The sequence below is a fragment of the Nymphaea colorata genome, chromosome 4, assembly GCF_008831285.2.
Source record: "Nymphaea colorata isolate Beijing-Zhang1983 chromosome 4, ASM883128v2, whole genome shotgun sequence".
Lineage (NCBI taxonomy): Eukaryota > Viridiplantae > Streptophyta > Magnoliopsida > Nymphaeales > Nymphaeaceae > Nymphaea > Nymphaea colorata.
This window is the reverse complement of record NC_045141.1, coordinates 13519048-13581761: the sequence shown is the minus strand read 5'-3', so window position 1 is coordinate 13581761 and position 62714 is coordinate 13519048. Positions and strand designations below refer to the sequence as shown.

The window sequence follows — 62714 nt, the reverse complement described above, 5'->3', positions numbered from 1 at the left end:
TCCTTGCTTTAAAGAGATCTACTAGAATACGTACTAGAACTAATCCTGCTATTTGAACAAACTCTGACTTCACTTCTTCCTAAGCTCTTGAGGACCTGCTGCAGAGAGGGCTAGAAATCAGATCGAAGACCTTCAAATAAGCTGAAAAAATTAGTCAAGACATTCCAGATGCATCTCTCTTTTCTACAATCAATTTCAATGGGGGCAGGTTTGTCTACCATCACCTTGCCTTGTCAATCAGGAAGACTCCTAAAAGACGTGTTCCACCATGAGAATTGCACAACCCGAAACAGTCTTATGTTGAGGAAGATATTTGAGAAATATTATATACATGATCTGACCTTAAAGAGCACACCGCATAGAGGAAAAAATGTATATCGAGAAAAGAAAGGAGGTGGTGGTCTCTCCTTAGCAGGGGCGGAACCAGGTTTTTTTTTCAGGGGCGGGCCAAACAATCCAACTTTAGATACAGGTAGCTGAACCCGAATATAAAAAATACATTGCACCACTAAAATTTTTTAGTTTTTTCAATGTATTTTTTTTTTCAAATAGTTGGGGTGGGTCCATGACCTAGGTGGCCCACCCCCTCCCTCCTCCCCTGGTCCTTAGGGTCCATAAGGTGGAATACATTGACCGTCTAATTTATTAGCAAAGTTAGTATGACGTATTAACAGATAATTAAAAAGGTGGAATATATCGGCCATCTAATTTATTAGCAAAGTTAGTATGACGTATTAATGATTAAAGCGTTGAGTTATCTTAGCCTTCGAAGTTCGAACCCTTTTCAAGGCTCAAAAAGATTGTAAAGTTACACATTGTATGTGTCTAAAGAGTGAGCCAAAGATGAATCAAGCTATACAGATTTATCCCACCATCTACTTAGAGTCTTTATTTCAAATAGATGAATGGTTAAAAGAAAAAAAAATGTGAATTAATAGTAAATGACAAAATGTTCATCATTATTTTTTCTTTTTTCTTTTTCTTAGATGAATCAAACAGATTAAATATTTGAATGATTCAAAAGTCAAATTATATATATATAGTTGTTGGTACTCAAGAGAACGGCCTCTTTGAGGAGATTTGCATTTAATGGCCCTTTCGATTCAAACACGTGACGTAACCATGTGATAGTGCCTATTGAAAGAACTAATTAAAGAATGAGTCGCAATTCTCCAACGACAAAGTCAAATGCATTGACCTCATTGCTTGGTTACATTCTTTCTTAGAATAAATATATGCCCCTTTGAGCACGATGGTGATGGGACGTAATGTTGAACACTGTTCTGAGCCAACAACACCTCTCTACTCTCTACTGTCAAGGATGTCATAAAACCCTGGTGGAGCTTCACCGACATTCTGCTCTCGAGTTCCAACGCTTCATCCAGACCCGATAGGAGAAAGCAGGTCTATTATCTCATCAGACTTCTCTCCATGGTTTTTCTTTTCCAAACATCGAAGGTAACCGTGGACCTTAATGCCAATTATGACCAGATCTAGGAATTTCAAGAATTAAAACTTAGGGGTAACCGGCAACTGTTATGTTTTAATGTGTTATTTTTATAAGTTGTAAACGGTAAAAAACATAATGCTTTAAGTTGAAAGATGTATCATAGGTCCACCAAAATCTTAAAGCAAGACAAAACCAAGACAAAACCTTACAAGTATAAACATTCTTAAAGCAAAACAAAAGCTTACAGGTATAAACATATTGCCTTAGATTTGATACTGGTAGATGTTTTTTGCTAAATAAAACATTTAAGGAAAAATTGGATTGAAATATTTCAAGTCAAGACTTCAATATCCAACATCAAACGGAGTTTGGAGAAAATATGTAGGGCCAGAAATGGGTCGGATGTGAAGCAAATCTTCATATACCTAAATAAAATTCAATCTAATATTTTATAAAATTATTCAATCTTTAAAATTCATAAAACACTCACAAATAAAACACTCACAAAGTGTCCACCCATAATGGTACGAGTTTAGTTATGCCGTTTATATTAGTATACTCGTATGACTATTCAAACACTAGTCAAGTATAATGATTGTACTTGACTCAACACATAACAGTAATTGGAGTAGAACTACGTTTAAGACCTAATGATCTTCTATTCAATATATTCTGTCAAAGCTATTCGCCCTACCGTGCATCTGACTGAGAACACATGAAGACCCGACGCAATTCAATCTATTAGTCGCATTTGATTTCGATTTTACAGAATAAGATTCCAATTCAAATCCAAAATACCAATTGCATCAAATTTCGTACAAGTTGGATATTTCACGTCCCTAATTCCAAGTCAAGCCAAGAGTTTTTTATTGCTCAGTAATCAACAATCCGGACATCCCTGGCCAGAACACATCATTCAACGTCTACACGTTACTCGAACTCGAAACTGCCCTGCCGTTCACCTTAATCCATTCGGTTGAAGAAGAGGGCTCGGCCGCATGTGCCATGAAATCAGGTTCAACTTTCACGACCGGCACTATGCTGGAACCTCATTCCAAGCACCAAAAGACGAACATTGAGCTTAGGTTTTGATGTTGTTCGTCTCAAGAAAGTGGATCTGGTCTACCATCTCCTTGCTAAATTCGGGTGAAATTCAGCCTTTAGCCAATCCAACTTAATGGGTTCCACATTAATATCATTTACAGTTGATCGGAAAATATCTTTCTCAAATGTTAATCACATATTATACTCACCATGATATTTGAAGAATGAACAGCCAAAGCCCCACCACCAAAGAACTCCATTCCGGCGTTTCCCTTCCATCGACAGCTGCAGATCTTCCTTTGCCGGACGCCAAACACGCAAGACTGAAGAAACCAATCTTCCCTTCCCTACCTAAACCACTCCCAAGATTTTCCACTAACTAACAATAAGACAACCACCAAAAACCTAGAAGCTGCTTGCTTTCCTTTCAGTGGGAAACCCAGTAAAGAATGACATATATGCATATATATCCTTGAAACATGGAGCCTCTGCCAGAGAGTCGCAAGACATTCTTGTGATGAGACTGCCTCTGTTGAACGGGCTTCTTTACTCACCATACCCAAGTAAAGAAGAAATGTAAAATAATAAAAAAAGAGGAAAAAAGAAACTGCTGTTCCTCATTGACCCCCGTTCTCCACCGGCACGATCTCCACCCTGTCGTCTTCCTCGAAAAGCCCCAGCGCCTCGATGACGTCCTGCTCGCTCCACCCGGCCTTGCAGAGCGCCGTCGACAGCAGCCGGACGTGCGACGCCAGGCTTTCCCTGTCCGGCGATGATGGCCACGCCGGTTCCCTCGCCTCGCCGTTGTCGCCGACCATCTCCCTGATGTCGTCCTCCTTCCACCCGCCCCTCCTCAGCCTCCCCTCCATCTCCACAAGGTAGGCCTCCACCCACCCGGCGTTCAGCCCCACCTCCTCCTCCACTGCCATCTCCACCTCCACTTCCTCCTCCTCCCGCTCTTTCGCATCTCGCGCCTCCCTCGACGCCACCGCTGCCGCGTCGCCATTGCGGTTGGACCAGCCGTTCCCCTCCACCAGGTCGGACCAGAAGTCGATCCGCCGAGCGGCCTTCGCGACCCACGCCGGCGCCTGCATCGTGAACCGGTTCAGCGCGTTGCTTGGCAACGGGTGCTTCCGGTCGCCGTTGAAGTATTTATACCTGAGAATTAGGGCAGTTTGGCCATTTCAGAAGAGTACGAAAGGGGGACATCCCCCTTCAGAAACGTCGTGTCTCCTCTGAAGGCAGGTCGAGGCGACTGGTCTCTTTCTCTGAGGACCAAAGCTCCAAAGCGCATTGCGGGTTTCTGCACCCTGTGGCCTCTGCCACGTTCCGTGGAGTCCATCTCGTGCCCACGGAATCCGAGAAAGGGCCCGGTCGCCGGGAATAAATTCCCACTCTCCTCTGTTGGAGAAAAACGAGTCTGTCATCAGACGGACCGGAGATGAACCCACTGATGCGTCCCATTTGAGCTTCGGAACATATTCCGATCATATTCTCAAATTGCGTTTGGGCCTCATAGGCTTCCAAATTCACCGATGCGGTCGAAAATTCGTTCCGATTCGGTTCGTTTATCGACCCGGCATAACCGATACATTCGTTCTTCCTTAAAATTGGAGGGAGAAAATAGACTTTATGCAGAAACGGGGAAAAAGAATAGGCTATATGTGTAGATATACCTGGAGATCATCCGGGCCTGGGAGGCCGCTTTTCTCGGCGTGTTGCCGCCGCTCCGAACGGGAGTCTCCGGCACGGCCTGGTCGTCGCCCAGGGAGCATCTCGCCGGGACCAACGCGTCGCATGGGCGGAATCCAAGGGGCACGAAGGCCTCGCGCTGGAAGAAGTCGGCGACGTCGAAGCCCGCGTAGTAGAAGTGCGCGTCGTGGATGAGGAAGACGGGGTTGCCGGAGATCACCGGACTGGAGGGAATGTAGCAGTGGCTGTAGATCGGCACAAGGACCGGCGCCTCCCTCAGGCGCTCCTTGGCTCGGGCAATGGCCTCCTCCGCACCGTCCGGCCTCGGCCCCCAAGCGTCGTGCCAGAACCAGCCCTTAGCGACCCCGTAAACGATCCCGGACATCGGCAGGTCGAACATCATCCTCAGCTGCCGGAACGTCGACAATCGCCAGTCTGGGAAGCCGATGCCGACAGGGAGGCCCTCGCTCAAGATCGACCGGAGGTCGGGCGGGAAGGTGAAGTTCAAGCTGCGCTCAATCTTTGAAAACTCCTCATCGGAGAGCCCCTCCGCCACCGGGATTTGGCAGCTCTTCAGGTGGCTGATCACATTCTTCGCGTAGGCCGCGAAAGAGAAGCAGACCTTCGGACACGGCTGTGCTGCCGCTGGCCCTTCCGGCACCACCGCCAACGTCATATGCAGAAAGCCGCCCCTCTATTAGAACGTCAGAGACTCAGAATCGAGTCAATCCTGTCGGTGAAGAAGATCGAAATTCTTGCTATCTGTTTCTTCTAAATTTATCGACACGAAGCATATCCCTCTCTCTTTGAATTCAGAAATTTAAGCAGAGTAAGAAATATGATATGGCGGAAGATTGAGAAAGAGAGAGAAGAAGTTGAAGAAGAAGAAGGGAAGGGAGGGGAGGATGGAGCCCAGGCGTCAGCCGCGTCACCTCACCCGAGTCCGAACGCTGCGGGAGACTGCGTCTTTTCCCACCAAATGACTCCTTGGTTCCTCTCTCTCTCTCTCTCTCTGCAATTTGTTATTTTATTTTCTTCAGGGTCCCAAAACATTTCCTTTTTGCTTGTTTGCTACCCGCGCGGAACGAGGGCGTTTTCGGGGTAAGGAGAAATTCTCTTGGTCCTTATGCCGTGAGACGCCTTTGGAATTCTATGGTGCTTGCTCCCTCTTTCTCGGTTCCACCTTTGTCCTTATGCTTCCGATTTCAAGATGGACGACAGCGATGGAGCGACCGCAGCGTGTGTGGTAAGCAGCAGAATGTACAAGTTTGTCCCTTTCTTATTATCCTTGGAAAATTTTGCCTAGTTGCCCCGTCTGAAGACAATCTCGAACACAATCCTCACATTTCTCAGTTTCTGACACAGTCCTCATTTTTACGTTAATTGCGTAAAAAGCCCTTCCGTTCCGTCAGATTATTGCCTTCCAGCGTTGCTTTCTTCCAACCTACAAGTTGTTCTAAAGGCAATGGCTAAAGCAGGCTCGTCTTAACTATAAAACAATAAAACTTGGAAGCTCATATTTGAAATTATGGCCAAAAAGTTGTCCTTTGGACAAAAAAGTTTCCCTTTTCTTTATCTTTGTATCTCTCTTATCCGTTTCTTTGTCACCTGATTCTAAGGAGAGATCCGCTACCGGATACCCATGAATAACTACTCAACAACCCCAGGGATGGTATCAGGAGTTTGAAGTGTGAATGCAAATTCCACTACCGAATCTGATGACAAGCAGATGTGGGTTTTTCCAACGAAATTTGGCTGGGAGCATGATTTCCAGGCTATGCAGATCAAAAGGCATGTAGATATTAGGATTTGGCATTTGAATTCTATGGTTCGAACAGAGTTCTAATGGATGATACAGGAACTGATGGGTCTCCAATATCCATTTCAAGATCTTGGAGCATCAACTCCCTATGCTGTAAAAGGGAAGGAAGAGAAGGTAGCAGCATTGATATGTCATCTAAAGTACCTCATAAGCATCATCCAATCTCCATTAAGATCTTGGAGCATCAACTCCCTATGCTATAAAAGGGAAGGAAGAGAAGGTGGCAGCATTGATATGTCATCTAAAGTACCTCATAAGCATCATTTAGAGACACCAAAAATAGGTCTGCTACATGTATAATGGAGGAAAATTGTAGGAGCTTTGGCTCTCAACTAGATGGTAACATTCTTCTTACTCACCGGATACTTAACTTCTTACATTCATTGGCATTTATGTTCTTACAATCAAGGGTGGAGCCAGAATTTTTTTCAGGAGGGGCCGACAGTTCAACCTTTAGATATGAGTAGGACTAAATTGAATTCAAATTCGAAAAATATATGGCGCAATTACAAAATTTTATTTTTTTCAATATAATTTTTTTTCATTGGCCAGGGTGAGCCCCTGCTTATAGTGGTGTTTGTTTCGACCTTGTTTCTACTACCAAATATGGACTTGTAGAATTTGCAATGGGCCTAGGATCATGTAGAGATGTCAATAAATTCAATTTAGATATGGTGTCAAACCCAACCGCTCCCAAAAGCTAGATATAGAAAAAAAAATGATATCCAATGAAGAAATGAGATTGGATTCCAATTTAATAAATGACATCTAATTGGATTTGGATTTATATGTGATCAGATTTGGATTCAGATCAGATCTAATCTTAAACAAATATTATAGATCTAATGTTCATACATTTATATTGTAATGCGGTTTTGATTCGGATTAAAAGTCAAATTTGGAACTCGGATGTGAATCTCAAAATTGGATATAGATTGGATTTGAATTTGAATATGGTATAATTACTTCTTTATCGCATTCAAATTCAAATTCGAGTTCCAACATATGAACACCCGACAAAGTGGATATAATGTAAGATGTATATCTTTTTTTTATCCAACCCGTTAACATCCCTCTTCTTCTGTTGACGCCTTTACCAGCTAACCTCCCGAGAGGCTCGGATTTGGTACGCAGTTTCGCAGCTCGCTCTCCACCCCCTTTCAAGGGCCAAAAGGCTACTTTAACTTCTTGCGAGGCGGTGGACGCATGTCATTCGGGTTCCGGGTTCGACTTGACTTATCCGCGTCCACAATTGGCAACTCGCTGCACGTTATCGTCGGGTACTGGTGATGTTGACAAGAGCTGGTTTTCTTTCTTTTGTTGCTTCGGCTGGAGCGGATCTGCTTTCGAGTATTAGAAGCAGATCGTCCTTTGGATCTTGTCACCTAGTTTTTTATTTTGAACCCGCCCTCCCTATCATTATATTGAAATTTGAGTGCGACTGTTTTGATTTTTTACTTTCTATACTTTTTCAGTCTACATCGGCTGCCTCTTATAGATCGTGTCACTTGGATTATATTTTGAACCCGTCAGGATCATTAGCTTGAGTAAAACTGTTTTTTATTTTTATAGTTTTTCAGTCTACATCCCCTTCTTGTGGTATACTACATCTCTCTCTCACACACATTATATATATAATAAAAAAGCCATTTCATTGTGGGCCATGCCTGGACATCCCTGGATTTGAGTTAACTGGTGAATCCGAGCAAAATCAACGTGAGGAGAGAGAATTTCGTACATGTATATCATCAGATTTGTGTAAGCATAAGAGTGTGCCATATGTCAGCTCACAGTTTGGAATAATTCCAAACTCTTTATCTGAGTCATATATATATATATATATATATATATATATATATATATATATATATATATATATACACAAGTTTGATGAAGTCTTTTTATTACAAAAAAATTTTGATGTTATAAGAGTACTTCATATTTTAATTGTTAAAAAACATTATTAAATTAAAAAATTACTAATTTAATAATTTTTTTTCACAAAATCACTCTTAAGATCATATTCATAAAGTTAGATTAAAGAAAAGCTACTTTAATAATTAATTTTAATAGGTCTACTTTATATCTCCTATCCAAATGCTTTTACCAACTTTTATATATATATATATATATATATATATATATATATATATATATATATATATATATATATATATATAGTTTATAATGATCCTAACGGACATCAAATCTTACTCAGATTGGTCTCAATCTTTCTCTCTCTTCTTCCTCCTGCTTCCTCTTCGATGACCGGCCGGCCCTCCCCCATTGCCTGAAGATTGACGATGGGTGAAGGGCAAGGGGGGAGCCATTAGGGTTCGTTCCCCTTCCCCTTCCTCCTCCTATCATTGGAGCCCCCAAGCACCGTCGACGGGATGGGGGAAGCCATCAAGGCTTCCCTTCTTTCTGACAAACTGCCGATCGCGGTGTTCCAGGTTACGCCGACGGTGGATTTAGATGTAAAAAAGAAAAGTTAATCAAGACCATTCATCTAAAAACACATTGATCGATGACTCTAATTTTGATATATGAGTTTGAATCATTCACTATATACATATATATATATATGTTACAATGTCCTATAAATCCCATGAATATTACACAATGTGTCGTGCCAAACTAAGATTGAGACGAACATTAGGATTCAATGTCCTATAAATCTGTCATAATCTTTGAGATATACTTTATGATAGTACTTGTCAAATGCTCACTTAGCCACCATCACAACATCCACGCGTGTCCCTACTATGAGAACATGGAAGGTAGTCAGTACATGTAACATTTTGGATGAAAACGAAGTAAGAGCGTTCCATGAATTGATGAGTGTCATGCATGGGACCCCTATTCTAAGCACGCTGCATAGCAGCGTATTGAGACGACGACATCAGAGCCTCAAAATGTTCGACACCAGACTCACTGCTACCCAGCACAAACACAAAATCAACGAGGACTGCTCCAACACACCAGGAGGCCACTGCAAGGCAGATGAGGACGGCGCCAAACACACTAGGATGCAGGGGACTGGGGAGGATGGTCATGGACGGCAGGCATGGAATTGAACAGCAAGCGCATGTTGCTAAGGAGAGAGACATCAGACATCCTGTAATGCCCACGATTTTCTTTCCTTTTCCTTAATTATGGAAAACGTTGATATGGGCAGGAAATTCTAAACGGTAGATTTAAATGATAATTGAAACTGTCAGTTTGACCATAAGGAGAGCAGTTATGGTTATGGAAAGAAAGAAAGAGGAAATAAAAACTGGCGGGTTATTCATTTCCTTGAGAAAGATTGAAATTAATCATTCTTTGCTGCATTCATAGAGGAGAAGACTCAACGTGAGAGAGAGAGAGTGTGAGGGACGTCCTCATCTTTGCCCTCTTTCTAGTGGAGATTGAAGTGGTGGTTGCTGGAAAAGAACCAGAAGCAAAGAAGCTCATGAGAATTCAACTCAGATTTGAAAGGTATGGGGATATTGAGTTATGATTGTAGCATGAAGCCGTATATTTTTTTTATTTTTGTATAGATACATATACATGTAGATCTATGTATGCGCATGAGGCGTTGTATGATGGGAGTAGTATACAGTGTTCTTCGTTGAGTCATCTTTGATTTCTTAGAATGAAAAAATATATATATATATATATGCATGTATGAGATTTAATTAAATGTGTACAGAAAATAAAAAAAAGGGTATAATGAGGGCAATACCGTAAGACTCAGCCTGGTTAAACGCCCTCAGGCGTCACTCAGGGAGGACAGAAATCACATAATATTTAAAAATCAATGCTAGCTGTTACCAGGGAGGATGGAACGCCCTCAAGCACGGCCCCAAATTAGCTCGCTAGATGAAAGGCGTTAGGGAGTTAGCTCGCTGGCCGCCTGTGATTTTTGTTAAAGTATCTAGAAAATTTGAAAACTACAGTGACTTCCGGCCAGTGGCGGAGTCAGGACAGTCCAACCTCTGGATCCGGGTAGGGCCAAACTGAATTTAAATCTAAAAAATACATAGAGTGATTAAAAAATAATATTTTTTTCAATGTAAAAGTTTTTTTTTTCATTGGCCAGGGTGGGGCCATGGCCTAGGCGGCCCTCCCCCTCCCTCTGCCCCTGCTTCCGGCCACCGGCGTTGTCAGCTCCGGTGTCGGAAAACAAAATTTAAGAGCTCCTTGGATTCGTCTGCTTTTGTAGATTATGCCTGTAAAAATTCATAATTTTTGGAGTCGTTTATAAAAAGATATGGAGTTTTGAATGACTGTCTATCGCTGGAGTGTTTTCAGTGATAGAAAATCTGAAAACTACATTGGATTCCGGTGACCGGCGCTGCTAGCTCCGGTGTTGAAAAATAACGAGTAAATACTCGTTGGATTCGCCTGCATCTGAAGATTATTCTTGTAAAATTTCATAATTTTTAGATAAGCGGTTGAAGAGATATGGATTTTTGAGTGACCGCCTGTCACTGGAATGCTTTCCTGTGAAACCAGAAACTGAACGGTATTCCGACGGCCGGCGTTGTCAATTCCGTTGTCGGAAATTGTCGAGCAAGAGCTCGTTGGATTCATCTGCTTCAAAAGATCAGTAAAATTTCATAATTTTTGGAAAACCCAATGAAGATATATTAATTTTTGAATGACTGTTGATTGAAACAGGAAGAAGAGGGATGTGCTCTCGTGAGGGGAGAGAAAGACCAGCGAGAAATGAAAAGTGGGCTAAGGTTCGAGGAATTTATATTCATTTTGAAAATTTCAGAAATGGTCCAGATTATTAGCAAAATTCTTAAAAAGGCTGTTATAGTTTTTATATATGCATGCCGCAATGTTTTTGCTAAAAACATCTTCAAAAAGGGGTCCGTGAATGTTATTTTCCATAAGAACCCATGAATTCTTATGAAATTGCGAATCGGCACCCTTTAAGTCCTTAAATTTGCAAAAGATGGTTTTTATTAAATTGTTTGCAATTTCAGTGAAAAAGCGAAATATTATGTTGTATTTGCTCTTTCATGCCCTTGGTTTTGTTTAAAATTTCAGAAAAAGGGTTATGAGATCTCTTGTTTCTATATAATGATTACAATATTATTATTTGAATTTCTGAACGTGAGATACTATGTATTGTTACATGTTTACTCGACTTTTTTCTGCTGCCATTAAATCAAGTTATAAAATGACTTATTTTTGTTGTCTAGAAAACCAAGCCTAAAGGCAGTTTCTGTGACAGGTAATAGATGATGTCTAATGATGAGAAACCTTCACATTTGAAATTCGAAGGCGAAACATGGACTGTGTGAAATGGTTTATGCAAGTGTGAACTTGTGATTTTGCCCAGTGTCTGGTTTTGTCCCAGGAGATAGTGGTGCGCATAAGCCCACTCTTGTCGCACACTCACCTGGCTATACTGGAGGGCCCACAGGGTATTGGGCGGTACCAGGGCCCGAGATTTTGCTGCTGTTGTAGGAGAGCAAGGCATCTCCTGGTTCCTCATCCCTGGTTCCTAGAGGGACCATGCTGCTGCAGTGGCGATCTGGGATATCTCAGGAGGGTTCACTACAAGTTACCCTCGATCTGTTGGATCGCCTGGTGAAGATATGTTCTGTTCTTCCCGTGAGTGCCTATGAGGATTTTTATTGTTGCTCGGCACGATGATCATGACATTGTCAGAGAACCACGGTTGGAAGCCTACGACATTTTGGAGGTTGTGCACACCTCGTTTTGTTTTTAATAATGTGACGTACTGCAACAATATGTGTTAAGGTTTGGAGTCTTATGGTTGTGTTTCATAAGGCCCTTATATGAATTTGTTTTACAAAAATCAAAAATTATTTTGTTGGGCCATGTTCCATTCATGGCCGGATTTTTCTATACTCAAAGGAATTCTGACCCTTCTTTCTATCTTTACAGGTAGTTCTTGATAGGTTATGGCTCATGGAGGGACGACCTCAGTCTTGTGATGGACGGACATTGGCATTTTGGACACTACGTCGGTTTTAGGGATTTGCGGTTATTTTTGTTTGGGTCCACGTATTTTATTATTGAAATAAAGCAGTGTCTGATTTCTTTATGTTTTGGTCATGACTCAATGTTGCTTCTGCTATTATAGAAATGAAAAAAAAAATTGGTGTAAAAAATTGGGTCGTGACACGTCCAACCCACAACAAGTCAGGGGAGGCAGCAATGACAATGAGCACCACTGCCGGAGAAAACCAGAACCACGAAGAAGAAAAGAAAGCGACCTAGGCCGACCTGGCAGGGGAGAGGGGGATGCTGGAGCAAAGCCCGACAACCGGCGACGGAGGCCTAGACACAAGTACGCAGGGGAGAGAAAAAGACAAAGACATGGGAAGAGCCCGTAGCAGGCCAGAGGGGACGAAACCGAATAAGAGTGAACAAGAGAGAGAGGAAGGGAGCGTGGGGAGGGAAGGAATGATGAGGGTAGTGGATGAGGAGGGCTAGCAGGAGATCTTTGGAGTAGCGATGGTGGGGAGCAGAGGCAGGACCAAAACCAACAACGCTGCTACTTGTGAATTGAAAGATACAGGTAGCAATGCTATTGATACATTATACAATACATAAAAAGAAACCAAGAAGGCAATCTGATACGAGCCTACCTATAGAGCCTGTACTTTCCACATTGGCACCTCCGCCCAAGGCGCTCATAATTGTTGTGAGGCTAACTTTTGTGTTTAAAATTTTGTAAAGAACAGGTGGGCGCGGCATCAGAGGGAGGAGAAAAGTTTAGGCACGTTATCTTTCCAAAAGCTTTTATGGCAGATTCTAGAAGAGGCGGATTTTTCTCTTGTGAGGTTAACTCCTCAAGCATAGCGGGAGAGGCTTCAAGCGGCTTTGGCGTATCTTCGCAGTGTGAGGTTAAGAGTGCGAGGTTCATAGAAGACCTAAGTGACCTTTACCTAGGAGACATAGACCCGTCATGTCTAGGTGCGGAAGACCTAGGCTCACCTAGCCTAGATGAAGAAGGCCCGGACTCACCTAGTCTGGAAGAGGAAGACCTAGGCCGACCTACGACTCATGCATCTTGAGCTCGAGCCCACTTCACGGACCATACATGCGAAGCTCAGGCGGACCTCGGCGAGGTGGGGGCTCAAGCCCCAAATCAGATTTAGACATTGACTTAAGTTGATTTGATTCAATTGTTTTTGTACCGTTTTCTCTACTTGATTCGGTTTGTTTTACGTCTTGTCTCGAGACATTGTTTGGAACTGGTTTGACACTTGTATATAAGCCAAAACCGAGACACTTTAAGCATTCTTGCTTAATGAAATTTGAGATTTCTCTTTCCTCCATGCGTGGAGAGTTCCTTGGTTCCTAGGGCGTGGCTCTTAGAGCACTACATTGCAATACTGACCAAGCCGTCATGATAGTGGAGATCCAAGCTTCGTTAATGGCCGCCGGCAGCCATTGACGTCTTAGATCTGCAACGAACCCGAATCAAGCATTCCTTGAGTAGACATTCGTGCATCTTCCTTGGACACGAAGGAGGATTGAGGCAATTGATCCATAGTAATGATAATTCTATTTTGTATATGGATTATTCAATTGAAGATCCTTTATCTACTTTTGATGAAGATGACAATGATGAGAACATTTGAACTTTAAACTTTCTTTGAACTTGTTGGCATATGTATTAAAAAGATGATTTTTCTTGAGTACTTGTTCATATACTATACTTGAAATTTGAAAACTTTGTCCTTTTAAATTGTTGTTCTCTTGAATTTTTGTGTAGATAGTTATTCTATTAGTTGATATTTTCAGTTATTGTTGTCCACTGTGAATGTTAAATGATACATTATGCAATATGGTTTGGTTTATGTCGTATTCAGTTTGTACATAAACGATGCATAGAAGGTATTGCTAAGATAGGTCGATTTAGGGGATTGCCTCATTTTGTTTCAGTTATTTTCATTTTTCAATATCATGATTTGATCGAAGATTGACAATTAACATAAGCAAATATGTTTTTTCATGTTGTTCTTTACTTGCATATTTGTTATTTTAATAGTTTTTCTTAATTTTAACATTATATTTATGGATACTACTTTATGATTTTGTTCGTAGAGCCGATGCTTTGTTTTGCCTTAGAACACTTTGCCTCGTTTCATAGGCTTAGTGTTCTGTTTTGCCTTATCATGTTTAACAACATTATAGTACCACCACCTCGATGATCTTCACATACACATTTTGAGTTGGATATTACATTCACAAAGAGCCATTGGCTAGTTTGCTTCACACCCTAACAACATGGATGATCTCCAATTGATCGGCTGCATTCTAGGTCATTGTTGAATAAGAACCAAGGTTTAGTAAGACTGTTCCCTCTTACATAAGTAGCCCAGTGTGTTTCTCAAAGGAAAGACGCTATTTAAACATGATTGGACTAAGTATCAGCCAACATCAATGTCTATCGGGCATACAATCACCCTTTGCCTTTTCCAAACCACACGTGTGTTTGATATCTTAAGTTATATGCCCACCGACCTTCATCTACACAATTGGAGTTCTTCCTTCTCATAGGTTGAGGAACGTGTACCAGAAAATATGATCAAACTCAAGATTACTCTTCATTGACACCTATCATGCCTACAAGCAGTCATTTTCTTTTTTTCATTGCCATGGTGAAGTGTTTGCAAGGGGTTGTTCTTGAAAAGAGAGAGGGGAAGTAAGTCGGATGTGGATCCAGTGGGGAGACGAGTGTCGGTTGTAGGGTTTAGTGAAATCATCAAGGGTGTCACCGGATCCTATCGATTGCAAGGAACAGGGAGGCTTTAGAGTGGCAAAGGATTCTTATCCCTCTGGGATCAGAGAAGGCTCAAGGTGGAATGGATCTCTATCTTGGGCAGCCATTGTTGAGAGTGTTGGTGTTCATGAGGAAGGTGAATGGGATGATATGGGGATACCTGATTTAGGGATATATAAGTGGGCCAATAGGGCCTTGGTCATTCCAGATGAGGCTCAAGATCGGTTGGTGAAGCCATTCTGGTATTCTGCAATTGCAGTATTGACAAGAGAAACCCTGTTGTGAAGATTGATTTTGCTATTATCTTCAATGATCTGAGAAGACAATGGTCTTTCATGTCTTCTGCTTGTTTTATTGTGCTTTCGAGGAGAGTGTTCCTTATTAGGTTTCTTTATTAGAAGATCTTGATTCCATTCTATAACCTAGTCGATAGAGAGTAAGGGGAAAATTTATGGTGGCCAAAAGATGGGAGCCAAGTGTGGAGTTCAAAATTGTGAAAGCAGCAAGAGTTCCACTTCAAGATTCACCTATTAGACCTAGCTTCGCATCTCTGGAATGTGAAGGTTTTGACTGGACTTGTGAAGATGTTGTGTGGCTTACTTCTAGATGCAGACTGTTTTACAAAAGCAAGGGCCAAGTATGGTTTTGTATGTGACTTTATTTCTATTCCATTATCTTTCTCTCATGTGGGCTCTATCTGTTTGGTGGTAGGGTTTATAAGCAATCAATTGAATATGAGTCCAAAATTAAGTACTCTTATTTGTGTAATGTTTGCTCCATGGCAATCTGAATTTACTGACTAGGAAGCCCTTGAATGATAATCAATCTACGATGCCTATGGAGGCTCTCAATGATGGGTGGTCTCATGTCAAGATTGCTAGGAGTAGACCTTGTAGAGGTGGGAGGGCTAATAGGTAGAGGTTACTAGACTGGCTTAGAACAATCGATTTGTTGTCTTGAGTGATGGCAGTCAGACAAAGGAGGTGGATGTGGTTTTGCTTCTTTAGCTAATGGCGATGGCAGGGAGCCTCTAGCTCATGATGCGGCCTTCATGGAATATGTGTCAGACCACCATGAGAATGACGAATTAGCTGGTGATATGATTAAGGATGTTGATGTGGGAACTCTTGAAGTGGACATTGAGGGTTATGGGCATGTTGAGCCTAAAACCAAGGGTATGAGTAGATCAAAAGTTTCTAAGGGTTTTGATTCTAAGCCTATTTTACTTGCGGTTGCTGAAAGGAAATGTGCATTAAAGTACAAGGAGGTTAGTCTTATTAAGAAAAAGGGCTTGGCATTGGATGGGTCTTGTTCTATGCCTAATGCTAACTACCATGCTTCTATTCATAATGTTTTAGATCAGAAGATGGAGGGAGGAGGTAAGGCTGTCTTGGAGGCCCATGGTGGTCAGTCATGGTGGGCTAGAGAAGGAGATCCATCCAGTCTCTAACTCTAGCATCTTGTGTCCTCCCATTCTCCAGATATTTTCTTTTCTACTTGATCCTATGTTTACTAAAGACATTTTTTTTTTGTAGAAAGCTTTTTTTATTTTTTCTATCCTAACATTGAATGTGACAGCAATTGGGTGACGATAGTATGTATGTAGAATACGTAGGAATTCAACCTAATGAGTTGTAGGGTCAATAGATACCCTGCACCTTTTAAGAAATTAATTCTAGAAAGGAGTTTGATGTTATTAGAGTCTACCTCTCCATATTGGTTTTTGATTGAGAAGATATCAGATCATAATGCTTGGGGCCATAGTGATAAATAAGAGTGGGCATGTCCTTTTGATTGGTGACTTTAATTTTATCCGTAGTGAGGTTGAGAAGATGGGACAGGTTCCAGTAGACACTGTATTCTTGATAGAAAGCATTTGTTTAAAACATGAGATAATTGAGATAGGCCAAAATCCTGCAATTTTGATATATGTTTTTTTACAAGCTTTGACGAAAGGCATTCGTTTAGGACATGAGATAACTAAAATAGTTTGAAAGCTTACAATTCTTATATTTTTTCTTTACATGCTTTGATAAAAAGTACTTATTATGATAGGAGATGACTGAGATAGGCCAAAAGACTATAGCAATGATGTATGTTCATCATGAGAAGTTACTGTTTTTCATTTACTTATTTGATTGGACTTTAATTGCTATCCTCTTGCATTTTCCCACACATCCATTGAAAGGGAACATGGCTGGTCCGTAGGCATAGTAGAGGTCGTGTGAGGTGGAGACTGAGCGTAACCTTGAGGGAAGCCTCGACATTCGCCAGCGCTCCGGCGATTGCATCCCCTTTTCTAAACAAAAGACCGAAGTTAAATTGGTCTCACGGGGTGAAGGCTTGCCCTCATTCGAAGTTGACTTCTTATTAGCTTCGTAACTTGATACTTGCTGGTTCGCATTTCTTGATTAATTCCAGCAAATGACGTGAGGTGGTAACCTAAGGAAAAGGGTGTGGTTTGGCCGCTTAAGGATTGCATGACAAGATGGTTTGCAATGAATGAATGGTTGAGTGAGGAGAGTGATTTTATGTACGCTTCGGTTGTAATAAGCCTACCCAATTCATTCTAATTTTGTAGTAGGTTGAAACCGAGTTTGGGAAAGACATACTTGTACTCTCTTGACCTTATATTAAGCTGGGGTGACTGTCCGGCGGGAACCAATTGTTGTATTTAACATTTAAACCTATTAAACAGCAACCTCCACCTAGATCTTGGAGATGATCGGCATCGGTTCTGCTTGCATTAGAGTTCGATCCTACCAGTTGGTATCAGAGCCGTGGGAGGACTCTAGTTGCTGTTTTTGCTGCTTAGAGACCGTTGGAGAACAATCGGAATTCAGCTTACTAGTTTTGGCCGGCGAGGGAGTAGTCCGGGCAGATTGGTGACAGTTTTTGGACTCGGTTTTCTAGCAGTTTGTGGGGCAGTTTGCTCACTATTTTTCCAGCAGCCATAGCAGATTTTTATTTCAGTTTTGCAGTAGTTCAATTCAGCATTTAGCAGTTTTTTGTTTTGGTTCAGATTTGCTTGTAGACATGGCCCCACGTAAGGCAAAAACCATGGAGCCCGAAACCCAAGTGGTGGAGGGTGAGCACGTAGTTGTGGAACAGGTCCAAGTAGTGGAACAAGGTGCATCCTCGGGCTCCGACCCAAAGTTAGACCTGATCCTATGCCAATTGGTGAAGGTTACTCAGTCCATTGCCCATATAGATGGCCGATTGAACACCTTAGAGCAAACGAGAGACCCACCCCGTTCTCACACTTCTTCCTATTACCGTAGGAATGATCCCATAGGAGCGATGAGTGAGACTTTCTTGAATGATGCTAGGAGAGTTAGCCTAAGGGGCCAAGGGGTAGAGCAGCCACCGAGAGCCCATACCCAAGTCCCACCGAAGAGGGGCATGAATCAAACTCAAACTCATCGCCAAATTGACCATCCCCAATTAACCAATGGGACAAACCAACTCGGGGCAATAATACACATGGGTGAGAGGGCCATAAGAGAGGGTGAGCGACCCACACTGGAGGAGATAAGGAGAGCCTTCATAGAGCACAGGCAAAACCAAGAGAGGCAACACCATGATGAACCAAACCGAAATATGGGTCAACACAATGAGGAATCAAGGAGAATCGTTGAGAATCGGTCTATGCAATCCATGACCCTTGGAGATTTTGAAGATGAGTTAGACTCAAAAATTGAGATGATGCAAGGCAAGGGAGAGGCCAGCACCATGCTGGTTTCAACCACAGACAAAGAGGTCGAAATAATGAAGAGTCAAGGCTCCCTATGCCGAGGATGGATTTCCCAAAATTCAATGGAAACAAACTAAAGGAATGGATTTACAAAGCCGAACAATATTTTGTTTGCCAAAATATAATAGAGGACCACAAGGTCAAGTTGGCTACAATGTATATGGAGGAGGATGCCATACAGTGGTATTGTTGGTGGGAGGAGGCAAATGAGAACTTCACTTGGAACTTCTTCAAGGAAGAACTTTTGTTAAGGTTTGGAGAAACAACCTATGTTAACCATGAGATTGAGTTGCGAAATCTCAAACAAACATCTTCAATCCAAGACTACCAAGGCAAGTTTGAGAGATTATCTAGCATGGTAAGGAACCGTTCGGTGGAATCCAAGATAGCCCACTTCATAGGAGAATTAGATGAAGACATCCAAATAGAGATACTCTGAGATTCTCCAATAGAGTTAAGGAAATGCTTTGCTTTGGCAAGAACAATTGAAGAACAACTTAAACGAAAAGAAGCAAGAAAGAAGACCTTCAAACCAGGGTTTTCCTCCAAACCCAAGGTCAATTTCAAGAAATCAGCCCCAACAAACAAGAAGTTTGAAAACAAGCCAGCTTTTCGTAACAACATCCCCATCAAATACATCTCTCAACAAGAACGAGAAGAGAGAATTAAGAAAGGGTTGTGCTTCAACTGTGAAGAAAAGTGGTATGCGGGTCCCAAGTGCAAACACTTCCACCTTTATGAGGTCATTGATAGTGATGAGAATGTTGAGGAAGAAGAAACCGAAGACACTAAGGAAACCAAGATAGAAGAAGGGATCAAGAGGGAGGATGAGGGTTTATGTCATGCGCTTACTAATAATGGGCCTAATGCTATGAAGGTTGTTGGGTTGTTGGCAAAATTAACAACATGAAAGTGGTGGTTCTCCTTGATACCGGGGCCACCCATAATTTCATCAACTCAAGATTGGCTCATCTTGTAGAGGAAAATACCAGCCCACAAGCTTCTTTCAATGTTATGATCGGAAATGGATTGAAGCTTTCTTGTACCGAGATTTGCAAAGTTGTAGACTTGGTGATGCATAAGGTTCATTTTAAAGTGGATCTATACCTTCTCCCAGTGGAAGGTGTAGATGTGGTTCTTGGCATCTAATGGATGAGGACCTTAGGTAAAATATCATGGGATTTTGACAACATGGCCATGATGTTTCGTACGGAGAGTGGAGGAGAAGTCACCTTAGAGGCAATCAAACCAAGCGTGGACCCCAAACCGGCCCTAAAGGCACTCATTGCCAATCAACCCACGTATTGGTTAGTATCTATGGTGAAGGATGTTACGCCAGCCACAACAAGTGTTGAAGAAATTCTCGAGGTGATTCAGTATGTGTTGGATCGGTTTCCTATAGTTTTTGAGGAGCCTAAGGGTTTGCCTCTTACACGATCTTATGATCATCATATTACATTGACTAAAGGGGTAGAGGCAGTGAATGTGAGACCTTATCGTTATGCCTATAGCCAAAAGGCCGAAATTGAGAAGTTGATGAAGGAAATGCTTGACAGTGGGGTTATTAGACCAAACAATAGTCCATTTCCCCCCCTATGTTGTTAGTTAAGAAGAATGATGACACATGGAGGTTCTGTGTAGATTATCGGGCCCTCAATGAGGTCACAGTCAAAGATAAACATCATATTCCAGTCATAGATGAGTTATTAGACGAGTTGGCTGGAGCTTCTTATTTTTCAAAAATGAACTTGAGAGCAGGCTACCACAGATACACATGCAAGAAAAGGATATCCATAAAACAGCTTTCCGTACACATGCCGGACATTACGAATTTCTTGTGATGCCCTTTGGATTAACAAATGCACCTGCCACGTTTCAGAGGTGCCCTTTGGATTAACAAATGCACATGCCATGTTTCAGAGGTGCATGAATGACATCTTCAAAAGCTATCTACGGGATTATGTGTTGGTATTCTTCGACGATATACTTGTTTATAGTCCAACACTAGAAATGCATGCAAGACACTTAGACACCATCCTTACCATCTTGAGGGACAACCAGTTATATGCTAAGATGTCTATGTGTACCTTTGGTCAGACGTCAGTGGGATACTTGAGTCATATTGTGTCCAAGAATGGAGTCAGAGCAGAGCCAGAAAAGTTGATAGCCATCGAGCAATGGTCTTTACCCAAAGACCCAAAAGAATTACGTGACTTTTTGGGCCTCACAGGATATTATAGGCGATTCATCATTGGATATGTGTCAATAGCTGCACCCTTGACCCATATGTTGAAAAAGGGCCCATTTCAGTGGACTGATAAGTCGAGAGAGGCTTTCACTCGGCTTAAAGAAGTACTTATGGCAGCACCGGTTTTGACCTTACCAGATTTTGAGAATGAGTTTACTATTGAGATGGATGCTAGTGATGTAGGAGTTGGGGTTGTTTTGAGCCAAGAGGGACATCCCATTGCATATATGTCCAAAGCTCTTACCAAACGAGCTAAACCACTTTTCACATACGAAAAGGAACTCCTTGTGATGGTATTAGCAGTGGATAAATGACATCCATACCTATTGGGATGCAAGTTTGTGGTGAGGACCGACCACAATAGCTTGAAGTACATGGTGAATCAATATATAATCACTCTAATCCAACAATGATGACTCTCTAAGTTGTTGGGTTACGACTTCACCATTGAGTATAAGAAAGGCCTGGAAAACACGGTTGTAGACTCACTTTCACATTTGGGTGAGCATATGATGATGACCTTATCCGTTTTGAGTACCAACTTATGGGATAGGATTGAGCAGGATCAGAATGTTGAGGATAACATGAGATTGCTGAAGGCATCTATCACACAGAATCCAGGATCTATTCCCAACTATACCATGCGTGGTAGACTCTTGTACCGAAAGGGTCGGTTTGTCATACCCAAGCAGTCTACTCTGAGGGATGAGTTGATTAAACACTTCCATGAGGCAGCATCATCAGATAATGAGGGAGTGACCAAAACCGTGGGAAGGATCAAACCTTAGTTTTGGTGGGAAGATTTGAAGGCTGATGTTAAGAGATTTGTGCGTGATTGTCAGATATATCAAAGGGAGAAATATGAGACAGTCAGGCATCCAGGACATCTAGTTCCTTTGCTCATTCCTACACAACCTTGGAGAGATGTCTCTATGAATTTTATAGAGGCAATGCCAAGGTCAGAAAGAAAAGAGATGGTCATGGTGGTAGTGGACCGATTAACGAAATATGCCTACTTCGTGCCTTTATCTCGAATGTATCAGGGTCCTCTAGTTGCAGCAGCATATCAGGATCAATTGGAAAGCTCCGCGGGATGCCCAACACCAACGTGAGTGATCGAGATTCGATCTTCTTGGGGGCCTTTTGACAAGAGTATATGCGTCTAGCCGGTACCACTATACAATTTAGTACAACACACCATCCACAGACCGATGGACAGAGTGAGGTAGTGAACTAAATGCTGGAAACATACCTCAGATGCTATGCGGGGGCAAAGTCCAATACTTAGGTCAGACATTTAGCATGGGCAGAATAGTCATATAACACTAGCCTCCACTCGAGCACATGAGTAGTGAGGCAGTGTATGAGTTTCCACCTCCCACAATCCCACATTATGAGGAAAGGCCAGCCATTAATGATGATTTAGATAGTACCCTTCATACTAGAGAAGAGATTCTTGAGTCATTAAAATTGAACATCACCAAAGCCCAGAATCGTATGCGTCAGTTCTACAACAAGGAGCGAAAACATAGGGAATTCAATGTGGGAGATTGTGTATAGTTGGAGCGACTTCCCTTCAAGCAGAAGTCCTTATTGAGACAGCCTTATTCAAAGCTCATTCCCAAGTACTATGGTCCATACCAAGTACTTCAGCATATTGGGAAGGCTGCTTATCGTATCGCTTTACCACCAGCTGTTCAAGTCCATCAAGTTTTTCTCGTGACTCGGTTGAAGCCACACCACGGGTCTATCGGATCATAGAGCCCAATATGCTTTGTGTTTACCACACCACGTGTTGTGAACATAGAGCACATTCCGAACCAGCAGCCTACTCCATATCAGATATTGAGGCACCGATACACTTTGAGGAATGGTAGGCAACGACATGAAGTCTTGGTTGAATGGGAAGGTCCAGATGGTAGGACCTCTTGCGAAGAATTGGATAAGATCCGTCTCCATTTTCCCGCAACACGAGCTTGGGGACAAGCTTGATCTAAGGAGGGTGGGGTTGATACGAGCCTACCTAGAGCCCGTACTTCCCACGTTGGCACCTCCGCCGAAGGTGCTCATAATTGTTGTGAGGCTAACTTTTGTGTTTACAAGTTTTGCAAAGAACAGGTGGGCGCGGCTTCGGAGAGAGGAGAAAAGCTTAGGGATGTTATCTTTCCAAAAGCTTTTATGGCGGATTCTAGAAGAGGCAGATTTTTCTCTTGTGAGGTTAACTCCTCAAGCATTGCGGGAGAGGCTTCAAGCGGCTTTGGCGTATCTTCGCAGTGTGAGTTAAGAGCGCGAGGTTCATAGAAGACCTAAGTGACCTTTACCTAGGAGACCTAGACCCGTCATGTCTAGGTGCGGAAGACCTAAGCTCACCTAGCCTAGATGAAGAAGGCCTGGACTCACCTAGTCCGGAAGAGGAAGACCTAGACCGACCTGGCTTAGAAGAAGGTGGGCTCGGCAGGGAGAGGGAGAGGAGATTACTTCAGCCTAGCACGACTCAGGCATCTTGGGCTCGAGCCCACTTCACGGACCATACATGCGAAGCTCAGACGGACCTGGGCGAGGTGGGGGCTCAAGTCCCAAATCAGATTTGGACATTGACTTAAGTTGATTTGATTCAATTGCTTTTGTACCGTTTTCTCTACTTGATTCGGTTTGTTTTGCGTCTCGTCTCGAGATATTGTTTGGAACCGGTTTGTCACTTGTATATAAGCCAAAACCGAGACACTTTAATCATTCTTGTTTAATGAAATTTGAGATTTCTCTTTCCTCCATGCGTGGAGAGTTCATTGGTCCCCAGGGCGTGGCTCTTAGAGCACTACATTGCAATACTCACCAAGCCGTGAGAATAGTGGAGATCTAAGCTTCGTTAATGGCCACCGGCAGCCATTGACACTTTAGATCTGCAACGAACCCGAATCAAACATTCCTTGAGTGGACATTCGTGCATCTTCCTTGGACACGAAGGAGGATTGAGGTGATTGATCCATAGGGCTGGTGAAGAAGACTTGGCATCCATGGTTCTGATGTCCAACATCATTCTTCACTTTTGACCACCGGCAAAATACTTCCTCCACGAGTTAAGTATCATCTCTTCTTGGTAGTTAGCCGGAAGTGTTTTGGGTACCCTTTCGAAGAAGATCAACGAGAAAATGAGCTTGAGCATCCGTGGGAAACCTCGCCTAAATCAAGATCCTTCAATCGGTATCCCCTTGGAACAAAGATTTAGGCTTACGTGAGAAGAGAGAGATAATGGCGCATTCGACAGTTAAGGCAGTAGTCTAACACCTTGATCCATCGAGGCTTACAAGGGCTAGATGAGGAAGAAGAGTCAATCTCAACCTTGCATATCAAGGACACGTATCATGGGTTGATTCTGAAGGAAAAAGAAGAGAGAAAGCGGAAGAGGAAGTGAGTTCGCGCGGAGAAAGGGAAGAACCGATTTCTGAATGTAGCACCAGGATACACCTCTGATCAGAAAGCGATTCCAGAGATCCGCTGAGAGTTTTGAGGCGTGCCATAGCTCGTTGGAAAGCTCTCGTCATCCTCTCCAACATACTAAAATTTCAGGCAGAACAGACCATGGCAAGGCAGTCAAATCTGCAATGGAAGTGGGATGATTCTGCCACCACCGCTCAGACGCAGTCGTCACAGATCCGCCACTTGCAGAGGCTATTTCTGGCGATTCCCTTGGAGTTTTCAGGTGAGTCATATACCGTTGGATTCGTAATTAAAAGTTTTATAACATATCCAAAATTCAAGGTAGAATTGATTTGACCGTCGAAACATCGTCTGCAATTTTCGGGAGCATGTGAGCCTGTTTGCCGGATTTCATGGTGTAACTTGGAATTTCGGCCAGCATTCCGGTCAGATCCGACATTCTCCGGCCAGTTCTGACACTTGGGTGACTAATCCCCATTCTACCCCTACTATGCATTAATTTTGCTTGGGCTAATTCATACTTCGCATGGGTATTTCTGTCCAAGATGATCATCGCAAACCCTAGGGCATAAGGAGACTTGAAAGGCAACTTTTGGCACCGTCCAGCCTTCCAAATCCATTTCCGGCATTTCTGGAAGGTCAAATCTATAGCTGTTTGGCAAGGGGGACAGGTGGCACCACGTGGGAAGAGGAGCTAACAGCTAGGGTGGCAGATTAGGAAGGCGCAACAAGAAGAAAGGAAAGCGCGCCAAGTGTCCATAGCGCCTGAAAAAGAAGTCTTTTGCGCCGCCTCCTCTCCTCATCCTTTAGTGACACTTTTGGCAAGTAATCAACTACCAAAATCTTGGGAGGACAGGTGTCAACTCAAGAGGAAAGCGCCAACCCGCCAGCCACCTCATTAGCAACAGAATAGGAAGGTTGCTCGAGGAATTAGGAACGGGCGCCAAGTGTCCCGTGCGCCAAAAGGAGAAGGCGATCTCCTTCTAAACTCATTCCTATTACTTCGGGAAAGGTGATCTTTTCGCCAATAGGTATGTTGAATCTAGACATTTGCAAAAAAGAAAGGAACTACGTGGCGGCCCAAGGAAGGGACACGTGGAAGAGGATACCTCGCCCACCCTTGGCAAGATCTCATTCCCTAATGCACCTCCAACGAATAAGAGAAGAGGATCCTCTAATCGGCTAGGTGCATTGAACCTAGTCTCCATCCGATTAAGGGAAGAGATCCTCAAGATTATTGGAGATCATCAACACTCAATTAAGGGAGATACGACCAATATTCTAGGAAGATGATCTACAACTATCTTGGAAGCTCCTCGTCCCTAGCTCGTGAGAGGAGGCGTTCACCTTGGAGATTGCGAAAACCAAACAAGGAGCCAAGGAGGGCAAGGAGACAACCAGCCGGAGTCCGATCAACATACCTCGTCGGAGCTTCAACCTTCACCAGAAAAGGAGGAAGACACGCGTGCTTAGGTGCTTTCTAGGCTTGCTTCCCCTATCTACGTCACTTTCTAGGGGTTACTCAATCAACTAGTGAAGTGCAATTACTCATTTGAACTCATTTACTTATTTGATTGGACTTTGATTGCTATCCTCTTGCATTTTCCCACACGTCCATTGAAAGGGAACATGGCTGGTCCGCGGGCATAGTAGAGGTCGTGTAAGGTGGAAAAAGAGCATAACCTTGAGGGAAGCCTCGACGTTCACCGGCGCTCCGGCGATTGCATCCCCCTTTCTAAACAAAAGATCGGGGTTAAATTGGTCTCATGGGTGAATGCTTTCCCTTATTTGAAGTTGATTTCTTGTTAGCTTCATAACTTGATACTTGCTGGTTTGCATTTCTTGATTAATTCCAGCAAAGGACGTGAGGTGATAACCACTACCGTAAGTGTGTTGCTGTCTGAGAGAAGGAACCGCACTCGTCTGGTGAAATCGACGATAGCCTCCCCCAATCGACACGTTGCTAGACTATTGGGGTTGATTGAGAATCTGGTGACGATACTCCCTCCCTCTCTTGCGTTCTTCCCTTGATAGAATCATGATTGCTCTTGTTTCGTTCATTCTATCCAAGGGGGGTTTGCTGCCCTAATCTTGAAGGAAGCGGTCCTAGTTGCTGGAATCTCATCTCCGGTGAGCACGTGGAGACCGGGTTTGGGTAATAAGCCTACCCAATTCATTCTAGTTTTGTAGTAGGTTGAAACCGAGTTTGGGAAAGACGTATTTGTACTCCCTTGATCTTATATTAAGCCGGGGTGACTGTCTGACGGGAACCAATTTTTGTATTTAACATTTAAACCTATTAAACGGCAACCTCCTCCTAGATCTTGGAGAGGATCGGCGCTTGCATTAAAGTCTGATCCTACCACAATCAGCATTGTGATATTAAGAAATATGGTTGCGCATAAGGCTGACCCAACTCGGCCTAATGCAATAAGAAGCCAGGCTCTGGACTCGAGTCAGAACATTGATGATACCTGTCGGATATGTTCATGTTATCAAGAGATTGGAGCATGTGAGATTGGATCATGTTTACGCTGCAACAAGGTGAGACACTTTATCAAAGGCTACTAAGTCCATGACCTTATCAACGGTACATCGCTTGTAGGTTTTCACGTTGTTAGCACGTTGTATGATGAAAGTTTTCAACGTTGTTAGCACGTTGTTCGACATGTACAATCAATTTATCATTTCAATGGAATAAACCACAGTTTCGGCAGGGGTCATCCGCCGGGTGCTCACCCTTACGTAGTACCCAAAAAAACTTGTAACGTAGCTAATTACTGCGCGGGAAACCTGTCCGAAAAGGAAATTTTGGCAGCTTTTGGTACTCCACAGCAAGTCGTGTGTATTTTTCATATGGTGTAATTAAGGAAAGAACGACGTGCGTGGTTTGGGAATCCAGAAAGGCGCTTCTTATTTCTTACTCTTGTAAGTCGGTCTAGAGCAGGGGATGGGTTGTCGCCCTCGACGGCTTTGCTTCGTCAACGTCCGGCCAACATGGTACTAAGCTCTCCCATTTCTTCTATCTCCTGTGGCTTCTCTTTCGCGTTTGCGTTTTTGAACCTTAGCTTCTATTTCACGTTCTTAATTGTTGTTGGACCGATTAACAATCGAACGATGGGTTCCTGCTTCCTTCTTCCTCTGTCGCGGAGGAACTTGGTGAAATATGATGGTATCGGAAGTTTGTCCATACGTTGGTTTTGAGTTCCTGATTTTGTTAGATTTTGGTAGTGAAGAACGTTGTATACCCCAATGATTAGCAGGTGGAGCTCGTGGTTGTGTGCACCTGTTTTTCCTATGGAATGTGTGGTCACATGTTTAAGTAACTTTGTTCCTTTTCTTCCTTCTTTTTTCCCCTTTTCCTTAATTTGAAAGCAACCACTTATAACCAGGAAGGTAGGAACGTGTTGCGGGAAGCGGTTGTTTTAAGTTGCATTTCTTTGTGCTAATTTTTATATAGCCATTCCTAAAGACTGAAGAGAGAAGTACGTTAAAAAGTTGTCATGTCCTGCCAATTCAAATCAAATTGATACAGTTTGGATCAGACAGTCTGCGGAGAACTAAGGGCTCTTTATTTCAAGTGGGGGAAAGGGAAAGGAATTTCATGGCAGGGCACAAGTTTCTAAAGCTTTTGTAATACTTCCTTTTCGATTGAAGAGCCAAATAAATGACTGAACTTCAGAAGACGAACGTTTAAACAACGAAGTTTAGACGAATGCATTTTGGCCTTTTTGGATAGAGAACCAGGCCCGATTCACCATCCTAAATTTGTGTTTTTCGAATTCAAAACAACACTCGCGTTCATTTCTAGAATGTTCTTTCAAGGATGCATACATTGATCTTGCTCTAGGGTAGAAGTTTCTAATACTCCTGCAATGTTGAGCGTTTGACAAAGAGAAAAATGAATGCTTTGGACTTTAGAAAACAAACACTTAAACAGGAAGTATAAGCAGAAAGGATTTTGCTTACTGAACAGAGTACTTGATTCCGTTAACCATCCTGACTGTGCTTTTGGAATTCTACTTGACACTTACATTCAATTCTAACGTGCTCTCTCCACTCTCGAGGATGTATATATTGATATTGATCTTCTCCATCAGGTTTTATATATTTATATGTTACCTAGTATCATGGCTACAATTATCAACAATATTTTCAAAATATCTCAATATAAACAGCTACAAAGTTACAAACAAGTGAAACGAAAAGCAAGAAAATTGATATTTGAAAATATCATCAAAATGAAAATATTTTAAGGGTTTTTCTAAAAAAGAAATCATTTTTAAATAATTTATTTTTTTTGGGTTTTCTTTTTACATTTTAGTTCTTATTTTGAATTTTATCAACACCTTTTATAAGAAAGTTAGTAGAAACTATATTCACAATTTTCTATGTTAATAGTTTATATATTTTCAGTTTTCTGAATTCATGAATTTTGTCCCTAGAGAAAAAGGATTTTCCTGATTCATGCACGAGGATGATATGTGGGCCGATATATAGTGTGAGTTCTAAAATTCTGAAACTCTGACTTGTCTTTCTAGAGAGGCTAGTTAGGGTTGTCCCAACAGTAACTTGTCAGGATCTTTTCTGTATATATATATCTTTATGAGTGATAGTAATCCCCAGTCCTCACTTATAGGCAGGGAAGTTCTGACCCAGCAAGTCATCTGAAAGTGTCTTTTCCCTTTTTTCTTAATGATCCAGCCTAATGTCCACTAATCTTAAGAGTACTAAGCACATTTTAGGTGATGGGTTGAGCATAGAGCTCTATGGAAACCTAGGTGGGACTCAGCTCATTAAGCTGTAAAAAAATATTAAAAAACAACTATTAAATTTAGCAAAAGATTGATCTGTTTTCAAAAAAAAAAAAAAAAAGGTAAGAAAACAAGTATAATGCCTGTAACATCATTGTTCATAGGGTATACAAAATATGTTAATTTCCTAAAAATCAACTAAAAAATCTTTAACTCTAATTCCTAACACCTAAAAGCCTAAACTAAAACTTCAGATTACATATTCACTGAACAAAGAAACATAAATACTTCTGGTGCCATAATTCATGCAATCTATAACATATACTTCTAGTCACATATCACTTTCAAGTTTCAACAAGAAAATAATGAGGAAACAGAAAATTACATAAAAACAGTAAAAGAAGAAGAAAATGAAAAAAGAAAAATTACCTCAAGCACGAGAAGAAAAGAAAAAAATTGAAGAAGAAAAAATTATCTAGGTTCTTGAAGAAGAAGAAGGCTAGGCTGTTGAGTGCTTAGAGCCTGGGTGCCCCAGGAAATAACCTTGACATTTCCAAATGGCAGATCCCCTTGGAAGTTGGAACAACCAGCCTAAGTGATCTGCCAAGCCTAGGGGCCTAGTCAAGCCTAGGTACTTTTTTTAACAATATAAGTTACATTGGACAGTTTTAAAGACAGTCAACTTAAAAGGAAGTTGTCAACTCAAACTGTAAGTGTCTGTTTATGTTTCACAAAACTACTTGTGTCCTTTTGTGACTCATCTGATCATATTGATTGGATTGTTGAGGATAATGCACATAAATACTCATGTTTTTTGATATTTTTAGTCCAGGAATAATCAATATATTCATGTGCCATCATTTATATTAGTCATTTCCTTTCATGGCATTTTGTAATTGACAAGCATAGGATCTGATACAGTGATGTTTTCATGTCATCCAATAAACTAAGCAACTAACGATAATTGAAATTTGTTACCAGATTCATTTTGTGCTTCTGGTCAATCGTCAAGGCAAGGTACGTTTGGCAAAATGGTATTCAACTTATTCGCAGAAGGAGAGATCCAAGGTGCGCAAATCAGATCGTATAACTGTTTGTGCAGTGTTCTTGATTTTCTTTATTCTACCAATGGTTAAAGTACATGCCTGAAGCTTCAGTTCTTAGCCTATACCTAAGATTGCATCAAGAGCCTATGCTCTGCATGATTCTATTGTTTTGTTCTACATATCTAAGTCTTTCACTTCTGCTAACTATTGATCAATAGTACCTGTGGAGTCAAGCATGGACCTTTGTCTTGTACAGACCAAGCTTAGATCCTTTGATTTCACATGCTTCAGCAATTTCTATTGAGCTCTTTTTCCCTCTATTTGGTGCTGCTACCACAAGAGTTTTGAAAGCTACTTTCATCGGCATTTCCCTGCACATATCAGGTCAGCTATGTCACACGGGTTGTGAAGTTCTCTCTCTCTCTCTCTCTCTGTGAGAAGTGGGACTTCCACTGAAAGATATTTAAGTTTCCAAAAAGATGATTAATAGATGACTTAAATGCATCTCTAGTTGACAGTTATAGTTAAAGTAGAATACAAATTCCAAATAATAAATATTAAAATAGACCAATTAATACAAAGTATAATTTTGCTATGCCCTTTACGGCTGTGGCTGCACGCATGCCGACATAGGTGCATCACACTTCCAGGCATGTGCACTTGGCATAGTTGTAAATGTAATTTATGGACGTTGTTGCCTGGCCATATCAAAAACCGATGGATGTGTCATTTTATCTAGGATTGGGAATGATTCCCAAGCATTATGGGTGAAAGGCGAGACAATCTAAGAAGAGAGAGAGAATGATCACGTTACCTTCCATTAGCATTAAGCTTTTAATTGATGCAGCTATAGCTGGATCAGGTAACTCTTTTACCTCTTACATCTATGTTGTGCAAGTTCTCCGGGACATGCACTAGCTTCTGCCAAACCTGGAAGCAGGACTTGATCCCTTGAGTCATGAGTGCAACCATTTGCCTATCTAGTTATTAGAGGCACATGTTCGAAGTCATTGGTAGGTGATGTTATTTCCTTTACTAGGAAGTATGATTGTGGATTTTGACTGCAACCATCACTATAATTTTATACGTTTTAAGTGTTTTCTTGCTACTTTTACATTTGATTTTGGCTGTCATTGCTGGTGTGCTTCCATTACCACTTCAGTGTAAGCTCTATTATTAGCATTTGGATACTTTGGGTCCCCAAAGCATGCAAATCTGTTCAGTGAAGTCTTTAAAAAGCTTGTGGGAATTTACTTAGTATCCGAGATTAAGCAAGCAATTGTTTGAAGGAATTATGTCGTTGATGCTTGAGGATTCTAGGTAAATGTAAAAGATGGTTTTATTCCTGGTAAGGTTAACTGATGAAGTTCCTTGTACATATATAGGGAATAATATCGTCAACAGTAAATAATTACATTCATCAGTTTCCTTTTGTTTCTTGTGTCCCCATGTTGTCCCCCTGGGGGAACATGGAACTTAGCCAAGTGGATAGTGTTATCAGAATTTTCACCGTTAAAATAGAAGACAAAAAGTTACAAGGAGGCGGCGAAATTAGCTAGATCATGTGTATGTGTGCATCTTCAAGTCATGAATAAAGAGAATATGGACCCATGGAGTATGCCGATTACCCCCCCGAACCGTACAATGTTCGTAGAAGTAGTAGACCTTTCCAGTTGTCAACCGTCAGTGGTGCGATGTCGCGCTCAGGAGTGAATTTCTTATCTAGTTTTTTTGACTTATTGGAAGCAATAGAACTAGGCTTCGCTGTTGAGTCAATACTAGAATCTGGTATCCAGGTTGGTTCCTCTTTTTTCCCCCTTCATCCATGTTTGTGAGGGAGTTCACTTCTTGGACATGACAGCATTAAGGTGTGGTGAGTGGTTACTGTGGTCCATCACTCTGGTTGATGAAGACGTTGGAACAGTCACACTCTACCTATTTAGTCTTACATGCTTACATGTAGTTTCTGTAGCGACATTGGTTCAATGTATAGTCTGGTTTTCATTATTGTGATACAAAAAATGTTCCATCTGTAAACAATTTGATATAGACTGAGAACTATATCAACAAATCAGGGTCTTCAACAATGATGAGAAACAAACAGCAAAGTATAGATAAAAATGTATAGTTCTCATGATAGCAACATAGCCAAAATACTCTTAACTGAAATTAACTGCAGTAAGGCACAAAATATGTATTAGAACAGCTTCAAGAAACCTTCAAAGAAGCATAGGTTACAAAAGGGCAAAGAGCCTTTATTTATGTACAAAAGGAGCTAACTCTTGGGGTCCCAATGGCTACAATGCTAGCTGTTGGCACTAACAACTCTATAGCTTCTCAGCTTAGCTTTGGGCTGAGGAAAAATACTGAAAAATAATGAAAATAAAAAGTACAAAGAAGACACAAGAATTAGAAAAATACAAAGACAAATAAGGATCCCAACAAAAATATATCAAACATAACACTATCATGCGGATGAGTCAAATCAGAAATGCTGCTCTTAGTGGCCGCTGTGCCAGATTGACTTATGCCTTATGGACAACCTTTAGGTTGAAGATTGGTCTGTTTCTTTTTTTCTTTTTTTTTTTTTTAATTAAGCATCTGACCGCTAGTTTTTCATGGTACTATTATAGTATGCCAGATCTCTATAACTTCTGATTCTGGTTTCTGTATCAGTCAAGTTGATTTCACATTGAATAAAAGTGTTTAATTCATTGAAACATTCTAATGACTTAGCGATGTCTTTCCGAGTTCTTTTTATTTTTTGGAACTCCTGAGTCCATTCATTACCGGGGATTCTTTCTGCAGTTCACTTTGATAACACTTTGCAATTGATGGTAATGTAAAGATTTATGTTGTGCCCTGTCATGTTGATATTCCTATTTCTTGTTTAAATTTTTTCTGAAGGTGATTCGAGAGCTCAGTGGATTGATTCTTAACCGAGGTCCAAAGCTCTGTAATTTTGTTGAGTGGAGAGGATACAAAGTTGTATATAGAAGGTACTTGTTGCAAATTGTCTGGAGGGAAATACTTGGTAATTGTTACTAGTAATGAGATAGAAATAATGAATAGGGACCACTAGTGTTTTGTATTTATTCAATCTCTTGTTAAATATACATTACAGATGTGATCTGCATAATTTGTTTAGTAGGAGATGAGAATTCAGGCTTTTCAATTGCATAAAAGACTGGATGCTCTCAATATCATATATTTAATCAAAAGTGCAATCTAGGCTCTGAACTTGTAATAGACCGTGTTTCGAGTTTATCTGCGAATGATTGAGTTGATTTGATTTACAGAGATGATTGCTATATCTTGTCTAATACGCTTGTTAGAACTACTACCCCTTTTCCAGTCTCAATGTTTCTTACCTTACAGTGTTTATGTTTCGGGGATTTGCAGATATGCTAGCCTTTACTTTTGCATGTGTGTAGATCAAGACGAAAATGAATTGGAAATACTCGAAATAATACATCGTTTTGTGGAGATACTTGATCTCTATTTTGGCTGTGTAAGCCCTCCTGCTCATCAGTACAATTCGTCTTCTTGCATGAAAACCGTCTTATGTTTTGTATTTTGCTGCTTTCGCAGGTTTGTGAGTTGGACTTGATCTTTAATTTCCATAAGGTACAATATGATCAAAGTACTATTTCAAACATTCTTTAAGAAGTTGCTCCACCCATGTGACACCTGCACTGGCTGCTGGTGCAGGTGTATGTGCTGCACTGACTCTCAAAATTCAGCCAGCAGACACAGAAAATGCAGTTAACTGCACCTTGTGCACATTATACTTGTCTTTGGCTCAAGTAGTCAAGTTGCATGTTGTGGGATTAACCATAGCTGACTGATTCATTAGCTTTATTTCACAGACAATATACCTTATACTTTTGTTATGTAATTTTCTAGATTTATTTTGCTTTTGATATTGAAAGAACGGGACATCCTCACCTGCATCTCTATGGCTATATTTGTGTGCTTTTGTGTTGTGTGCTTGTGGCATCCCTACATTTTTTTTTTGAGAAATGTTGCACCAGCACCTGCATCCATCCAGGCGACCCACATCCTCCACCTTTATCTATGTAACATAGTTACCATTGCCTTGCTATCCCTATCTGCTCCTCTTGAGAACAAAGCAGTCACAAATGTTGATATGCACATGTAGGAAAATGTACATGCATGTATACTCACGTATCGTTCTAATTTTCTTAGCATTATCTCAGAAGGGTGATATGAAGTTATTTTGGCTTATTCTGCCACTATATAGTTGAGATCTCATAAAACAAATCATGTTTGACTTGACTTCACTGACCATTCTTTTTTGAATTATTTTTTTTTCCCCAACGTACTGAGATAAGTAGCAAATGTTGTCTGCAAGACCCTTGAGAAATTATATCAAATTGCTTCAGTGGATTCTTTCCTCGGTTCTGGATTGTGAATTGGTGTCCGATGAATATTTTAGGTATACTTTATCCTGGATGAGCTCTTGATTGCTGGTGAACTTCAAGAAGCAAGCAAGAACACTGTCGAGAAACTTATAGATGCACAGGTTAGTTGCATAATAATTTTAACTGCAGCTCAACTGTACTCTCTTAAAATTTTTGGTTCTTAAATGCAGGATTGTTTAGTGGAAAGTGCGAAAGAGCAGGCCAGTTCTTTAAGCAATATAATTGCACAAGCAACAAAATAAGGGCACTGGCTGACCTGCATTGTACTGCATGTGCGATGAGTGTCCAAGTCAGTTGGTACTTACACACTTAAAAAATAATGATTTGTTTTGTACTTTGAATACTTGAACCAAGAGGTCCGTTCGAGGAATAAAATGGCTTAGAGCATGCTTTTGCTGGTAGTTTCACAAGCAATACTTTTTCTGCAAGTGCAGCTGATGTTCGTTGGAAGTACTTCAGTCTATACCTTATTCCTTTCATACAATGTAACATTGCCTCTTTAAGGAGGTTTTTTGTACGTGCACCGCACCTTGACTGTGTGTTGGAGCTCTCCCAACTCACCAAATCGAATTGTCAGCTTAGATAAGTGCAGTCAACTACTTAAAAAGCATCTTCCTTCCACCATTGGCTTTCGTTTGACGTTATAGGTCAGGAATAAGCTATTCCGTGGAAGGAAGCTACGACCTTATCTTGATATCAGCTGCAGGTTTGTGGGGGACACTAATACTCCTTTTCTCTACGGCCATAAAATCTTGGGTCTTCTTTAGTTTTTGCATTTGATGTCTGAAGAAGATTTGATGTCCGAAGAAGGTGTGTGGTTCTACTTATAGGCAATCTAGACATCAAACTTGATTATTCTCGAGAACGAAAAAAAAGTATTTCTTCATCTTGGATTGAATTGAAGGTATGGATGTACCGAACACTCCTTTCAGTCCCTAGGGTCTAGGGTTGCTTTGAGATTTGAGTAAAAAGCAAGACATCATGAGCAACACTTGGGTTGTCATGACGGCTACACAAAAAAAAAAAAATGCCATCCTTCATGTGGCTGGACAGAGGCTTAGCATCGTTGCAGTGAAGCTTTTGACGGTTCACCAGGCGTTCAGAACTTATGATATTGGCATCACATGCAACTAAAAATCTGTCAACTCATTTCTTGCAGAATTGCAGTAAACAATCTATTGACTCAGTATATACAACTATCCGTTCAAGCACCGGTCAAGGAAGAACCTTTATTGTCCAAGATCGATTTCTGATAAATTAAAGAGTGCAGGTGCATGTAATATGTACATTAATAATGAGCTTTCTTGAGCTTATTCACGCTCCTCGTTTTTACAGTCAAAATTATAAGGCCTGGTGCACGACTTCAACTTGTTTCATCTTTTTGGGGAAGTGGTTTAACCGCATAATCCCTGGATTTCAGGTCCCATCATCCCTTAGAGACCTCACATTCCTAGCCATCTGGATCTATAGATAAGGATGTCAATAAATCTGATTTGGATGTGATACATAACTGAATCGCTTCATGGAAAATGGATATGAAAAAATTTAACATCTGATTGCAAAATCAGATTACATTTGGATTTAAGAAATGTTATGCAACTAAATTCGGCTTCAGTTGAAACGAATGTCTGATCATATGAGGATTTGGAATGGGGTCATATTTAGTTTTAAATAAATATCCTATATCCAATGTCCATACCTTTTCAAAGTCAGTTCATAACATATTATACTGTGGTTCAGATTTGGCTTAGAAATTGGATTCATATCCAGATATAAATTTAAATGTTGGATTCAGATCTGGATAGACTTTATTTTCGTTTGAATCCGATTATGTGAATATCTAAAAAGCAGATATATTAAGAGAGTACATTCGATTAAAGTCTCATCTATTGACATCACTATTTTTAAATTCCAATCAATTAATTACGACTCCACTTTTATCCAAAGTCATGATTTTTTTTAGTTACTTATTTGACACTGAGCACGAGAGACTCTATCAGGGCCCATGCACCCCCGCTCTCAAATTTGTCTTTTTAAAAATTTACATTTAAAATTTTAAAAATTTTATTTATCTTATATAAAATTTAAAAAAATATATATTTTGGCCTGTATTAAAAGTTTGAAATTATTAATTAGCCCCCCTCATGAAAAATTTCTGGCTCTATACATGACAATATAAAACCCTTAGCATGCATCAGCATAAGCAAGAGGTAGCACTCATGCCACACGAACCAGGAACTAGAAACCAGTCTATCTATCAGCCTCCGCCCAGAGAGTGCACCAAAATGCCTTGGGGCTACCCATAATCGTGAGGTTAAGTCACACATTAAAACCAATGCAGCCATGGTTGAGTTGTTCATGTCATAAAAACCCTCCACACTCTTAGTCATTAAGCTAGCTCTAGTCTAGATTTTAGGTTCCATCATCTCTTGCAAATCTCACATTGCTAGTAACCTCTATTTGAAAGCATAAACCATGACATTATCCTCAACTAATAGCATAGTTGGCTTAAGAATTGCCCGAGTCAGCTCGGATCCCTACAAATTCTGGCCACAAGTAAAAGTTGGTTTGGCTCGTCCCTGACTCGCTCTTGACTCGGCTCTGACTCATCCGGTTCAGCTGCAGTAATTTACATAATGGTTATTTCAGAAGTCGACTGAGTCGATGAGTCAACTCGCTGACCGAATAACCCGGTCAACTGTCGATGTGAGTCCGAGTCACAGGTTTGCCAACTAATAGTTCCTTAAGCACATTTAACAATGAAACAAATGTGAACTGAACATCCAATTTTATGAAGTCAGTACTAATGAAACAAGTGTGAACTGAACATCCAATTTTACGAAGTCGGTACTGTTGAGATCTTGTAGATGACCAGGTATGAACAACAGAATTCAATCAAAACAACCCACAATTTCGAGATCCCATACTTCTTGATAAGCTCCCAAAAAAACTGTTATATGATGCTAAGACTCCTAACTCCTCCCTTTACCCCCTTCCCTCTTCGTCAAATTTTTTTCCCACTTTATTTTGCAAATACAACAGTGTTCGACATTATTCAAGGGGCGGCTAATAAACTTCAGGTTTTGAGAGAAAAAAGATCAGTAGCAGTGAGAATCTCTCAGTGCCTACCTTTTTTCTCCCTTGAAATTTAAAAGGTTTAACATAAAAGGTTCAGCTTGGTAGTGATAAAGAGTGTTTAATATATAATGATAGTGATAAATGACTGTTTAATCTGGAAAACTAATGAAGTCCAGAAGGAGTCGGGCTCCTGCATGCAAGACTTGCCTGGGTGCTTTATGTAACGTGCGAGGGCCCTTTCGTTTTGGTTTTGTTTTGTTGGGAAACGTAATGCGGGCCCTAAATATAATTCAGCTACAAACTCGAATTTATACGGAGAAAATCCAGCAGAGTCTCGACGTCCAAACTGATACTCAATAATAACTTGGCAAAGTATACTTGAACAAGAAAACTATTTATTCATCAAACTGGATATTACAAAAGAGGGCTTAAGAAAACTCACCTCGACTCACGCAGTGAGCTAACATACCCAACGCCTTGCAGCATACACTTGAAACTTTAACTCGAGTTCACAAAGTGAACACACGAACTAACACACTCTAGCTCATAAATTGAGCACACACCCCAACTCACAAAGTGAACACCCAAGATCACTCAACCTCACAAGTTTTTCACACACGCTCACTCTTTCACACACATTACACTCAAGCTCACCAAGTGAGCAACTCACTTTCCATGCTCACACGCTATGCCCTCCATCCCTATTTATAGGGAGGAGTAGTCGGTGGTGGACGTTTCCACCACATTCTTAATAATTTTTTTTTTTTTATTTGTAATCATTACCTCCACCGACTTACAAAAAGGAAGAGGCTCGTAGCCTCTTGGTTCTTCTCGACTATTCCCAAGAGTCGGTGATGACTCTACAATCTCCCCCTCATTACCGACTCTCGACTCAGGACTCTTAACATTCTTCTTAGCTTGATGAATGTTTGTACCGGTAAGCCTTTGGTGAAGATGTCAGCAACTTGCTCTTCTGAAGCAATTGGCTGCAATTGAATCTCTCCTTTGAGTACCTTCTCTCTGATAAAATGATGTTTTACCTCTATGTGTTTTGTTCGAGCATGGAAGACAGGATTTTCTGCCAGTCTAATTGCACTCTGATTGTCGCAGTAGATTCTGACTGCATAATCCACATCTTGTTTGATGTCTTTCAGTAGTCGCATCAACCACACACATTCTTGTGCTGCTTGAGATGCTGCTCTAAACTCTGCTTCGGTTGTAGACAGTGAAACTGTTGGCTGTCTCTTACTACACCATGAAATCGCACCGCTTCCAAGACTAAACGTATATCCAGTGGTTGATGTTCGAGTGGATAAGTCTCCAGCATAATCCGCATCACAATGACCAACAACTTGACAAGTTGGTCCCTTCTCATAAAGTATACCAAAGTCAATAGTTCCTTTGATATACCTTAATATTCTTTTTAGTGCTTCTAAATGTGGCTTCCTTGGAGTTTGCATAAACTTGCTCACAACATCAACTGCATAGGCAATGTCTGGTCTTGATAATGTTAAGTAGATTAGGCTTCCAACCAGTTGTCGATACATAGTAACATCGTCCAGCCTGTCTCCTTCATCAACTCTAAGTTTTGCATTTATCTCAATTGGTGTTGAGATAGGTTTGCAACTGAGCATACCATACTTACGTAGTAAGTCATGAGCATACTTCTTTTGACTTAAAAATAATCCTTGAGTTTCGTAATCAATTTCCAATCCAAGGAAGTGTCGCAACTCCCCTAGCTCTTTCATTTCGAATCTCACCGTGAAATGTTCACGAATGAGATTAATTTCTTCATTGTCATCTCCAGTAATAATTAAATCATCAACATAAATTAACAAAATAGTAAGTTTCGTACCTCTTGCCTTGACGAAGAGACTTGAATCTGCTGAGGAGACTTGAAATCCACTAAACACCAAAAATTCAACTATTTTCCCGTACCATGCTCTTGGTGCTTGTTTCAGTCCATAGATTGCTTTTCTTAACTTGCAGACGTAGTCTGGTTTGTTCGAAGATTTGAATCCTTGAGGCTTCTCCATATAGATTTCATGGTCAAGATCTCCATATAAGAAAGCATTTTTTACATCCATTTGCCATAGTTTCCAGGATTTGCTTGCAGCAATGGCTATCAGAATACGTACGGATGTAATCTTCGCAACAGGACTAAAAGTTTCTTCAAAGTCAATATTATACTGCTGAGAAAATCCTCTCGCGACTAGTCGAGCCTTGTATCTATCAACTGAGCCATCTGTCTTTCTTTTTATTTTGTAAACCCACTTACAAGTAATGGGCTTTACTTCTGCAGGCTTTGGTACGAGTTCCCAGGTTTCGTTATGTTCTAATGACTTCATTTCATCTTTCATTGCTGATTGCCACTTTTCAACATCTTTTGCTTCTTCAAAGGAAGCTGGCTCGATCTCTTTCATGATGGCACAGTCTGCATCTGCATACTTGGGATTTGGTTTTGGTATTCTTGTTGATCTTCTTAGTGTTATGGATGCTACTTCTGGCTCTTCAAATTGTAATGGTCTTTCTTCTTCTGCAGTTCTTTGTTGGATTGGACTGACTCCTGTTCTTCATGGATCTGCACGTTCTTCTTGCCTTGGGCAATGAACTTCTTTATCTGGTTGTCTTGCTTCTGTGTCTTCAAGCTCATGCTCTCCTTGATTCATCTCAAATTGTATTTTGTTTTGAACGTCTCTTTCAAGAAATGGAGAGTCTGGAAGCGTCTTCTTTTCTTCTGTCCACCACGATGATGCTTCATCGAAGATGACGTCACGAGAAACGTAAACTTGTCCTGTGCTAGGATTAGCACATCTCCATCCCTTCCGATATGTATCATATCCAACAAAGACACACCTCTGCGCTTTTTTGTCAAACTTAGTCATGTGCTGCTCAGATATAAAGACATAACAAACACAACCAAATACTCGAAAATAACTCACAGATGGCTTCTTTTTATAAAACATTTCATATGGAGATTTAAAATTAAATCTCGGCATTGGTAGTCGATTAATTACGTGTACAGCGGTGCTGACACACTCGGCCCAAAATCTTGGTAGCATATTCTTTGCATGCATCATGCTTCGGCACGTTTCTGCTATGTGACGTTTTTTTCTTTCTGCCACTCAATTTTGTTGTGGCGTATAGGCACATGTGAATTGCCTACGAATACCATGCTGCCTCAAGTATGTCATAAACATGTCTGATGTATATTCGCCACCATTATCGGTTCGTAGACACCGAATTCTATGCCCAAGTTCTTTTTGCACCATTTGGTGAAATTCTTTAAACTTTTCAAGTGCTTCAGACTTTTCTTTCATAAAATAGACCCAAGTATACCTTGAAAAGTCATCAATAAAAGTGATAAAATACCACTTACCTCCAACTGATGGGTCTGGTACTTTGCCGAATACGTCTGAATGCACAATTTCGAATGGCGCATCCTGGGCATACTTTGTCAGTTCGGACCTCAAGCTTGGGCAGACCAATCAACTGCCCCTTATTAGACATCTTCCGAAGTTTGTTGTATCCAACATGAGCGAGTTTCTCATGCCAGATATCTGCAGTGTCATGCTTCTTTGCTTTGTCAATATATGCTATTTCTGCTGACAAGACATATATTGACTCAACTTTTCTTCCTTCAAACACGGGAGTTCCTTGAATATCTTCGTCTTTATAAACTTTCACATCATTTGGGCCGAACAAAACATAGTGCCCTAAAGCTGTTAGTTGTGGCACAGACAACAAATTCTTTGTCATTCCTGGAACATGGTAAACGTTCCGTAAAATCCGGTCTTTACCAAAGTTAGCTACAACCTCTGCTTCTCCAATATGTGCCACTGGGAGCTTTGTGTTGTTAGCAGTAACAACAACTCAATTTCCATCATATTCTTTCATACTTATAAACTTGCTCTCATCACCAGTCATATGATTTGAGCATCCAGAATCAATTATCCAATCAGTTTGATAATTGATCTTCTCTTCTTTTTCTTTTGGAGGTTTTATATGGGCGGAATTGCATCTTTCTTGTTTAACATCCTCTTTAACCTCCATTGAGTACAGAAATGAATTTTTCTGTACAACTTCATTAGCTCCCCCATGTTGCTTACTTGTCGTGACTGTATTACCTTCATGCATTCTGACTCTGTAGTCACGAGCAATATGACCCAATTTTCCACATCTAAAACATTTCACCTTTGGTCTCCACTGCTTTGTAGTTTCTCTTGTTTTCTTTTCTACATTTTTCTCTTTCTTTTCACCAATGTTCCTACTTAGAGACTTAATGACTGGCTTAGCTGGCCAACGTGATCTCTGACCCTTACTAAACAAAGCCTCCTCATTATTTCCTTTGAGAGAAAGCCCAACCATTTGCTTTGCTAACGTTTCTTGATTGATCAAGAGATTTTCTAACTTCAAAAAAGTTGGTTGAACTGGCCAGAACACCAATTATGAAACTGCCAAATTCTGGACGAAGTCCGCGAATAAGAATTCTCCGCATACGGGCCTCACTAATCTTAGACTCAGGGTCAATTTGAGATATCTCCCTACAAATGTTTTTACCATTCATAAAATACTCTGCTATCAACATGTTTTCCTGAGTTAACGTAGCTAACTCATTTTCTAACAATTGTAGGCGGGCATCATTAGCTCGTGAAAATAAGGTTGCAAAAGCATCCCATGCTTCTTTAGGAGTCGTAGCATCTCGTATATGTTCTAATAAATCTTTCTCGATTGATACCTTAATTGCAAATAAAGCTTTTCCTGCTTTGATCATCTATTTCTTCTTCGCTTCCTCGTCGACAGGAATATTAGTGTCTGATCCCAATACTATCTCCCATAATTCCTGTCCTAGAAAATACGACTCCATACAGGATTTCCAATAGCCATAATTGCTATTGTTAAGTTTCTCAATATTGTTTAATGCAACTGCTAATGCCGCCATAATTTCAGGATATATCTATTCCAATAAATCGGCCCTCGGACAGAACCTCGCTCTGATACCACTTGTTGGGAAACGTAATGCGGGCCCTAAATATAACTCAGCTACAAACTCGAATTTATACGGAGAAAATCCAGCAGAGTCTCGACGTCCAAACTGATACTCAATAATAACTTGGCAAAGTATACTTGAACAAACAAACTATTTATTCATCAAACTGGATATTACAAAAGAGGGTTTAAAAAAACTCACCTCGACTCACGCAGTGAGCTAACATACCCAACGCTTTGCAGCATACACTTGAAACTTTAACTCGAGTTCACAAAGTGAACACACGAACTAACACACTCTAGCTCATAAATTGAGCACACCCAAGATCACTCAACCTCACAAGTTTTTCACACACGCTCACTCTTTCACACACATTACACTCAAGCTCACCAAGTGAGCAACTCACTTTCCATGCTCACACGCTATGCCCTCCATCCCTATTTATAGGGAGGAGTAATCGGTGGTGGACGTTTCCACCACATTCTTAATATTTTTTTTTTTTATTTGTAATCATTACCTCCACCGACTTACAAAAAGGAATCGTAGCCTCTTGTTCTTCTCGACTATTCCCAAGAGTCGGTGATGACTCTACATGTTTCAGGTGAGCATTAGACTCATCTCATTGTCCGAGTGAAGGTCCAACCCTCCCAAAGGTCCAGGACTGCTGCTTTGGTGACTGCTGCTTTGGTGTGAGAGCCATCTTGTTGGGATCTTTACTGACCGACTTCATGGAAGAGTCGGGAAAACTTAGGTTCTCTCTTGTTTGTTGGTGAGCCCATAGTCTCTACCAACGCCTCCCACCATTATAAATAGGGACTTAGTCCTTTGTTGCATGTGTCAAGTGAGAGTCTTAAGTGAGTCTCAAGTCAATGAAGTTGTCGGTGTGCCCATTTCGTCAGCTGGTGTAAGTAAAGTTGCGTGGCGATGTTTCGGTGAGGAAGCTCATTACCTGTTTGTCGTAAATTTTCTTTGTAAAGTTTTTTTTATAAATGATAGTAGTTTAAGATTTGAAGCATTTGCATATATTTTTTGGTTGCTTACTTAGCCACTTCGTGAGCTATTTTTATTTTGTTATTGAGATTTACTTAGTGAAACTCTGTCAAGTTTATTATTTAAACTATTTGAGATATCGATATTCTGTTTTATTTTTTCTGCATAACTATTGAATATCATTTGGATTTGGATCTTGTGGGTGATATCTGGACACAATTTTTTTTACATTTGGTATCAGAGTCAGATTCAGTCGAAGGGTCTATATCTAGATCTAGTTGTGAAATTATGTGGGTTAATGTATATTATGATTATATCATAACATTTATGATAACATTAACAGTTACATTGAACAATATTGAAAAACTTGACAATAGTAATTATAGATATTAGAAATCTTGTATGGAATCATATCTTTTACGACAGAGATTATGAAATCTAGTATTGGTATGACATACTAATATTTCTACTCTTGAAGATGCTAAAAAGAAATGACTTGTTAAAGCTGAGAAAACTTAACCACAAATAAAGCTTTCCTAACTTTAACAAGTTGTTTCTTTTTAGCATCTTCCTCAATAAGAATATTAGTATCTAACCCCAATATTATGTCTTACAATTCCTGTCTTAAAAAATATGATTCCATGCAAAATTTTTGAAAATCTATAATTAATATTATTAAGTTTTGCAATATCGTTTAATGCAACTTATAATGCCATCATAATCTCAGGATATAATCATAATATATATTAACCCAAATAGCTTCACCACTGGATCTAGATATTGGCTCTTGGACTGAACCTCACTTGATACCCAAAGTAAAAACATTTGGGCTCACATATACTTAAATATCAATGCCCACAAGATCTGAATGCAAATGATATTCAATAGTTATGTGGAGAAAATCTAGTAGAATCTTCGTCCGCCAAATATTTTAAATAATAACTTGTCTAAGTCTCACTAACAAAATCAAAATAGCTCACTAAATGGCTTTAACTAAGCAATCAAAAACATACGCAAGTGTTTCAAATATAAACTACGATAATTTATAAAAGACTTTACAAATAAAACTTACAACAAGAGTTCAGAAACCAAATCTGAAGAACACTGAAGTTGACTGCGCCATTGTGGAGAAAGGCTAAGGCTGCTAAAGAAGTAAAATGTTGCACTTTATAATAAAAGGTCATGTCATCAACATAGAAGGCTTGCTGGTGCCGAGACTGTTCATGTCTACTCACACGACATAATTCAACAGAGAGGCATTCATCCCACAATTAGATGCCGCCTCTTTAAAACAGGAAGTCAATCTAACCGGTCCTTTTCCTGACATGTAAGGTAGCCAAAGAAATCTGGAACTGGTTGGTGGGTGCACAAATTTGGAAAAGGGAGATTTCCATGTACTGATGTCAAACAAGAATTCGAGGATGGTTCAATGCTGAAATTCATCCCAGATGGTTGAGGAAGAAGTGTTGGAACTCTTCCTTTCAAAGTGATAGTCTGGAGATCGCCGAGCTACAGAAATCAAGTTGCCCACGATAAATGGGAATAAGCTCTGCAAAATCATCTAAACCAATAGTCTGACAAACATGCATAACAGTTCTAATGATGATATGGGCAATAACAGGAACAATTTGCACAGAAAATGATCCTAACCTGATTCAGATCCTTCGTGTTAAATGGAATGCCATTATGAGAGTGGTGGCTGTATGGAAGGAAACGAAGGAGCAAAGGTCAAAGTGGCAGAAGGGTGGAGATCAAGCAGAGATGGACTTGTTAAGTGAGTGGTTGGGTAGAAATGTTCAGTAACAACAGAGGCTGGGAAAGGACGCCTAGCTGGAATGATCCAAGGAGAAGGAAAGCTCTGGAGATTGGGAATATGTTCTATGTTTAAGATGTATATAGAGCTTGCTAAAGATATTACACATTAGCTACTTTGAATGTGGGAAAGATTCTCAGTAAATATGGATTAACCGATCGTAGAAATGATTCTGGTTCATAGGAACTTAAAGGTACAGGGGCAGAGATCCTTTTGTTTTGGCGCACTGTGGGTGGTTCTACGTATGTGGGATATGTTTTGGGGCTGTTGGGTTTCAATGGCCAGGTCGTTTTTCTTTTTATGCTGATGCTGAGGCCCTCTCTGCGTTGTAATTTGAAAGCATATTTTTCCATCGGAACATAACATGGGTAAATTTTTTGTGCTTGCTTACATTTTTTTCCCCATGAAATAAAGGAGTAACATAACATGGATGAAATTCTTTTGTGTTTAGTTTTAAGAAATGAGGAACTGATGAAATTATACTAAACGGACTTGAAGGCCATCTCCGAACATCCCGTGCAGCGTAATTTTTTTCAGGTTAAACAAACGTGGCTCTCAAAAAAAAAATTTTAAGGGGGAAGGAGAAGAGGGAAGAGAAACTAAAACAATGGGATTGGAATTAGAAAGAACAGAATGAAACTGTTCATTCAGTGTAAATTTTTTGTGCTTGCTTACACTTTTTTTCCCATGAAATAAAGGAGTAACATAACATGGATGAAATTCTTTTGTGTTTAGTTTTAAGAAATGAGGAACTGATGAAATTATACTAAACGGACTTGAAGGCCATCTCCGAACATCCCGTGCAGCGTAATTTTTTTCAGGTTAAAAACAAACGTGGCTCTCAAAAAAAATTTTTTAAGGGGGAAGGAGAAGAGGGAAGAGAAACTAAAACAATGGGATTGGAATTAGAAAGAACAGAATGAAACTGTTCATTCAGTGCTAATTACACGGTCAACTAACAACTCAAGCGAAAGTCACTAAAATGAAAAAAATGTTAGTAACACAGAAGACATGACAACTGCTCGTGGATCAATTCATCAGGACGAGATCGTCGTCTGCTTATTTATCCTGCTAGAACGCCGAACTGGAGTCACAGTGGCTTCATCAGCGGAACCCTGCAGCACAACAGTCAGAAAGTTGACTCCAATGTTCAACAACTATGGTACCGAGTGCATCATCGATTGAAAAATTAAAAAGTCCAGAGTGATGAGAAAGACTTACCTGTTTAGTTGGTAACTTCTCGTAAGTGGTAAAGCTTCCATAAGAAAGAGAATCGTCAGGATTGGAGACAGATGAACCACGTCGAGGTCGCCGACTCCTTTCATACTTCAGGATAACCTCTTCAGTTTCTTTTGGAGCGCGACGTTGGTAGCGCATAGTTTTCTCTGAGGTGGTGCTGCTCATTTCCATGGAATATGATTCTCCGGTCATTTCCATTTCAGAAACAGGATGATGCCCAATATTGTCTTGCACATCATCTGTAGCCTTCATCTTCACATACTCCATCTTGCGATTGTTGTTTGTCTGCCGGTAAGTAACTGCAACAACAGTTAAGGCAATCAAAAGGACCCCCAAAGCTACCTGAATCCCCAATGTTTCCCGTGATGATGTTGGATGTTTCAATTGGTCCATTGCAGCTGACGGTTCTTCGATTGCCTCTTGCTTAGGAAAACCTGAAGATGTAGTCGGATCAAGGTCTTCAGTAAATGGAGCCTGCATTTCAGGTTCCTCAGAACTGCTAAGTTCAGTAAGTCGGTCCAATGTGGTGGATTCCGGTACGCTGGCTTCAACTTCCGAGATAGATTGCTCATTCTCTACAACCGGAATCACTTGTTCCAGTGGCAATGGTACCTCATTTGCATACTCCATCACACCATCGACTTCAATCTCAGAGAGTGGCCGTTCGACTGAGGTCGCCATTATTACTTCCGGTTGGGGAAATTCAACGATAGCAACTGAATCAGCAACCTTTGAGGCTGATATTTGATAATCAAGAATCGGCGTTGTCACTGAAGCATCTTCTGTCCGGGCAGGTTCAGCCTTCATATTTTCCACTTGTTTGGTTCCAGAGTAGCTTCTGCTCTCAGCTAGATCTGCAATGGAGAACGTTTCCTGGCACACATTCTCTTCTGCCAGGCTAACAAAACACGATCTTGACACGTTGCCATGATACATCAAGGATGATAAAAGCAGGGGAGAATCGATCATGGGCAGACATAAAGAAGCAATAGCAAGAACAAGAACAACCTTTATAAGTTTGGGCTTCAGATAAGATTTTGAACAAGAACTTTTTGAAACACCAAACTGTGCTTCTGCGACATCTCCTTGAGCCTTGACTTTGGCCCCTGGTTCAGGAGATGAAGACACAATTCCTTGCTGGTTCTCCTTCTCAGACTTTGTTTCATCAGAAGGAAGGATTCTTCTGGTCGACTGAAGTCCAGAAGAAGCCTCAATTTCTGATGGGCGGTTTTCTTCATTGTCGCCATCGGGTTCAAGTCCAGTCGGAAACCCATTTTCAGAACTGTGGTTTTCTTCATTGTGGTAATCTCCTTCAAGCCCAGCCGTAAACCCAATTTCAGAACCACTGTTCTCTTGAAGTTCTTCTTCACCAGTCAAGCTGCTTTCAGATGCGAAGCTGCTCTCCAACCGCTTCTTAATCGTGGGCTTGTCGTCCCTCCGATACCTTTCAAGACGTGGATTGGGGCTGTAACGTAGGAATTCTGGCCTTGGGGACAGAAAGTTAACGTGGGGATCATAAGGAGGTAGGGAAGCATCGTTAGGTGAGGCACGAGCGAGGATCTTTGGGTCCTTCAGTTCTTCCGGTTCTGAGTCATTTTTGACATTCACCACGCTCCGGTCCTCAACAGTGGTTCTGCTGAAAGCTTCAGGTTCTTGGACTTGGGGTGAACTGGTAGAGGAGAACGGAGATGCATTATGATCGACCGAATTCCTCTCCGACAGTACCTTCTTTCTCGGCGAGGCCGCTACCTTCGAAGCCGCAGAGATCGTCGGAGCCATGAAGTTCTTTGTTCCCTTGGAAAATGAAGGTAAAGGTCCTGAACGAGCCAGTTTGGGAACATGCCGATTTTCATCTCTGTCGTCTTCTTTGTGCTCGAAGGAAGCTCTCAGACTTGGGGAAACGCTTCTCTCTCTCACTCCGGAGCTTCGTTGGTGAAAATCTGCAAATAAGACCCCAAGAGAAATCAGAGTGAGTGAAAGCAGAGCAATCAAAAGATAACCGAAAGGGAGAACAAAACAAGAAAAGCAAACAGTTTACCGGAAGGACTATTGGTCTTCATCCCGGAGTTGGCATTCTGAGCCCTTTTAGCAGCGTTTCTGGTATCTGTACTGCGGAAACTAGCCGATGATCTCTCAGGAAGAGGAGAAGGAGACCTAGGAGAGAAGGCCGCCATGGATCCTGTTCTTGTTTACAGTCTGCAACTATCGGAAGGATTCAAAGGATTTTGACCGTTGCGAGGAAGACGAAGAGCTTGGAAGGGGAAAGGGGAAGAGGAAACAATGGAATATCGCCGTCGATCTTTCTTTTAATCCACCGTCCCAACGGCTAGTTTCCTTGTGGCTCTTTATTTTAAAAACGAACGTGTGACCGTTGGAGAAGTTCCCGCTTGCCTAACTAGAACCCGGCGAAGCTTTTGCAATATTTTAACGTTTGACCCCGCAGTCTTAACTTCTCTCATATTCTCATATATAAGACAGCCTTTTCTTTGTGCTTGTGGGTGGCAAATTTCAAACTCTCTCTCTTTCTTTTTTTGGCGCTCAATGGTTTACCACATATCCAACAAATGAACGATTTCACACAAAACTAGTCATAAATAAACGTTTATGGATGAGATTGCCAAGTTTTGTGCATTTCCGATGCTTGGCCTGAGGTTTGGACGCTTTCATGGCAGAAAGTTTGTTTCTAGTGAGAAATCTTTTTTATGTTAATTCTCTGTCAGCAGGGTTTCTCACTACCCGATAAAGCCGAAGGCCCCACCTAACCTCTTAACTGACTGCCTACTAACCCCTACCTTGTTAGTTGCGGCAAGCTTATTTTTAGTTAATTAGATTCACATGTCTTAACCATTCATGAGAAGATTTGAAGACTTGTGAAATAACTTTGAAGAAGTTATCAAAATTCTTACACTTAGTATAAAGGCCGAACAATATTTTTTAGAATTTTTATATGGGTCATAAGAATAAAGGGACGAGCATGAACAATATTGAAACTCTTACATTATTTTTCAGACTTTTTATATATAAGCCATAAGAATAATGCAACAGACATGGACAATAGACTACTGATTTCCTGGTCAGTTTATGCACTTAAGGTTGTGCATTGTAGTGGGGTTTTATTGCTTGTTTCTTAGGATCATTAATGCAGTGGAAGGGAGGATTTCTTCTTTAGTTCACAATCAACCCTTAAACTAAATTAGGGGGAATCGAAAAACAGGAATTTCATAAGAACAATTATAAAAAAGGGAAACACGAAAGATAATTAGGGTTTCATTCAACTCAAGGCCCCAGGTCTAAACACCCTAATAAAGTAAAAATGGATCTATGGATTTGGAACCAAACAAAAGAGAATAATAAACAAAAATCCAAGATATGAAAAATAGATACTATTGCTTCACTCCTGCTTCAATCGTTACGTAAGGTGAGTGTGGATTATGTCTTTACATTTCAGGAGCTCTGTCTATTATGAGAGGGACGTACATGCCTAGGGACGTACATGCCTAGGGGTAGAGTCAAAAATTTTTTGTGAGGGGGTTGAATTAAAGTATCTAATTTTTAACATGGGACGAAATATCATATTTCAAAATTTTTATAGAGAACAAGTAAATTTTTTTAAAATTTACATGTAAATTTTTGATTTTTTTTTTTGAGGTGGGGCCAGGGCCCTTGCCTTGGCTCCGCCCTTTCACATGCCCAAATTCAAATTTATAGGAAAAGAGGTTTTCATTAGATTAGTGCCTAACTATTCATGGTTGGAGTGTGACATGGGGAGAGGCATGTAGCTGCAGGGTGATACCTAGGTCTAGTGTTAAGAGCATGGCTCCTTCTCTCTCTTATGACACCAAGAGAAGGAACCGAGAAAGAGAAAGAGAAAGAAGAAGAAGAAGACAAAAAGATTTGATGTAGGTTCTCCAACATCTACGGCTGCACAAAGTTTTTCCCTATGACAAAAGAATCAGATAATATAAGAAACTGCATCCCACTTAAACATGGGGATTAGAGAAAACTAGCAAAACACAATATTAAACATGAATGCACTTACAGATCAGACTCCATACTCCAACATCTAGCACTATTATTAGTATTGTCTACATCTCATAATAGTATTTAGTTCAAATCCCCATTGTTTCGTTATTTCAATGCTTGGAGTAATAAAAGAGATGGGTGTACGATCAGTATGGCACAGGCTTGATCTGGCCCTATTTTTTGGTATCCTATTTGTCTAAGCTCAAACAAATGAGATTAGTTTTATCTAAATAGAGAAAATGTTTTATGGCAACATCAACCATAGAATAACAAGTCTAAAAAACGAATCAAATAAGGTTCAACTGTACATGGAGAAAGCCGTCCTTGGTGCAACAGATCTAGAATTTCACTCACGGAGGAGCTTCGTTCTTCTTTGGAGGAGGAAGACATCTGGAAGCGAAAAGGTTGCAAAAGAAGGCTTTCTCAAAGCAATTAAAAAAAAAGGATTAGTTCTTGCCATAGCGAGTTGCTTTAGTTCGGATATCAGGTATGCCTACCAGGTCCTGAAGGGCGTAGCATAGCAAGTTAGTCTGAGAGGTATGCACTCGATGTGTCCACAGTTCGATTCTCATGAGACCTACTCATTTGAACTACAAATGGTGGCATGACTTGAGTTGAAAACATAATTCCTTAAGACCACCCAGGTTCAGTAAGGAGCAGTGATGGAGCCACGTGGTGACTGGTGTGGGCAACTCTTCACAAAGGTTATTTGTTTTTACATTACCAATTTGATATATTTTAGTGCTCATATATATAAGTGCCCCAAAAATTATGAAACTTATTGAATTAGTGTCACACCAGTCAAAATTTCTGGCTCCGCTAGTGGTAAGGAGGGTGGCTTTGCATCACACGTACTACTAGTATGCATTGCATACCTAGATATTGAGGAAGATAATGGTGACCTGTTTCCATATATTGAGGAGGGTCCAAGGCTAGTTCTACAAGTTCATTGGTCCTGATGGATTCTTTCTAGCAGGATACTGTCATGCACATTAGGAAGTGATAGGACGTGATACATTCCTTGCGGTGGACGACTTGTTCAAAAGTAGTTAGGATTAACAGCTCTCATCCGGTCCTCATTCCAAAGTCTGAAGCAGTTAGGAGCATGCAAATCTAAGGCCGATTGCATTATGAAACTCTATAAAATAATTCCTTGGATTTTTTCTGACCAAATGAAAGTGGTGTTATATAGAATAATTGGTTATAAACAGGCTGCATTTTCGCTGGAAGGTGACCTTTATGATGATGTGGTGACTGCTCATGAAAGAATTCGTCTATCAGGTAATGGGAATCATTTTTCTGCTAGTTCGAAATTGGACATAACGAAAACTTATGACAAGGGTTCATTGGTGTTTTATGAGGAATGCACTTTGTCAATTAGGTCGTGTTTGATTACCACGGACCGCAGACCTCCCAAGATTCCCAAGGATGGGCAAATGCCCATGTTCACCTTTGTTGTTGACATATTTGTGTTGCAGTCTAGAGCAACAACATACAAGTCCTAAAGAACCTAATAAGTTGTCCATGATTCCATTTCAGATGGAATGGTGTGTGAGGAGTTGTTGATTAAAGAGAGAGGAACTTTTCAGGCTGGAAAATCCTTCTTACTTCCATTTGCAGGTACATTATGCTTAATCATACTAAAATGCAAATTATCCAGTTTTGATGTGGTTTTTTTAAGCTTCCCGTGGGAATGAGAAGATATTAAGCTCCGTCATAGCAAGGTTCCTATGAAGTGAGGAGGAGGGCAACTGCAAACAGCACCTGATTACACGGGACATATTAGTGTTTGCTTGTAATAGCATAAGGCTTGGGTTGTGCTAACAAGTAAGAGGTACCTGGGGTTTCCTAGTTTCTGAACTTACAGAGGATCCAAGATGTCATCTTGGTTGGTGGGGATTGTCTAGAATAGAAGATGAAACTAAATGGCCTGTGGTGGATGGCGATATAAGGTTTTGGCAGGATTGTTGGTCTGGTATGTGTTTGTACAAATGTCTATCTGGTGTAGAGTGGGGAAGATTTCATGATAGTTTTGGCATTTTAGTTAGGGATGCTATTTCTTCTTCTAGTATTGATCTCTTCATATTGAAGAGATTATGGACAAGCCAAGTGAAACCCCTCATGCGATTGTGTGCACAAACAAGAAATTGGGTTAATTGTACATAGAAAACGTGTGGCAGAAGGTGAGGAAATAGTTTTTGGCTAAACAAAGGAGCGGGCAGGTGTGGTTAAAGGAGGCTCGCCACGAGCTAGATGGTTTATGGACATTGCTGTTTGTGGCAGATTTCCGATGCTGGATCGCATCATTCTTTTTTGTGTGGTAAGGGAGGAAGAGAGCTGTTATTCTGTCCCAAACTTGCCAAGGTCATATGGAGACGTGTGCAAAGTTTGAAAGGAAGGGCATTCCTTGTATGGAAATTCAACAGGGAATTAGATTTTGGTTTGGTTAATTTTGAAAGGGTTCGTTGAATAAGTGTTGGAGGATCCCTTTTCACAGTCTTGCATGATTGAAGGATCTGAGTATAGGCCTTTAGAAGCTGCCAAGGAGATCTGGACACTCTGTTCAGGGATGTTTTTAGCAGCTTTACAATCGATGATTTTTGGCTGCAGGTGGGTTTTCTGCCAAGTAAATGGTTCTAGATAGTGGTGTTGGCATTCAGGTTGCTCCCAACAGGGTCTGATGGAGATTTATTCAATCCTATTTTTATAGTCTCTTGGTGAAAATTTGATAAGTTTTACTAGCTCCAACAAATGAGTCGAACAACCCAAATTTATAAAGCCTGGAAAAGAAATTGTGAAATCTAATGCCGGTCGGCTTTCCAAATGAATCAAATTTCTGTTGTCCTAAAACTCATTCTCACCACATTAGTTTGTGTTATTTTATGTGAGAATCTCTGAAGTCAAATGGAAAGAATCGGTTGAACAACCATAAATATTTATTTACCACGCGTGTATTTCATCGACCGAACAAAATTCAACTACAAATAAATAAGTATGCACTCAAGACTATAGATAACCATCTTCGAAATGAGATCAAACTTATATATACAATTGCATGCTCAAAGACTTACCCGCTACACTCTGACTAGTTAACCGAACTTGGAACGCAACAAGGACTGATCCAACTTTTCAATGTTTCGGCCACTAGTAACTGCAGAGTCGCAAAAACTTTTTGTAGTTGAATTCCAAGGACCACAGGGGTTTCATTAAAAGGATTTCAAAATTTCAGAGTTTCAAAACGGGCAGTTCAATAATTTTAGCATTGGATTCCTTATGTCATAACCGAATGGTGCAACACAGACGCGCTTTAGGCAGTTCAAGATATTAGCGACTGTCTTTCTCTCTCTCTATTTATAATATCTTTGTTTGCCAATTGCCGTGCACACGCACAAATAAATACATACAAACCAGAGACACCGAACAACATTTATCTTGAGTAAACAGTTTAAATGAATCGTTGTTTAGGAGTCGAGAGTTATACCAACCAGTTAATATTCAAATGTTATAAGCCAATTCTTACAAACCAAGCATGCAAAAACCTCTGTATAGTTCATGACTGGAAACCAAATAAAAAGACCCTCCGAAAAACCCAGCGAACGTCTCGTTGGATAACATGAAGGTCACCCATGATGAATCAGGTGTCCAAGGAGTTGCAGAGACTTTGGTCAGCATCGAGGCCAAGAAAAATGCACGCATAGGTCAATTTGGAGCGAAACTGCAATCTGCATGCATCGGTTCAACAGAATGGTTGAAAAAAAAATATAATTAAGCAAACAGACTAGCGAATTCGCTGCTCTGGGAGCAGCATCTTCACATGAACACGAAGGTGCATATCTATACGTTTCTGTGATTTTTGGCCTTGTATAATCATCGACTGGCGACCGCCTTCCTCAGCATCCGATATCACAGCCTCTAGAGGAAGATTAAACTGCCCTCCCAGTCAAGAGGTCTCTTAGCATCATCATCCAGGCGCAGTAAAGGTTTCCAACTTGAGCCCATTAACCATTACCCGCAGGACACCTTGTCATCTTGCTTTGCCCTAGGCTTAGAAGGAACCCTGTGAATACTTGCTCATATTCAGGCATCTTGCCAAAACCTGAAACATTTCACAAAGCTGGCTAAGTAAACCCAGCCATAATTCATTCTATTTCGGTTGTGCTCTTAGGTAACAAGTATGTGGAAAGTGGCAACAAAGACCATAGATTAAAACAGCACCTGCTAATGCCTACAATCTATGACCAATGAAGCACAAGAGGCCACCTATTGGGCAAACAAAGCCATCCAATTGCTTTTTCTCTCTTTTGTTCCCATCTAAGGCTGAAATGTTCTTTACTACTCGGACATGGTATAGCCATCTAAAAATGTATCCAGGACAATCCTTACTCAAACATACGCTGGGGACCGGACAAACAGAATAAATAAAAGATTTTACTGGTCTAAAGTTTAAACATCAAAATAAATAGTAAATATAGACATACCAGGAAAATAGTTAATGTCGATAACAAAGTAACAGTCTCTGGTACCGTGCTCCCGAATTATATCAATGTTGAATAATTGGAGACCCTGTTGACAGAAATGTAAGCCATGGCCACCATGGGAACTAGAAAACATTCAGAAAATCATAAATATACTTACCAGCCGGTGTCGAAGTTCACGTCCAAGTTTCTCAAGCAGTGAGAGGGGTGGAAGTTCTACGCAAGAAACATGATCATAATATCATGAAGAAGAATATAGAGTTTCAACAAAGGAAACTTATAACCAGAAATCTCACCAGAAACACATGGATCTAATTCAGCATTATCAGCAGAAGCTGCAGAACTAGAAACCCTTGGAAACTGAATAACTCCAACATTATGCAATGTCTCAGAGTCCTCAACATCTGGCAGGGAAAAACGCCTCACCACCTTAATGGTTTCTCCAACAATGTAGACTTTGAAAAGTACACCACCTTCAACCACAACAGAAGAAACAAAATAAGCTGTGATCTATTGAGGTGTGTTGTATACTTGTATCTTAGTTTTAAAAGGTGACTAAACATGGCCTTTACCATGGTTAACAAACTCCTGCAAAACCAATGGAGGTTCAAGCTTTGACAATGAAGACTGATCATATGCAAGAGATAATTCATGAGACTTCGCAGTTCCATCCACAACCAATGGCTTTGCAACTGTAACAGGGATAGAGAACCGTTAGACATTGTTCTTAAGAAACTCAAACAAGCATTTTCAAACATGCTACAAATTCAAATTTCAGACTATTATATCTCGCAGAGGAAGATTCACAACCACAATCCGAGTTGCAAAAGCAAACACAACATCAAGATGATTAATGTATGGGATCATCTATAGTGGAGCAGCAAAGGGAGCCCCATGAAACAACAGACTAAGACATAAATACTGGAAGAACAAAATTTTGAACATTTTTTTACATGCCATACTAGTAATTTTCTGGTGCCACTGTACTACACGTGTCCATATATATATATATATATGTCATTTCAGGAGAAAGAAAAAGTGAAAAAATAGAAATCGAAGAAGAATATGGATCTATGTAATTGGAAAGAGAAGCAGGAATACAATATCATTTTGTAACTGCTCATTAATTAAAAAATCAAAAGTAAAATCATTGAAACCCATATCATTTGCTTTTGTTTACAGTGGACCTAGGAAGATAAGCACTTTCGGCTCCAAGAACATCTTATCAAGACAAATCGCTCTGGAGGACGTTATAGTGACTGCTGAATGCACAAACCCTACCATGACAGGAATCATGGTATATCAAAGGAACTTTCACACCTACCAAGAGGTAGCCTTAGGCCAGCTCTGTTTACTGCATCAGGAATTGAAGCTGGATCTCCATATATGGTTAACTGCCTGGGAACACCAATTTTGCCTGCAACAAATAGAAATACAATTAGGTTAAGGAGACAAACATATAAAATGATTCTTATTTTTAATTTCAACGATCCATAATCTGCACTCTCAGAAGCACTATGCCACATATTTCCCCAGAATTTGCATCAAGTTTTGAAGGATAGCTTGTAATAAACATATCCATCTAGATGATAATGGCAGAATTACCATTCTGGTCACACAAGTTCAAATCAGCCACATCCTGGAGCATTGATTGGCGATTATGTAAATGTTCAATGGCATAAGGAGGGTCAAGGATGATGACCTCAGGGTGCTTTTTCCTGTATTCCTGAAAGCAGATTAAACCGGTTAAGGGCACTCCCAATTTCTATGTGGAACTAGGAGAACAGGCAATAACTCAGACAGGAGATCAATATATCCACCAGCCACCAACAGAAAACACAAATAAATTGGATTTCTTTTTTATTCTGCTCAGCTTTAACAAATGGTTACATCAAAGTTCCAGATTACCAATATAAATGGTATCCCAAAATAGGTTATTCCCATTAGCATAGACGCTTCTGCATGAGCACACAGCAGATATTACTGACCAGAAACTTTAGAAAGGACCTACCAAGAGAGCATTTTGGAAGCTAACTCCCTATCAAGACATCTATATTAGGGGTATCATACAAGCTGCAGAGTGTAATGACGGCACTGCAGAGGCACATCCCAAGTATGGTGTGGTCAATGTGACTATTGATGTAGTTCCTATCTATTTACTTCCTTTAGTAATGCCTATCAAACATTACAGCTAGTCTTCTAAAAACTCACCCAAATGCACCTTCAGAGTTCAGATATTTCTTTAGCTTACATGCATCCTAATTGTGTAGGCCGAATCCTGCATAATTCAACCTTTTTCCTTGGATGATTTTGACTAGCTGTGCTATTAGCTTAACATTATAGATTTTCTAACAGGGTATACTTATATTACTTTGTCAAACCTCGTGGAATCACAAGTTTACGCTCTTCATTGAGCCACTAGCTGGAAATCACTAAAAATATCACTCTTATGTCTTGGTAAGTTGGTAAAGTCATCGGTCCCAGATTGTCCACTGTGCTCCACTACCAATAGATTCAAATTATATATATGAAAACCTTACCAAAGGTTTATGCACTGTTAATATATTTTCAATCGCTGTAAAGGGTTGAAGAATATGGAGAATATCATCCAAGTAAAAAAGTGTTAACTTCAAATGCTTTAAGAGTTGGGTCGTGTTTGAAAGCATACAGGGGAAAATCTCAGTCAAAATGTCCAAAATGTTCTCCTCCATTATTTTTTTGCACCTCCAGGCCCAGTGGAGCAAGAAAAGAACTGAAAAAACAGAACATCTTGGATACGAGAAGACATTTTCTACCATGTCTGAAATCTGAACAGGGAGCACAGTCCAGTCAAAATGCCCATCTCAGATATTCACTTCTGCCACTCAAACACCCTCTTAGGCTTTTAAGTTTTACCCCTCCCTCCCTCTCTTTACACCTGCTGACCATGGGCCCAAAGCCCCATCAGGGTGCCATTAGTCCCTTCTCCTACAGGCAGGTTCACCGCCTCCTACTCCTGCTTGCTGGATACCCATTGACACATCTAAGCCGCAGCAGCACCTGCATCGACACCAGTGTTGCATCAATGCAGGTGCAGAAATGCTGCATCCATGTGATATAATTTCCTACTTCCACATAAAGAACTTAAAGCTAATATATATCTTTTTTTGCAAAAATTGTAGTCTTTATGGATTTCCTTCAATAGGTTAACTCCATAACATTTTCACGTTCATCAACTGAGTCTTTGTATGTGTAAAAAGACAACCTCAGAGAAGTTGAGATGCTGAATATAAACTATCAGTGAAAATTTGCTGGTAGTCTGGTACTACTTTTATGTCATTTGCTTCATCCTTTTAGTAACATGCATCTTCCTTGTATCAATTACTCATGCATTTACACCTTAGATTGTTGTTCTTTTGGCTTCAGAAGATAATTAGAACAAAACAAGTTTTTTTGGACAAAAGAGCACGTAACAACAACTTATTAATTATTATTAGTTTATTACTATTAAAAATGTATTCCTCTTCATGCGAAGCAGCATTTTTAATTGTTGATTTCTCACAGATGCTGGATATTGTTTTTGCTGATTCTAGTATAGATATTGAGGTTTTTGTATATTGCCTTTATGAGCACTTTTCTTCCTTTAACTCATTGCAATAAGTGTGTCAGCCTAGCAGGAGGTAGGTTGAATAATTTACAGGAGAGAAATTGAACACATTCTCTTCAAATCTTTTGCAGCACGACAAAGAAAGTAAAAAACTTAGATAAAAGCAAGCAAGATCTTAGCAGGCAAGATCATGCAAATATCAGAGACCATAATTATTTAGAATTTAGATAACAATCTTAGGTATCTAGTCATAATGCTGGAAAGGTCAGAGAGAAACCATTCTATATATTGATAAGGCAGAAGAGAGTTTTTTTTTTTTACTTTAAGCCTCTAAGAGATGCTTGTTGGAACTATAAGCTTAGTAGTTAATCCATCATGGATTATATCTTACTAGAGTGACATCACACAGAAGATGAACACACACCACAAAATAGCCATACACGTTAAGAATGTAAATGGCATGAGGAACATGGGCATAACAGTAACAGATACACAACAGGTGGTAAGCATACCAACCTCTAGAACTTGATACCATTCCTTTCCAGATAACTGTAGAGAAATAAAAAGAACCCAATAAGAAGAAATGGATATACAAGAAAAAATCCAAAGAATGAGTCACCATTAAAAGGCAATTCTATTTCTAACTGCTTACCAATATATGAAGTTATGAACATACTAAAAATAACATCAAATAAAAAATGGAAAGAATATCGGTAGAAAGAATTGGAGGGAAACATGATGGAGGAAGTTGGAAACCTTGTGCAAGATTATATCAAATGGGCCTTGATCCAAAAGAGATTGGCTCTGATCTATAGCAACAAACACTATTCCATTCTTCCTGCATGACTTAAAGGTAATACCCATGATTATCATTTAAGAATTGAAAAGAAATGTATTCAATAAAATTTTCATCCTTAATGAGCCATACTCAAACAGTAAATAAGAAGACAAGTTCAGTAACTAAATCTTTTAGCATGAGCTAGTTCCCGACATAATATGCGTAGGAGATAAAAATCAGGAAAAGAAATGGAGAAATGAGATAGAACACCATACAACCAATGACAATTATGGGAGTAAGTAAAGAACGAGTAGAAAGCACAAAGTTGATTTTTTTTCCCCAAATGGTGTCAGAGAAGCATGGACTTTGGAAATGACAGCCTTCTCATAAGTAGGTTGGGTCATATTAGCCTTGATGGATTCCTCATGCAGACTCACGATCAACAACGAATTGTTGAAGGGCTATTGCTTTCAAAGCTCATGCTCTGACACCATTGGGAAAAAAATATTAACTCCTGGCCCACCTATTCATTGTCTACTGTTACAGTACCATTCTTCTGATGTTCATCAACTTTCATTTAAGTTTGCGACTACTATACCCTTTCATCCTGTGTCAAATGAAATAAATACTATAAAGCAACGAGAGAGGAAAAGGAAAAGAAAAGACACGCACACACATACAGATATAATGCATACACAAACATTAAAAAAGAAACAACAGAGGATAAAAAATGGTAAACAGGTAATAGCTCAGAATAAGCAAAATGCCAAGGTACACTTTAATAAGAACAAGAAATCGAAATAACAAAAAAAAAAAAAACCACATAACGAAACTGTGTAAATCACATCAACATCCTCTTCTCGAGCAGCACGTGGCATGGACGAAAGCATTTCACTTGCATCATTCCGCCACTAATCTAGGCAAAATGAGAACGATGCTGCAAGTATTCTTATCCGATCATCAGCATAGAGCAAAAGTGAAGACTCCACTTTGTCTTGTGCACGGACTGTGATAGTAGTTTCAAAAGTCAATAATGGGCGAAGAAGATTTGGATTTGGTTGCTACAATCTCAGTGACTAGGAGAATGACAGTTTCTCGCATCGTGATCCATCATAATTCCCTGTATATAGATTTGCAACTCACAATGAACACATTCCTTGTTTTTTATGCCACAAGAGATGGGGAGAAAGTTGCTAGAACATGACACTCAGGCTTTTGCAGGGCTCAGACTAAGAACTTTATGTACGTACAGGGACTTGAACCAGTAGAATCAAGTTAATCAACGTCAACCAGAAAAAATGATGTTCCTTGGAACCTCTTTTATACCTTACGTAGTCAAACAGCTTCCCTTATTCAAGATGAAAATTCCAATATAAAATTGCAGCAACAAACTGGGCATTCAAAGATTTAGATGAGCACAAAATTCACGGACAAGGACATCTTGTCAGAGAGAGAATCAGCCGAAGCATATATTGACCGCATCAAAGTATTCGCACATTCTTTTTTTACATTCGCAAAATATGGAGGAGATAGCAGTCAGCATGCAAATTTCATTAGAGAACACGGGATTTCATAAAAAGAGATCCCGAACAGGAGAAATTAGCAAGAAAACCAATCTCAAGCAAACCAATCAAATTAAGAGGAAGAAATGACTTGGCATCCACAAAATGAAGAAGAAGACGCAGAAAATTTTAATAAACGACACAAAAAAATCATCCAAAGAAAACCTTGCTAACGCCTCAAATGTGGGGCGCAAGAAGCTCTTGATCTTCTTCGCTGTGAGGGCGTATCCTACGACGACGACGGGCTTCTGCTGAGAAGGAAGAGAAGGCACGTGGCCCATGCCCAGGGAATACAATCCCCCGTTCCTCTCCTCCTTCTCCCCCCATTCACCGTCGTTCCTGTAGGGAACCTTGAGCGGCTCAGCCACAGCGTCGATCTTGACGGCGTTCCAATCATGGCCAACGGAGATCCTCGGCGATACCATAACGGACTCGCCGAGGAGCCTCATACCTCTCCAACCTCCCCCTCCCTCCCTCCCTCCTTCCCTTTCACAGGAAAGAGATGCCAGGACATCGAAGCCCTTAAAAACCAGAAATCTCCAGCCCTCCGATTGAAGAATGAATCGAGCAAGGAATAAGAAGAAGAAACAAAGAAAGAGGAGGAGGAGAAATATCGATAACGATCGCCCAGAACGCCACACGCACCAGAAGGCGCTCGGAGATGACAACGATTTGGAAACGCAGGAACCGCCAGATTTAGCAGAAAGGGTCCCAAATTAGAGGAGGAAGAAGAAGGGAGAGAAGAGAGGAGGAGAGGCCGCCAGGCGGAAGGCGTGCATTTGTAGGAGCAAGAGGAGCCGTGGGCCCACGCGTCCCCGTCAAATCGACCCCAGCTTAAAGCGCAACCTCAATTTTTTCTATTTTTTTAATTTATCTGTTCATAAAACCACGTTTCTTCTAATTTCATCCCCGTGACTTTCAATATTTAACAAATACCCCCCTACACGTCTGTTCAATTCGTTCATCAGTGCCTTTTATATTATTTGAGCGTCTCAAATTAGTTCTGTTTTCGAATTAAAAATAATTTAAAATATGTTAAATTCCTTTAAAGAAAAAAACAAGAAATATAAATTCGTATAGGCCGGTTTTAACACAATAAGTTTTTGTTATTCTAAAATAACTTACTAATAATTTTTAAATGAAAAACTAAAAAAAAAAGAAGTGTTAACTGCCAAAGTAAAACTATATGAAAATCTACACTGCTTAATTTTTTTCTTTAACTTATATGTGCTGTATGAACCGCGAGGTTATTCGTTATGGCTTGCAAGGCAGACGTAAAAATTTGTCCCTTTCTACTGACACGAACGTACGCAATGAACTTTTACTTTAAATATATCAGATTAATTTTTGACGTTAAATTTATGAGTTAAACTGCTTTCGAATTTAAACTTTAAATCGTTTTCCAACAGCTTCCACCTTTAACGTTGTCCCCACGTGATCAAAATATAGAACCCAACATAAAAATCTCTTGTTCTAGAATGTGTTTCAGAAGTTCAAATTATTTGATTTTAAAATATTATAGCAACTTACATTAAAATTATTATTTTCTTATACATATATATATATATGCTCAAATATGAAAATATATCATTTATATTTAAAAATAAAAATTATTAAAAAATATCAAAATATACGCTAAAAAATTAAAAAATTCTGTCGTGACACATACATGTACGATGCTTTTTTAAGTGTTTGTGTAAACAAGTTGAATGTAAATATATATATA

At 40.3% G+C, this 62714-nt stretch overlaps 4 protein-coding genes across 5 annotated transcripts; 1 reads left to right on the top strand and 3 right to left on the bottom strand.

Annotated features, from left to right (window-relative positions):
- Window positions 1-2179: 2179 nt before the first annotated feature.
- LOC116252302 (uncharacterized) lies at window positions 2180-5414 on the bottom strand. Its single transcript, XM_031626467.2, has 2 exons — window positions 4171-5414; window positions 2180-3652 (listed from the first exon to the last, which is right to left on the bottom strand). Exons 1-2 carry the CDS (start codon window positions 4860-4862, stop codon window positions 3112-3114), a joined length of 1233 nt encoding a protein of 410 aa, XP_031482327.1. The 5' UTR covers window positions 4863-5414; the 3' UTR covers window positions 2180-3111.
- Window positions 5415-26956: 21542 nt separating this feature from the next.
- Window positions 26957-34855, top strand: LOC116252314 (AP-1 complex subunit sigma-1-like). Of its 2 annotated transcripts, none has more exons than XM_031626485.2 (7): window positions 26957-27209; window positions 29945-29980; window positions 32917-33008; window positions 33412-33520; window positions 33601-33636; window positions 34469-34555; window positions 34625-34855. In XM_031626485.2, the coding sequence occupies exons 1-7, from the start codon at window positions 27207-27209 to the stop codon at window positions 34694-34696; spliced, it is 435 nt and encodes a 144-aa protein (XP_031482345.1). In that variant the 5' UTR covers window positions 26957-27206; the 3' UTR covers window positions 34697-34855. The 2 variants fall into 2 exon arrangements, with proteins under 2 accessions (XP_031482345.1, XP_031482344.1); XM_031626484.2 differs by having other exon boundaries at window positions 26972-27209; window positions 29945-30031.
- An 11356-nt stretch (window positions 34856-46211) lies between these two features.
- LOC116252403 (uncharacterized) lies at window positions 46212-48880 on the bottom strand. Its single transcript, XM_031626634.2, has 3 exons — window positions 48603-48880; window positions 46547-48504; window positions 46212-46440 (listed from the first exon to the last, which is right to left on the bottom strand). The coding sequence occupies exons 1-3, from the start codon at window positions 48736-48738 to the stop codon at window positions 46363-46365; spliced, it is 2172 nt and encodes a 723-aa protein (XP_031482494.1). The 5' UTR covers window positions 48739-48880; the 3' UTR covers window positions 46212-46362.
- Window positions 48881-54062: 5182 nt separating this feature from the next.
- LOC116252853 (inositol-tetrakisphosphate 1-kinase 3-like) lies at window positions 54063-61756 on the bottom strand. The gene is made up of 10 exons (XM_031627440.2): window positions 61154-61756; window positions 59405-59486; window positions 59165-59197; window positions 56668-56788; window positions 56387-56479; window positions 55635-55754; window positions 55359-55535; window positions 55223-55278; window positions 55066-55150; window positions 54063-54683 (listed from the first exon to the last, which is right to left on the bottom strand). Exons 1-10 carry the CDS (start codon window positions 61435-61437, stop codon window positions 54586-54588), a joined length of 1149 nt encoding a protein of 382 aa, XP_031483300.1. The 5' UTR covers window positions 61438-61756; the 3' UTR covers window positions 54063-54585.
- Between the last annotated feature and the right edge of the window lie 958 nt (window positions 61757-62714).

Bases quoted from the DNA above. Each gene is read 5' to 3' on its own strand.
- LOC116252302 (XM_031626467.2), bottom strand. From the start codon at position 4,862: ATGACGTTGGCGGTGGTGCCGGAAGGGCCAGCGGCAGCACAGCCGTGT. The intron at 3,653-4,170 runs GTATATCTACAC...CCTAATTCTCAG, and splicing joins CAGGCCCGGATGATCTCCAG to GTATAAATACTTCAACGGCG.
- LOC116252314 (XM_031626484.2), top strand. The intron at 30,032-32,916 runs GTGCGCAAATCA...TTTTTTCTGAAG, and splicing joins CGCAGAAGGAGAGATCCAAG to GTGATTCGAGAGCTCAGTGG. The intron at 33,521-33,600 runs GTAAGCCCTCCT...CTGCTTTCGCAG, and splicing joins TTGATCTCTATTTTGGCTGT to GTTTGTGAGTTGGACTTGAT.
- LOC116252403 (XM_031626634.2), bottom strand. From the start codon at position 48,738: ATGGCGGCCTTCTCTCCTAGGTCTCCTTCTCCTCTTCCTGAGAGATCA. The intron at 48,505-48,602 runs GTAAACTGTTTG...TCTTATTTGCAG, and splicing joins GAAGACCAATAGTCCTTCCG to ATTTTCACCAACGAAGCTCC. The intron at 46,441-46,546 runs GTAAGTCTTTCT...GTTGTGCTGCAG, and splicing joins AGAAGTTACCAACTAAACAG to GGTTCCGCTGATGAAGCCAC.
- LOC116252853 (XM_031627440.2), bottom strand. From the start codon at position 61,437: ATGAGGCTCCTCGGCGAGTCCGTTATGGTATCGCCGAGGATCTCCGTT. The intron at 59,198-59,404 runs GTTTCCAACTTC...ATTTCTCTACAG, and splicing joins TTGATATAATCTTGCACAAG to TTATCTGGAAAGGAATGGTA. The intron at 54,684-55,065 runs GTATGTCTATAT...GAAATGTTTCAG, and splicing joins CGACATTAACTATTTTCCTG to GTTTTGGCAAGATGCCTGAA.